Raw genomic sequence first — 72,089 nt, 5'->3', positions numbered from 1 at the left:
TGAATGAAAAAAATAATAATATGACCAATCAATTATAAAAGTAATGTTATTTTGATTTTTAAAATAATTATTATGGAAGTCAATGAGCTTTTTTTTATACATATATACTGTATATATTATTTTTAATCTATATTCTAAAATTTGCCAATTAAATTCAATATTAACCCTTAAATTTGGTTAAAATTTTAACTTCGGTAAAAAAAATGTCATTTTACTACAGGGATACGTTTCTAAAGATCTGCCTTTTAAATCCCTTAAAATTTTACTTATAAACATTGCTGAGTATTATTAGCAGAATCGTAAAAGGATGTGATTAAGTCAAAGACAAAAACAGTCTCTTTCTCATCATGAAAGAGAACTAGTCTATTATATGGTACTACTATAGCGTGAATAAAAGATAAACCATATATACCAAAATTTTTAATAAATGATATATATATATATATATATATATATATATATATATATATATATATATATATATATATATATATGAATTTGCACATGGATATGTCTATACACATAATTTTGAGATAATTAACATTGTCTAAAATGTAATCTCAATGCAATTCACGTGGCATATTTAATTATTAAAATAATTCTCATGCATGGTGTGTTAAGAATTCAAACACAACTAAATAACCATTTTTAATACCATTTTTTAAAACCCGCAAATATAACCTAAACTTAAGCTACACACTTAGAGAATCAACCTTAAACAACATTATTATGAGAACGAACTTAAAATAACTCCACAAAATTTAGAATACTAACATATGAAAACACAATATTGTTATCCAAGTAAACTGAACAACATGACAAGAGATAATGAAAGCACAATATTGTTACTCAGTGAAATTAAAACCAGTATAATTTTGAATTAGACTTAAACTGATACGAAGATGAAAAGACAAAAACTACAATGATTGGATTAAATAATCCCACCACACCCTACCTTGATCCATCCATTAGTGCAGTCAAGGGAAACGATAGCGATTATTTTTTGTCCATAGACAGCGGTTCCGCAACCGAGGTATATACTACCAAGGTACAACGTCTATCCTTTTTTGCCTCGGTTCTGAACCGAGTCAAAAAGGTGTATGCTTTTGCCTCAGTTGAAATACAATCGAGGTAGTAGAGGATTCTATGCCTCAGTTTTAGTTGAACTGAGGTAGTAGAAAATTTTATTTTTTTTTCTCAACCTTTCTACAATAGAGGCGACAAAAGAGGGGGTTTAAGTTTTTTTTTCCTCAATCAGCAATCATTTGGGCAAAGCTCCAAAGCATTGAAACCAAAAATTGTAAACAAGAGATGATGAGCTACTTTTGAAGTATAACAATTTCATTCACAAAATATACAAGTGTGAAATCATCAAACAAAATGATGAGGCTGAGAGCACAACAACTACATCCTCAATTCTACCAGCACAACAACTACACCATCAATTCTACCAGCACAACAACTACACCAGCCTTAACAACACTAACTTTGTAACACATAATCAAAGTACCTTCTTAGTTTGGTGTCACAAGTAGCTTCAGGCTTCGATTTAGAAGGAATAGGGATGTTTGGTGTAATCCAATTAACGCCAACTTGAAACCTCGGTAGGATTGAACCTCTCGGTGGATTGGCAAAGTCAAACACTACCCCATACACTCCTTCCCTTCATGAGCATTTCATCGAACAGGTTCTGCGCGGGGGTGCCTATCCCACTAGGGGAGATCAGGATGAGGAGAAAGGGCAGTAGAGGGCGGTAGAGGAGGCTGTCGCGGAAGTGGGTGGCGTCGTTGGTGCCACTGAGGGCCTTGACGCAGACGTCCCAAAAGATCTTGTGATCGAAGACGACCTGGAGGAAAAGAGAGGGGAAGCCTAGCGACAACGGTAGGGGTTGAGGTTAGGGTTGCTGTTGGGGTTGGAGCGGAGGTTGACGAGGGTGGTGTCGATGGCGCCGCATATGTTGGGGAGGGATGTGAGTTCCTCAAAGGCCTGGGTGGTCTCGAGGAGGCGGTGGTGACCAACGAGTAACAGATCGAGGGAGTAGCGAGGAGGCAGGTGACCATGTTGGTGATTTTGGAGACGAGGTACGGATCGAGGGAGTAGCGGGTAGTGAGGGTTTTGGCGAAGAGGTTGTGGGCGAGGTAGGAGAGGACCATGGCAGTGGCGTAGTCGGAGGATAGGGAGAGATTGGAGAGGGTGATGTGTGGCTTGAGCTTGTCGACGACGTTTTTGAAGACGAGGTAGAAGAGGTCGTAGAGGGAGCACCATTGGGCATCGCCTGGTGGTGTTGGGGTTGTTGGTGGTGGTGGCGATGTTGGGGTTGGGAAGGGAGGAGGAGGAGTAGAGGAGGGACGAGGGGTTGGCAGTGGTTGATGAGAGTGAGTCAGAGAGGAGGGAGGTGGTTGGGTCGAGAGAAAATGTGGAGGTGAAAATCTAATATCATATTTACCCTCTCTCACCTCCTCTATTGCCTCGATTGGTCAGATAACCGAGGTAGAACCTTTATATCAGAAAAGTTGTCAAGTGAAAAGTCCTTTTTGCAAGTGGAATCAGAGTTTTTTGACTCGGTTGTTTTCAGAACCGAGGCAGTATCCCCCTTTAGGCATCGGTTCTCGGACAACCGAAGCATATACTTTCGTTAAAACTACGATAATGCCAGCGCGCTTTTATACGCTTTGGTTTCAGTAAAACCGAGACGTATATAGCGCGTTAAAAAATCTTTTTTTACTAGAGATCCGTATTAGCAATTCGAGTAATAATAGAATGAGTAATCAAAACTCACTTTCAAAAAATTGTAAATAATTTCTTATAGAATAATATACTTTAAACAGATTACGTTCATAGAATAACATATGATAGGACTCAAATAGTAGGAAAGTATATTTGTAAAGGAAGAAAAACAGAGTGTAAGACAAATTTACATTTTAAAGTATCATATATTATTAATAAAATAAATAAGAAATGTTAAGAGGAGATTAGAAGTAATTGTAAAGTATTTGCAGATAAGTAAAATAGAATTTAACAGGCATATATGGAGTGGGAATAGAATCAAAAGATAAGAATGCCGACAAGGAATAAATAACCACCAAACCATTATTTTTACCGAAAGTTCATAAGTGCTCTCGAGGTGTAGGACAGTGGGAAGTGCATTTAAGAGTGTACATACTAAATCTGTAAAACAAGATCGGAATAGTCCAGAAAAGTCAGAGTTACACTCGTGCAAATTTCCTATAGACGATTAATAGAGATCGTTCTTTGAATGCACAGCCCTTTTATTTCCATACATAATTGACCAAAGTTTTAAAAGAAAGGGGTCCATGATTGCTACCACATACAATGACCTGAAAGCAAAGACTCCAACTATGGGAAAAAAGAAGTTTGGAGACATTATTTGCGGTTTGAATTATCAAAAGACAGTCACAATAATTGAAACTCAACCCCGTGACGTTGGACGATAGTTTGATATTGGTGGGGAGTGAGTTCGAAAAGGAATTGTCCATTTTCAGGGAGAGATTCATTTGTTTGGACATTGAAATGTAAACCAAAGAGTTGATGAGAAGTTACAGAGAGGAGCAGTGATATTTCCCATCACGGCCTTTGCCATTGCGATGCCTATATATTATGATGATGATGATGATGATGAAATTAAAGTAAAAGGAAAAATTTGATACGTCGCAACTTGTTTGTTGCACATGCAGACGAGCACCTCATAGGGTAGCTAATTAAAGGCAACAATGGTGCTATGTTGGATCAGGGTTCGTACAATAAACACGGCTTCTGATATGTCACTGTGGGTCACACACACTCTTCCCTTGCTGATATAAGAGAGCTTCACCAATAGGGCACAAGTAGAATGGACCCCGACTCTCCCACGTACGGTCACATCCACAATACGTATCATGCACCTTTCGTTTTGGGTTTTTTTTTTTTTTTTTTATCTTTTACCCTAACGCAAAAGCAAGAAGCAACACAGCGATGGAAAATACAAACATTCACAGAATCAGAAGTTTCTTATAGGGTGTGGTGGTGGTGGGTGGCTCGTCACTGGTGCACCCATTGCAGAGAATGCTTGAGAGGTAAGAGATGACATAAGCAGGAAAATGAAGAAGGCTTTGTAGGCCTCTGTACCCTTCAAGAGTAGGTAAAAGGGAGAGTGACTTTGGTATTGGTCACTTCGTCATACACGTACCTTTTGCATTCAAAATTCATACCTATCAACTTGGTGGTGGTTATGTTTTATCAACCCAACTAACTCCTTTTTCTATTTCTTTTGTCGTAATATAATATAATACGTTAATGTTCTATTATTATTATTTTTTTTTATTATTCATTTTATTCAATTGATCATGTGTAATGGCACTGCTTTAGGTATATGCATGTCCATTTTGAGTTATTGGATTCTAAAAGTTTGTGTTAAGTAGCATATAAGTGAAAGATTTTTCAACATATGGTTCAGGACACTTTTCTTTTCTCTTTTGTCTGTTATTAATTATCGGACAACGATTGAAATTTGATCTTACATGTTTGTCAACATTTTCATTCACTGTTTATGGTAAATGAGTAAGCAAAATGATTAGATTTTGTTTTTATAGAAAAATATGGAAATATTATACACAAAAGCATTGGCTGTTAGTTCTCAATAATGTCTTTCTTATAGTCGTATATAATAATACAAAAACTTCTCTCACTAATTTAACAGTATCAATAATTATTGTCTATTTGTACTTTAAGAAAGTATTATCTATGGTGTGAAAATGATATATTGTTTATTGAAATATGTGAATAATGTGATACCTTCGTTTTAACAAACTATTATTTATTTGGTAAGTTTTCACATACGTGATCTCAGTATCTTTTTATTTGATAGATCTCGTGAATTCTACCTAATAATTAAAGGAGACGATGATTTAAATGATTTTTGTATAATAAGAGATCATATTCTTTGAAATATTTTATATTTAATAAAAATATTTAATAATAATGTCTTGTTGGTATTCACAAATTTACTAAAACAATTTAAATATAAAAAAAATTAAACAATAAGAGAAAATCAGCATTTAACGTGGGTAAAAAGTATTTAGTAATAAGAAAAAGTAAATTTTAACGTCGATGTACATAAAATGGTCAAGCATCAGTTCTTAAGGTCGACCATAACTAGTGTTGTAAAAAAAAATTAAATTAAATTTTTAATTAAAACAATTTAGCGTCGATTTGACCGATATTAGGGGTGTGTTTGGTTTATTGTGCGGAAGGAGTTGGAGGTGTCAAAAGTGTTATCTTTCAGGGATTTTTGAGATAACCTCCTCATCTCATGTCGCCAAAGAGGGAAGATTTGTGGGGATAATTGGTTTTTTACCATATTATGTCATTGGTGCAGGTGGTGGAACTATTTCGATATGGTGTGGCTGATTAATGATGGAGCTAGTTTAAGGAAAAGCCGATTCTGTAATCGACTCCATATAATTCATTTAATCGATTATTTTTAAAATTCATTTATTAGATAAAAACATAAATATTTTTATTATTTTTAATATTAATATAATTTGCGAAGACTTGGGCGATGTTAATGATAATAATTAAAAAAAATTACAACATCTCCAAGTTGAAATAATATAAATAAAAAATAAATATTTAAGTATAATGGACTTAGAAGTAAGTATAAATGAAAAAGATGAATATTGAAAAATAGATGAGTATGAATAAGAAAGATAAGAAAACAAATGTATATGAAAAAGATGAAATAAAAATGTAGATGAATGAGATATGAATGTTAATGAATGTGGGAGATGGACAAAAGTGTGTGAAGGAGATTAGTGTGGATGAAATTATAAGGATGAAGAGATTTATGAATGTAAATGAAAAAGATAAATATAATGATATTTATATAAAAAATGAAAAATATAAAATTATAAGTGAAAAGATTTATTGTCTTTAAATCTTGTTCTTTAAACTAAAATAATTTACGTCTATATTCAACCTGAGAAACACAAATATCCATAATAATCTATGTTAATTATAGTAAAATATTAAACCTAATAAGGTTAGTGTATGTGTTGTAACTAACTTTATTTATTTTTAATATTTATTTTAAGTATTTTGTAGGTTGAATCAATGATAATTTAAATAAATATAAATATTTAAAATAAATAAAATTAATGTTAATTTTTTTTTAATTTTTATATTTGTTTAATTTATTGTCGTTTTAATACATTTATTTAATAAAAAAATAAAAATAATTTTGCAATTTTTAAACTTCTTTTTTTCTAAAAAATTAGCTTAATGTAAGATACATTAATGCTAGTGTAACATAAATATTTATTTAATAAAAAAATTTAAAATAATTTTAGAAAAATTGTTTATATCATATTAGAGTCCATTAAACTTACATTAATAATGCCAACATTAATATTTTAAAAATATTATTTTTTATAATAGGAATAGATAACTTTTGTGAAAAATATTTTTTATTTACTATGGAAAGGATTAACTTTTCTAAAAGTAAATATACTGGAATATATTTTCCAAAACCTCTTAACAAATGTAAAATTATCATTCTCATTTTTATAAAAAATGTATATTGTTTGAAGTTTTACATCAACTAGAGATAAACTAAATTAGAATATACAAGCTGAGTGTAAATTTTATCTTACAAGTAAGTTTTGTAAAGTTAGATTAAGCTTAAAGCCCACTTCTTCACATGGTATCAAAGATATGCTTCAGTGTAAGAAATGTGTTAAAAATCTCACATCGACGAAAGATAAAACCAAAACCAAATTAAAATATATAAATAAGTATCAAATAATATTATCTATTAAAATTTTTTTTAATATAATTAATAAAAGCTTTACTTTTTAAGAATTTGTTAACTCATTGAGACAACTTCAAGTATAACCTAAATTTGTCATATAAAATACATTATGTCTACTTTTAAAACTAATTCATCTCATAAAATGCACTAAATGCATTTTTTTTATAAGTCAAACGCGATCGAATCAATCTCAATACAACCATATTGGTAATTATTCTCTTAATAAAAATGTCTATCATACCAAAATCATTACCTACTTTATGTTTTAAGAATTGTTTCGGTTGTAGGGGGACTGAGTCGTCTAATACCTCCACGTCTCTCTCTTTCAGTCTCTCTGTCGTCCGGTCCCGCTCCCTACTCTTCCTTTCCCTCCTCTGCGTGCGGGTGGAGGAGACCTGCAAAAGATTCTCCGATGCCAAAGTCTTGAGAGCAATGACGTTTTCAATATAACAGTAATAAATGTCCAGTAAATGTCCTCTCCTACCACTCACCTTTGACCTGTATTTATAGTTTTTGTTATGGACTTGGGATTAATGAAAGGTTAATCATGGCCCAACTTCGGCCCAATAGCTTTTAGCAACTACTTACCTTAATCTTAATCTTAATCTGGTCAACTGACAGTAGGGTCGGCCGGCCTCCTGATATCTGGTCTTATAGCCGGCCGGCTCATATGAGTTGCTGTTCATCCAGGTTACGAGCGACAAAGTCGCGTAACTGGGTAATTACTGGTCCTACGAACGTCCGGTCTATACGCTGTCGGTCCCTACTGGTACATAATACGGACGCCCGATCTATACGTTGTCGATCCCTATTGGTACACAATACGAACGCCCTGTCTATACGCTACCCGGTCCCTACTGGTACACAATACGAACGCCCGGTCTATACGTTGCTCCGTCTCTACTATACAAGAATAATTATTTGACCATTTATAACATAACTATCAACAATTATAAAGACCTCTATTTACTTTGTCTTTGAAACAATTTTACAACCATTGACAATAAAAATAACTACATTATGAAAATGATTGGCTTTTTATAACGTTTGACAAGAAAAAAAAACGTTTAAAAAAATAATATAGAGCGGTAAATTCTATGACAACGAAAAATAAAATACCGATTTATAAAAATGTGAGTAGAAATTTCATTTGGCTGCGATCAATTAATATGCAAATAGATAAGAAATGCTCGCGACGGTGTTGATTTGGGGCAAAGACTGCGCATATTATGGAGAACATTGATTTTAAATGGATGAGATTAACTTTAAAAGTGAGATGATTTATATTGAAATGTTTTTATTCTAAAGTGAATTTATTAAAAAAAAAGTGTTAGTTTTTTGAGCCTAACCCAAAGGTTGCTTAATTAAAATTTAACTAAAGATTTATATTCGTACTATGATGAAGTTTGAGAGAAGATAATTATTGGGACAGTGAGTTTTATTGGAACGTGAAAAACTACTACAATAAGCGTGTTCAAACACGGTATTAAAACGAATTACGATACCTTTTATTCCCATAAAACGAAAAAGAGAGTGAGATTTGAGGCATTTGTTGTAAGTAAAAATTGAGATGCTTTAATTACGAAGGAAACAAAAAGGGATAGAGATAGTTTTATTAATGAGGTTATAGGAGTTAGGGGAAAATAAGTGTAAAAAAAAAACTAAAGCATGACACGATTTTCAACTAGAATCTGTTGTCACCTCAGCACTAATATGATGTGCATTTGGTTTTGTAAAAGAGCCAAATGACACAAAGGAGCATAAATAAGCTGTTGTCCTAAAAAAGAGATATGAGGCAAGATTCCTAAATTCCACTGAGAAAATGACAATCCCTTTTGAAGAAAAAAACATAGGCTTTGTAACAGACAAGAGAGCTTTATCCATCCACAGTAGAAGTAAAAGTGGGTTCCAGATCACATAGGTAAAATTAGTGAACAGCAACATAAACAAACACTCTTGGTCCCCCACCTCTTAGAATCTCTTCTGCATTCGCCCACTTCTAGCCTACAAAGGAAAATCAAATAATGCTCTTTTTCACCACCAAGGTTTCCCAATCACTCAACTTTTTCACTCCCAAATTCATCCTCTGACCATCTTTCCTCTCAGTTTCAGACTCACCACATTCACACACAATTTTACAGTTACCTACTTACCTTACCTCACTCCTTTTTTCTCTATTTTTCTTTCTCTTTCCCTACCAAAATGAACAAAGTATCAGTCTAAGATTTCCTGCATTCAATTTCCGCTCTCCCTTTCACCACTGACGTCGGCATTGGGAACCCACCTCACTATAATAATACTTTTCATAACCAACCTTTATTATATATATTATTATTCATATTATATCATTATGCAATAAATAAATAAATAAAAAGTCATTTCATTTACCAGTATTTACCATTAAAAAAACCTAAGGGTGGGGCTCTCAAGGCAAAGGAAGAACCAGGTGACACACACTGCCACACACATGAGACCCCCCCTCATCAGCTACCCCTTTTTCCAATCTAACCCCTTATAAATACTCACCCTACCCTTCATCCCTTCCTCAGTGATTCAGTCTCTCAGTAAATTAATTCACTTCCCACACCCCACAGCCCAAAGTTTCTCCTTTTCCCTCTCCCTCTCATCCCTTTGATTTCATCTCCATGGCTTCTTCTGTATCCACCACACCCACTCTGTACTTCGATGAGAAGTGGAAGCTCTCCAAGAAAGAAGGATCCACCAGAAGCAGGTCCTCCACTACCCCATTCATCAAGAATTCCTCCCAGAGAAGGTGTGCCTTTGCCAGCAAGTGTGCCAGGCTCGTGAAGGAGCAAAGGGCGCGCTTCTACATCATGAGGCGGTGTGTCACAATGCTCATATGCTGGCGTGACTACAGCGATTCGTGAAGAGAAGAAAAGGGTTTGTGAGGGAGACACGATGGGTTGTTGAGAGTGCATAAAGCTCTCTCTTTTTGAGTCCCCTCAGTCTTTTTCTTTCGCTTTAGATCAGATCCCTTTTCGGTGTTATGGAGGCCGCTTGAGATATACCTGTACATAAAAAAATTGTTTCTCTTGGCTAGAAATTTTCAATTTTGTTTGCTTTTTTCTTTTTTTTAAGGTTGTTCTGGGAACCCCCGTCAATGGAGGGTAGTCATGTTTGGTGTTACCTTTGATAATTTTCTTGGCTGTCTGAGAACTGATAGAGGAGACATGTTTAGAATGGAGAGATTAATTGAAATATATGATATAGCTTAGAGAGATAAAAATTCTGCCGGTTGCCTCTGCTTTTATATTTTCTTTTCCTTTTTTGTTTTTTTTTTCATGCTCCTCTTAAATACAACTTCTCATCTTTTTAGGCTTTCGATTCAGTTTCCGTTTGTGGGAGTTGTTTCTCTTTGGGATTGAGGAAGAAGTGATGGGTGCGTGTTTGATTGAGATCTTAAAAATCTCTGAGATTCCCTGAAGCCATTGCAGCCGAGATGAGGTAAGCTATAGGGTCTGCACTGTGTAGATCTAAACGTGGTTAGGCTGACGCAACATCGGGCTTTGTTTAATCTTTTTCCGCAATTAATTTTATGACAAGGAAAGCATGGAAGTTAAGAACTGTTATTACTCGTAATCACAATCATAAACGGACATCATTAAACTTGTACAGTGGTGAGGGAAAACCAACCGTGGTTGGTATCGTTGATTTAAGCAATAAGCGCGTAGGTGAGAAGTGGTCGAGATGAGAAAACATTGGAAGTGAAAAGAATGAAGGTTATTCTAGAAGGTGATAAGGTTGTTTTGGCAGGATTCTTAATGGAAAATAGTTTATTTGTGAGATGTGAATGACGAAAGTGTCCTGAATGTGCTAGGTGGAGTTGAGTTGTTTGACCAGTGGATGGACCACTTTGACCCTATAATGTTGCTCAGGAGGTATTTTTGGTGTGTTATTCTTTTTCCTCGTCCTGATCCTTGGCACAACGTGCGTTGCTTTATTATTTAGAGGGTACATTGGACCAAGAATTTATTGAGGGTGAGGTGAATTTGAATTGCTTGGCCTTGGGAATGAACCATTGCTTCATTAGCTAATTTGGGTCATTTCTTTGATCTAAATAATGCTCTTTTCTTTGGCGTCTAACTGCAGAAAAACATCCACATGCGGTGAAGCTTTGTGCAGTAAAAAGTTATACAGTTTGTTTGTCTTAGTAAAAGTGTAAAACTATTTTTATTTTATTTTTATTTTATTTTATTTTTATTTTATGTTATTTTATTATTTTCCTTCATCATGGCTTTGGGAATGGCAGGCTGGCAGGAAGTCGCATGGATGATGAGTTGTTGACAATTGCAACACAAAGACACCCAAACATGAACTCTCACGCAAACACCTTATTCTATCACACACGCATAAATTATCATATTAATACCCACTATCGCAGTTTTTTTTATTAAAAAATAAAATAATATATTATTTCGTTAATAGCATTAGTTTCCCTAAACTTAAACTAAAAAATAATGTCATTTTATATTTAAATAGTGTCAATTATTATTGCTATATGCCATAATTTTTCGTTACCTAATAATGTAAAATTATTTTACATAGTATGTTCTGTTCTTCTCTTTACATTAACTACTTTGAAAGTCATATACATTTAAATTTGTCATCTGACTTCGTCCTGTTCTACCCAACTGCTTATTAACGAGAACCATCATTTTTCTATTCCGTGTTCGGTACTAAGATGACGTAACCTCATATTATGTTGTGTGTGAAAATGAATGAAATGAAATAATGTGAACTATTGTCAAATAAGATGAGACAGGAGCATTTAGTTAATATAACGTATATTTATAAAATAAACTTTGAATACAAAATAAAATATTCATTATGTTCTTATCCAAATTTGTCAATTGATAGAATAATCATTGTATATTTATGATTTTATTTTTAAAAAACGTTTTAAAGAATAGATTGAAGAAAAATTATTCAAACGATCTTTTACTTCAATTTAAACGCGATAGAAACATATAATTATATATTTTTTCATTTAAGATTATCCAAAAGTTTTTTTTTATTTATTTAGAATCTGCTTTAGAATTGACTTTTTTTTTAATTTAAAAACTTTTCACTTAGAAAAATGATTAATTATTTGTTTATGGATTTGACTTGGTTTTAATTTTAATTTATTTTTCGGAGATTTTAAATTTGTGATAAATAAAATAAAAGTGTTAGAAACAAACGACATGCCACGAGCCTTGAGAAGGGTATATTGTAGATACAGAGACAATGAACCGAACACTGTTTTGTTTATTTGGTTATTTAAAGCTAAACAAATTTAGATGAACATTCCACAAGCAGGGTCGTGTTTCACATTTTACAGTTTCCATTACTGCAAAATATAAATGCACATAGAACCAACAAAATTTCACCCCAACCATTTCTATTTTACAACCAATAAGTTAAATAAGCCATTTATCAATAGAAACGAGTTTTTAATTTAAAATGATGCAAACTTAATCCGAGTATAGTTGAACAGAATGAAAGAAAAAAAAATAGAGGATTCGTTTGTTGCATAATTAAATAAAAAAGTATAGGAAGCAAGTTGTATATATTTATGTGTGTACATATAAACTTTGTAACAACTATTTTAAGAGTGATGAATACAAATTAAGTAATCTAAATTATTTAAAAGGGTATCGAAAAAGTTTTATCGTTTTAACATGCTTCATATTTATATTTCTCTAATTGGTACTGTGAAAGCATTTATTAATGGCCATATAGTCTAGTAGGTTATTGTTTTTTCTGGTCAAAAGGAAGATTTTGCTTTCCCTTCAAAACCTTCTTTTGGTGCACTTTGTTTGTATGTAATCAAAGAAGAATCATTCTCAAAATTTAAGATAAGTTGAGATGTTAATGATTGAAGTTTGTTTGCACTTGCCGAAAGGACATCTATTCAATCAATTTTAAAAAAGAAAAGTCCATTTAAACAATTTTTCGGTAAATTTAATAAGAAAAAAGGTTCTAGACATATATTTTTTTTACTTACATAAGTTTTTGTGTTGATAACACAAGCCTTAAATATAAATTAGAACAAATCTTTAAAAAGTGAAAACATAATCATCTCACATCAAAACCCACTTATAGTTTAACGATCTATGAAATCTTCACCGATATTTGAATTTGGTTAAAGCATATTAAATATGATTTGACTGGTTTGTGTTGGTATTAATAAGTATTAGTGAATAGTGAGTGTGAGTTGGAAAGAACTGAGAGAGTCAGCGTGGTATCTTTTATTGATTTACCCCTTCCCCACATTTTTTGACTATGCATTCACGAAACAATGATTTCTTGTACAGAAGTGAAGAGAGGAATAGAAAAGTGAAAAAGTAAGACACAGATGATTGGATAAATAAGGAAAAGATATTAAGATTATTGTAAAAGTAATTATAGGGTTTGAATGAACGTGATAGGGAACAGAGATATGGTGCATGATCTTAAGATGATAGATAAATTTGATGAGTTATTTATGTTAATTATGGTCAAAAAGTAATCGAAATTCATTGATTAACCATTGTCCCCACTTTGATCCATCTTTGTCTAGTTTGTTGAAAGATCTCCAACAGTGTGCGCATCTGAATTATTATGAAACTACATCACTCCTAATTATTAGTTGATAGCTCCTATAGTCCTATTCCATAATTATTGCAAGCCCTACTTTTTCTTCCATCTTTTGGACCCTTCTCCTAACGTCTATTTCCATCAAAATTTATGCACTTCCTTCATCGTGTCAAAATGCACTATATTCTATACTTTTTTTTCTCTCAATTTATATTAAGTTTATCATAAAAAAAAAACATTTATAACTTAAAGATGTATCAACCTTTAAAGCTTTTCCTTTTATGGCATACACTAACTTCATGCACTCTCTTCAAAAGCTCGATCCTTTTTGGTCTTACTTATTAGTCAAAACTCCTCATTTGTTGATGCGTTTTGTTTTTTATATTGAAAATGTAAGTAATAATTACACATGACCCATCAAATCTTTTATTTGTATACTAACTGATAAATAGTTGAGTTGAGTGATACTGATATTGACTCTTACCAACATTTCTATTAATAACCCAATTGTTCAATTAATATTGAAAATTGGATAAGATCGAGTTCATAACATAAGTTATAAAAAGAATGTACTTATGTATTTATGTCTTCACCAGCATTTTAGATATACATAAAAGATTGTATTATCACTATATTATTATTATAATATTAGTTATAAAATAAAATCGGTGCAAGTACAACCCCACACAGAAAGTTAAGATAGCTACATACCCTATATAGAAAATAGACCATGAGATGGGGAATTACTTTATCCCTTTAGAGTATTAGACTACTAGGCCCATTTTTCATCTGATTTTTCAATAAAACCCACCATGAATAGAAGTTACATCTTTTGATGAAATATTTAGAAATTATATATAATACAAGTTTTGATACCAAAAAATCATAACTGAGCATAGTCTTTAACTTTCGTATGAGGGTGTTATAAGATTATTGAGACTTTAATATCACTTTTAGATCTATAAAAGAAAATTTTAATATCAAGAAAATTTATATGAAAAATTATAACACGACTTCTAGTTTAAAATTTTAAAATTTAAGGATAATAAATTTATAAATTTTATTATTATAAATGGATCCCATTTTAGTTTTATATAAAATTAAAATTGTTAGTAGGTGAGTAAAATTTTATTAGGTAACAGAAAAAGCCCGTGGGTTAAGAGTAGGGGCCTAATAAAAGACAAAAAGTAAATAGGGTTAGAAGATGTTATGTTGGGCTTGACCTAACTCCTAAGGCACATAGGTCCACGTATGGTCAAACGTCACATCACCGCACGCATGCCTTAAAATCACAACGTATCATTTTCATGTAAATGCATGCATTAATAGTAATTCGTTTTATAAAAAAATAAATAAAACTATTCGAATAAGTGATCTTTTAAAATAATATGAATTAAAATACAATACCCTTAAATGAAATTATTTACCGTTTTGGTTTACGGGCATACTTTTCGATTTAATAATGTTTAGGAAATGGAGTTATATTTTTAATCTTAATCATTAGTACTTTGTTTCATTTAATACTACGGGATTATTTGTTTAACTAAAAAGTTGTCAGAGTCAAAGTCGACTCAGAGACACGCATGCACTAGCTGGCAATAGAGAAATTTTCTGAAAAAGAAAGAATGGAGGAGGGTGTGTTTGTCCATAAATAGCTTTGTGACTTTTTTTCCTTTTCTTTTATTTTCTTAAAGTATTAGAAGACAAAGTTAATATTATCCACAACCAAAGGCCTAATTATAAATCATAAACTTGTAAGCATTAAATTAATTAATGTAATTAGTTCGTTGGGTGTCTCTACGTGAATGTATCATTTCGTAATTCTAAGATAACGACTTCGAATTAAAATAAAAAATTTCAAATAATTAGCCATGCATAACGAATTATTCCTTCAGTTTTTGTGTTGGAGCAATGTCACGTCACGTCACTTTGAATTTATGGCCTCGAAAACTGATCCCATGCTTGTTCATATTTTTAGTTCCCATTCTTAATGCGAAATTTTTGCTTCTAAAAAGAGTTTATTACGTGCCATTTAGGAATCTAAGATGTAAAATTTTTTGTTATTCATAATATTCATGCCATTTTTTAATTTTACGACAAAAAAAAATAGGTGGGCCTTGGACGGAAGATGCTATTGGACTAAAAAATAAGTCCAAATAATGATTTTGATTTGTGCTTTGTTGTGTTGGTGATTAAACGTGATAAACGCGTTTGAATTCTGGAATAGTTGTATAAACGTACTTATTGAGACATGCTACTATTGTTACTTGTAATTTTGTAGCTGAGTATGGTGAAAAGTCGTTTTGATAATTAATGTTCTATAATATATTTGTCTCTTTTTTTGCATGTTGTTAACAGTGTAAACTACAGGGATGCAGTTTATTAACTAAGGACGAGGACTCAATACCAAAAAGATTTTTACTCTTGGGGTTCTAGTATCTTGTTCACCTGTTTGAAGATCAAAGATTGTTTATGTGATTCTCGTAGTGATGATATTTTTATTTTGTCAAAATACTCTTTTCTAACTAGTATATTCTAGAAAAGAAAATTACAATGTAACCTACTCTAGTTAGCCACCGGTGAACTTTTTAGTCATTCGTTATTTGTAATACTATTAAATTTTGTCAAACAAATCAAGGAGAGAGCAAGCCCTTTTGTAATTATCCTCACAAACTTTTCTTAAAAGAGAGTAGACAAACTTTTCTTAAAACATAAATCATAATTTATAAATTGACCATTCTATAAGGTGATTTTCAAATTATTTGTTATGCGAATTTTTTGAAATATAATATTCAAAATTTCTAAAGGGAAAGGGGTGCAGGAAGAAAAAACCATAATCTTCCAAAATCCATTCATAGAAAACCCAATAACTTGAACCCAACTCATGTGTAATATGTAAGAGTCTTTCTTTCTGCACCTATCGTTTTTCTTCTGCCCATCCAAATTCCATGGTGATGCCCATTATAACATTATAAATTATATATATTTTACGGATTTCAAAATATGATTTCGAAAATTATCCAATTTTGAAATTTGATTATGAGTTTTCTTATATTTTAAAATCCAGTAATGAATTTTATCAGATTTTAAAATTATGTTTTGGATTTTCAGAAATCATTTTGAAAACTCTGAATTTTCCAAATTTCAAAATCTAGAATTTCCAAATTTGATTCTAGATTTTTTGAAACTATATTTCAAAATAAAATTTTGAATTTTTTCGAATTTCAAAATCTAGTTTTAGATTTTAAAATTTATTTTTGGATTTTATTTTCTAATTTCAAAATTTGGTTCTGAAAATTCAAAGCTGGATTTCAAAATCTAGTTATGAAATTTTCTGAATTTTGAAATCTAAGTCTCATATTTAGAAATTTGATTATTTTTTAATTTTAAAATTTGATTATGAATTTTTGAAAATTTGATTTTGAATTCTTTTCTTTACAAAATTTCAAAATTTGATCAAGTGTGAATTTTTTTATTTATCAAATTTTAAAATCTGGTTATATGTTAAGTTTTTTTGTTTATCAAATTTTAAAATCCAAATTTTAAAAGTGCAAATGAGAAGAAAGAGGTGTAGGTGAAGGATGAGACGCAAATGAGAGGTTGTTATGGGTTGAAGGGTTTTAAATAGGGTTTTAACCCCTAGTCAAAGTCAAAACATAAAAACTATTAAGAGTAGGTTAGAGATATGGGAAAATTTGGGGGTGCAGAAAGGAATTTCAAAAGTGTTGGAAGAAGCCCCCAAAATATATAAACCACTATAAAAAAGTTAAAGGAAAAAAATGACACAATGATTTCTTATTAGACTGTTTCTTCTTGAACCTTCCTCTTTCCTTTCCGCACCCCATAAAATTTGTAATACCCAACACTTCTGGTAAAAATTATAATAAAAAAAAAAATTGACCGTTTCACCTCTTAATTTTTAAGCTTTGTTTATTAGTATTTACAGATTAGAAAATGTTTTCAGAAAAATTTAATCTAGAAGTAGCTTAATTCTGCCATCATCAACACGTATCTCCTCTTTCCCCAATATTTTTCCTTCACCATCTCTCTTTTTATAGGTTCCAAATCTTCACTCTCTTATCTTTCCACATTTCTCAAAGAAAAAAAGGGAGCTGTAACGGGTTTTCATGGAGAGGAAGTAGCTTGAAGAGAGAATGAGAGATGGAGGGTTTTTCATTTTAGGATGTTTTAGTATAAAGGTAAAAACCATAGAATGTTCTAACCAAACCAAAATAGTCTTTATAGTGAAATGTGAAATAAACACATATATAACGAGAAAACAAAAAAGAGAAGTAAAATCAGTTCGAACGCTTATTCTGACCATGTTGACAAAATTTAGTGTTGATATAACTTGGAAGGCAAACAATATTAAATGTTCGCAGAACTTATGTATCCTACATTAATATGATGTTTTATTTTCCTCTAATCTCATGCCATCACTTTATCATAACATTTCCACAAAGAAAATACGACAATTGATTTCAATGAACGCTGCTGTCTTCCTTTCTGTGCATTGACACGGCTCCATAGGATAGCTTTGAATATGGTTAAATCCTTTTTTTTTTCTTTATTTTATTTTTATTTAAACTTTTAGTTGGTTGTGATAATTTTGAAGTGCATTAAAATCAATAATTTAGTGAGTTCAATTTTTTTCATTTTTTTTTTAAATAATACTTAATGGTTGTACCAAGTTGCATTGGTATACAGCTATGTTTACCTGAAACCTATCTCTATAACCGCAGACACACAACAGATTAATGCCCCCACCTAATCAAATTAATCTCCAAATTTTGGTGGACCACGGGATTGAAAAATGGAAAAAACAAAAAGAAATACTATTTCTAATATATTAGACAGGGTCAAGTAAATTGTCTAAATGGGTGTTTTGGATCCTAGTAAATGCCCCAGGTTTCACTAAATTTTCAAGACAAATTATGTTAAGAATATATTAATGTTAAAATTCTAGATTTTAGCTTGACTGAATAATTCATTTGTCTTAATGGTTTCTCTTCACCAAATTATCTGAGACTTATATTCATTTAGTATGTAACAAACACCTTTCTAAAATATTAAATATAAGGAAACATAATTTTGAAACACACTCACTTAAAATAGTCTAAAATCAAACATTTCAAACTCAGATTATAAGGAAAATTCTATTAGATAACGGATCATTTCAAGGCTTTCATACAATATTTATTTTTAAATGCAAAAAATCAAACAGTTTCTCTTTAAAGCAAAATCAATTTCTTTCAGCATCCAAAATATCATTATATCCACATTTGATAACAAATCCAGTAAGTAAAGAGTGAAAACGAAAGCAGTGGTAGTTGAAGTAGAACGAAACTGTAAGCAAACTTTACCTGTAAAGTTGAAGAGTCCAAATTCTATAAGATGATTTTAATTTTTCCCTAAGCAGTATCTATAATCCGAGGGTTGAGAATTGATTAATGATTATATTTAGTCAATAAAAAAAGACTATCAGACGGCTATAATCGAGTGTCCAAAGATCTAAGGAGAGAGGCCCAACAGCTGACTGGCGAGGTCACACGTTGTCTCGGTAAACCCCACTCTAGAGTTGACCAAATCAAACTCCATCCACACGTTCTGCTGATGATGATGCCCAATCACGTAAGCTTCGATTCCCAACAAATCAGAGTTTCCAAAAGTGAAGCAATAAACCCAATCACTCCCCTTCCTCGCCCTATACAACAGCCTCTCCCCGGAAACCTTCATCTCCGCTCCCTCAAACACCAGCGTCACTGCCGGAACCGCCGCCAAACTCGCTGGTGCGTGGTAGCACAAGTCCATCGCCCCCTCAAACACAAACTCCGGGTCCTCGATTCGGGTCAGCACCCCCTTTGTTTGCTCCAAGAACTCATCTTTCAATGCTGAATAAACCGACCCAAGAAGAAACGTGAACTGGGTACCCGAATCCACCATCGTCTGCCCCGCCCCGGTGTGGTCGGGCAAGAAAACCGACTTCGGAAGTTGCAGAAGTTTCTCCGCAACCTTGATCCCCTGGAGCTGGACCGTATACGCCACGCGGTCAAAGTACGGCAACGAGGTAGTTGCCGTCACTAAAGGTGTATATTTCAGCGGCCCCAGCCACGGCGCGGCGGCGGCTCCCCCACCTAGAAGGAGGACTCCGGAGGCGTCCTTCCCGGAGATACAGTACGAGAATTGGGGGAGCGCCATTTGGGTCACCAGCGAGAGAGAGCCTCGGTTCATGCCCATGAGACCTGTGGTTTTGGAATCCTCGTCGGCGTCGGAGGTGTACCCGGCGGAGTCCATGCAGCCGAACAAGGTTCCCGGTTGTGCTGCGCCGCCGATGGAGAAGGTTTCTGCGGCGAGGGTGCCCTCGACGGAGGAGGAGTCGGCGTAGGAGACGATGACGTGGCAGAGTTCGTTGGGGTCGCAGGAAGCGGGTAGGATAAGATCACGAGTACGAGAGTTGCATATGGATGAATTGCATGAAGCTGTGGTGTAGGAGGATGAGAGCAAAGGGTTGAAGGTTGAGTTTAGGTTGGGGAGTTGTTTGCAGTGGAGCCAGGAGAGTTCACTGCCAGTGTCGAGGACCATGGTAACGTTCTGTGGGGGTGAGCCTACGGTTAGTGAGACAGTCAGTGTTACATTATGCTGGAAAGAGAGCTTACGTGAGGGTGTTTGTGTCTGTGTTTGTGTTTTTAGAGGCAGTAGGAGTGTCTTTTGTGTTTTTGAAGAAGAGACAGATGTTTGGATTTGCAGGAGAAGGAAGAGGAGAGGGAGAGGAAGAAAAAGAGAAGACTTGGAAGAGGCCATGAATGGAGAATATTGATATTCAGGTTTGTGTTGGTTGGTGGATTGAGAATATTGATTCAGGTTTGGTTTGCATCTGATGAGTTGTTGAGTTGGAACTTTCAGCTGAAATTAAATGGGAAGACAGAGAGAGAGAGAAAGATTGGATTGTCCTGTTAGACAGTCTCCCTGTGAAGGTGTGGTGGAGCTCTCCAAAGATTCTCCTGTATAGCTGTATCAGACCATAATTCCTGTCGTTACGTTCACTGGAAAATGAATGTCGTGTTTGCTGTTATTAAAATACCTAAAACTACTCACAATTTCTACCTTTTTTAACAACAAAAGAGTCGTTAGTATGCAACCATTAAAGTGTTCATATGAAGTAGTTCACTGCTTCAGACTGTTAATTATTTAATTACTCTCTGCCTTCATTAATCTATGATACTGATAGTCTACCCATCTCACTTTAGGTTTAAATAAATTTTAGATTATTCATATATACTCAATTTCTTTTAAGTATCTTGAAAATATTCTTTTATTTACATATATTTAATAAAATTAAACTTTTTTTAAGTTACCTATATATGTCTGTTTTATTAGCCACCTATCTTCTAAATGGATCATGTGATTTTATTTATAATAAATCTCTAAGAGAATCATAACTTACTTCACCACTCATTTGATTGTTGTGAGATTAGGTTTCACAAAGTAGAGATATTATAGCACAATATTAGTTATCTTACAATTTACACTCAAATGAACTTAACATTCATAAAGATTTACTCATGTTGTACTGCGTAAGCCTTTAAGATATCATAGGAACTATTCTTTTAATAATATGTTGACAATCACATATTAAGATGCAAAAACATAAAAAAGTTCATATAGGAAAAGATAGGTGAGTGACTTTGAAAACGAAGAGAATGAATCTTAACTTATGTAATGACACCTTCGTCTGAAAGTTGCAAGAAACAGGAGTCAAAGATCTGCAAACCAATGGTCCAACATTCAAAATCGAGGAAAGTAAAATAAAGTTCCTATATATATATATATATATATATATATATATATATATATATATATATATATATATATATATAATAAATACAAAAATAAATAAATAAAACAGACGGTATCAAGAACTCGAACCTCCTTATTATAGAAGCTGAGGAGGCAGTAAACTAAATTGACAGAAAAATTAGTTGAATAGTACATAGTCGAAATGAGGTCCACAATCTTTATTATCCACTTTAAAAGTAAACAAAGAGCATAATATATTCTGAAAATGAGATAACTAAGTAACTTATATTGTCTTTTGGAATTTAAAATGTGTAAAAAGACGTGACATTTAACTTGATTGTAAACTGTACATGTGAATATATTGATGAGATTGAAGTGCGAAGTTGTATTTTGTCTTTGAACTTTGCTTCAAATTTTTGAGAAAAAAGAAAAACCATTAAAATAATATGTTAGAGTCAATACACTGTTCAAAATGAAAAATGTTTTTTGACAACTTTTTTTTACAATACTATAATTAATCCATTTTAAATATATATACTAATAAAATAATGATATAAAATTTATTATCAAAATATTGTTAGAAAAATTGTTAATTCATTCGAAATATTATTTGTTTGAAATTTGATGTTCTATTACAATTTATTCTTAAAAATAATTAAAAAAGTTAAAGAAGTAAATTGTATTTAAATTACTATAAACTTTGATTTCTAATTAATATGAAACTATTATTATACCAAAGAAGAGTTACTTATCTTATGGTCAAGGTTAACCGTATGTTTTTTTCGTTAGATTATAGCATGCATGTTATAAAACGTTTCTTAGTTTTTTAGACATCTTATCTTGTTTGTCCGATGCATAATCATAGAGATAGATACATATAATGTGCTTGAACACAAGGTTAATTTCAAGGTTGTCCAAAGGAAAAAAAGAAAAAAAAGGGATAGGCATTAGGCAATGTATATGCTACCGACACTTTCTTTAGAAAAAGGAGCTCAGGAAGCCAAAAAGCACAGACAAAAAGTGCAGTGTTGTAGGAAAACCCGGAAGTGCCAAGAAAGAAAAACAAAAACTACTCTTACTCTTGAACAGTATTTATGAAATACTCTTGAAGAGTATATATGAGATGAAGTGTATCGGGGTGGATAAAATTAATTGAAACGTACTGAATTGTTAAAAATTATATTGAGATAAACAATAGTTAATTAGATCTAAACTGAAAATTAGTTTAATTGAACTAAACTATTTTTTTCTATCAAACTGAATTGAATTATTATTTAAATTTTTTTTTAAAAGTAAAAGTTAACTAAGTAGATAAGAAATATTTGTTCTTATTTAAGAATATAAATTATCTTACAAATAACAAAATTAAAAAGTTGAAAAAAGTTTAATTAAATAAAAAACTAAGACGAAACAAGTTGAACCATATGTCAAAACAGGTTGAGATTAAAATTCAGTCGAATTCAGTTGGGATAGCAAGTTGAAACTTAGTCGAGTAGTTAACAATATAGAAGTTTCATATAACACAGTTAATTCATAATTTAAGTTTTTATTATTGATAACTTAAGTTTTTATTACAGATAATGAATAAAGAGTATAATTAAGTTTTTACTATAGATAATTCATTTTTTTATTCAATATAATGTAATTAATTCATAATTCACTATAATTTAATTAGTTTTGTTCATCTCTGATGTGAACTATTCCTTATCGATTGATTCACTAACATTGCTATTAGAGAATACTTGAAATTTTGCCACACGCTAATATTAATTGATGATTTGATTAGTCAGAGCAGCCAAGTTGATTCCATGCTGTGCATTATGAATCACTTAATCAAATCGAATACGAAACTTTCCAACTTGATGTAGATTTTGATTTTGATTGGCAAAGTAAACAGTGTCTTGCTTGTTTAGCACTACTATAATTATGATTATAATTTACTGTTAATTTGATGTTGTTAAAAACTTTAATTTTTACCAGCTTATCGTTGCTGCTATTTACTGAGTAATTGAGATAGGATGTTGTAAATAGCGATAGGCAAAAAGCCATAACCATGTCATTTAACTTTGACACGCAATATGTTACTTAATGAGAGTTTGAAATCTTATTTAATAATTGATTAGTAAAGTCAAGTTTATAATAAATGAGATTACACCACCAAACTAACAATAATATAGGGACATTCACACAGGTAATTTATCATATAGTCATTACAACAATTTAGTGGGAATAGCGATCCTTAAAGTCATAAGAATCGGCTCGAAGGTTGGGGTTTTGAAGTTTGTAATATAATTATATATATCTTATTTTTATTGTAAGTCTGTTACTTATAATTCACAAAAACAAAAGTGTTATCTCTTTTATAGGTGTAGTAAATTAAAAAAAAATAAGTATTGTTTTTTAAGAGATTTGTGTGTATTTAACTTATGTGTAATCTTACTAATTAATTTGGAAAGAACGTAAATATTGATTCATACAAATTTTGCAAATTATAATGCTAATTTCAAAGCATTCAAAACTAATAAATGAAGTTTATATTATTCAATTAGCTAAAGATTAACTAGGGTTGAATTTCATGAATTCAATGCAATGACTAATATATGTGTAACATAATTCAAACCTTCACACCACAAGTTCAATATAAAGGTAAATTCTAGATTTATATATGAAAATATTAATCTCTTAATTTTTTTATTCAAGAATTGTATTAAAAATAAGTGTTTAAAATGATTAAGAGATAATTCTAAAAAACTTCTTTCAATTTTCTTCAAGCTTCTGTTTCTCTACAAAAATTTTCAACAAAATGTTATTCCAAAAAAGTTTAAAACCTAAATTTTTCATGAAATAAACAAAATTACTGTTTTGTCACGACTGATTTGCAGGTGAGATTGCCACGACTGATTTGCAAGAGTGAGGGTGAGACTCATCTTCACTCGAGTGACAAGATTTGAGAGAAAAGTTAACTCGATCTAAACACAATTACTGTTTTGTCCTCAATGCTTTTTCACCTTTTCACTATACTGTATATACATAACTATTGTTTTATTTATCAATATTAATTTTTTAATTTAAAATAATTATTCACGTTTCACTATAATATATTATACACTAACTGTAATTTAAATTAAAATTATTTTTATATACAAAAATAAAATAATAATCTTTTTTTTCTATCATTTAAAACACCTTTTTTAATTTATTAATCCATCACGTCACTCACTAATTTTTTATAAACTTTTCCATCATTTTCCTTTATTTCTTATTACCATTCCTTTAATCCAAACAATCACAATTTCACCTCTATTTCTCTTCAAATCCCAAAACAATTCTAAAATAAGCACCTATGCTTTATTTTCATCTGCAGGCATACATGAGGTGTATAATCCATTGTGCCCTATGCATATGCTCAATCATTCTTGTTATTTAATGCAATTAACTTCTACGTCCATAAAAAGTTTATTAAAATTGAAATTACAAAATTAAGCTATTCCTTACACCGATTCAAAGATTGAAGTGTATTATTTTATTAGAAATTAATTGTATTTCATAAATATTTGCAAATTAACTATATTTCATAAGGACATACATTAGTCAATATGCCGCAAGTATTGTATTTTAAAATGATCTTAAATTTTTTAATCTATTTGCTTATTCTGATATCAATGATTTTTATTTTTCCCTTTTGAAATAATATTGATAAATTAAATTAAAGTTATATAGAAATATAAAATTATGAAAAATTTAGTTATTTTTTAAATTTGTGTCTTTCGATGGAACATTATTATCAATAAAATAAATTTAAAATAGTTTTTAATTTTATAAATTAATATATTTAAATTTTAATTAATACTCATTTCTATTAAATTAAACAAAGATGTTTTTGTAATTTATAAATTTAATTTTTTTCCTATTACATCAATCAAACTTACTAATATTTTTTTAAAAAAAGAATTCAGGAAATGAGAGACCTAATATAAAAAAAAGAAAAGAAAAATGACAACAATAACTTTAGAAAGAAAAAAAAAATTAAAGGAAACAAAGTTATAAATAGGCTAAGTTACAAGGATCAAAAGTGAAAGGTTAGAAAACACGTTTACGTGTGTTTTTAATGCTTTTGAATGCTGCTGTTTGTATTAATCAAGCCTACTGTATCATATTAATAGTATTAATCTACGATTAGTGATGAATAATGAGATAAATTTGAGTGGTTCTGGGTATCCAATAATGAACAAACAATGAAGAATGTGACTTGTGAGTGGAGACTGTATATGATATAACATAGCCCTTGCCAATCGGCTTTAACATCAGACATGACAATGCTGTCCAGTGTATAACATTAACAAAAGTGATTGTCATTGTTGTCAATACAGACCATTTCACATTTATTAGAAATAATTAGATATAATATAAGATGAATTTATATATGTAAACTTAACTTTATAATCAATTTTGTAAAATTAAATTAAATTTAAAGTCTATTTCTTCACACAAATTTAATTCTTTCTTTCTTTCTTAACGATGGACCTGGCACCTAGTTAGGGTTCTATTGCATCAAAAACAATATATGCCTTTTTATAGAAATGGATGCAATGTGAACGAGAAAACATTTAATCCTACCCAAATCTTCAATTCACTTTGAGGGGGACCTCTGTTACATTATTTCCATAGTTGGCTTAAAGTAATAGCTGGAAACAATTGCTGGGGCACTTTCTTACAATGTATCTGATCCTTTTGAGGTAAAATTAAATAATGTGTTAGGATTTTAATGTTTAAAAATTATCTTAATTATTTTGGACAATAAAACTCTATCCTCATTACTTTAAACACTTTGTAGCTTTGATAATAAGAGAGATATTGATATTATCCAGATTTTGAACGTAAATATAGGTGATAAGATCTTAATAATAGTTTGATTGCTATTTTGTTTGGAAAGAGATTCTTTATATTGTAAGAGGAAAATTCACTTTAGAAAAACTAATTTTATTTATAGATCAATATGTACTTGAACATTTGTTTTATTAAAATAATATTTACATGATGAGTATAATTAATAATTCTCGATATAATATGTGAAAATAATCTAAATAAATGTAGGTTTTAAGGGTTTCATAATAATAAAAAATTTAAAGAAAAAAACTTTATTAAACCGTGTTATTTAATATATTTATTAGACCATATTTTTTTTCTCATTAAAAATATATTTTAATTCAATTTAGCCTTTAATTATCCAAATATTTCGTTGAGTTTAATACCGTTTTACCATTAAAATTCTTCTACACAGTTCTCCGTCCAAAACCGAAAATTTTACCATTTTAATGTAATTTCTTATAAAAATTATCATAATGAATAAAATGTAAAAAGTTTATAAAATTGAGTAAAGTGTGCTTAAGAAATACGACTATACTGTATTGTACAAATATAATTTCAACTTTTTACTTGGCATAATATAAAGTCATATATTTAATATACACTAGATCATTTTATATAATTTTATTGAATATTGGTCTTCAAAACAATATAATAATAATGCTAATTAAAAAACAAAATTTTAAAAAAAATATATATTTAAATTTCAAAATTTAAAATATTTTTAATATTAATAGATTATGTATACATATACATAAAAACTTGAACTGGAAAAAATTGAGGGACAGCCATCTCTTTTCTGTCAATGTCTCGTAATATGAAAAGGGGAAGAAGTTCTGGGACGTGGAAACAGATGTTCAATGCAAAACCAATTTCTATAAATAACTACAAAACAAGCTCAATTCGGTATGTTTCTTTCACATTTTGAGTTGTCCTCCATCACATTATTGCTACAATATTTATAACCCTTTTGTCTTTCCCTACAATTATTCAAAACTTCCTTTGCAGAAGGATCAACGCTTTGAAAACACACATATATAGCGAACACTTTTGGAAGATAAACCCATCACCTCATTTACTCAATCTGCTTCTCATAAATAATAAGCACACTTTCTTCCTTGTTCATCTCTAGCTGTCAACAACAAAAGTAAACAAAACAAAAAATAAAACTTTAGGTTTTTTCAGCCATTGATTAGTTTCCTTACAGCTACATAAGATTAAGATGGGACCATCCAAGCAATCAAGCTTCAAATGGAACTGATCCTTCTGGTCTTTTGCTTTCAAATTGTGCATATGGGTGTAGCTACTGAATCAAATTCAAAGTTCAGAAGCTACCTACTTTGAGATTTTATGAGCCACGCGTTTGGTATTGAATAGTTAGTAGACTTTTGTTTCTCTTATCTGTTGAAAAGGAAGAACAGATTCTTCTCTTTTATTAGTGATAGAAATTTGTTGATACATTCTTTTTTCTCGTCTAATCTTCTGTGGTGTGCCATCATAGGCAGAGTTTGAGTCCCCGTTGTTGATTGAACCAGAAATTTGAATTTGAATCACCAAATTCATTCATATTATTATGGTGGCTGCAAATTCCCGGTGGAAAGCAGATACCAGTTTTATTCACTACATTGATGGTGTTATTCTATTTCCAAACTAGGAAAAGGAAATAGTATTAAATTTTGGACTGATAGGTATACGTGAAACATGCTCGAGGCTAAATGCCAATTCAACTAAAAGCAAGCAATAATTAGAGAGATAGTAGTTTACCTAATGACTACTAAAAGGAATAAGGGGAAACTTTCTTTTAAGATGAATTTTGTGAAGTGAATTAGGAAAAAGAGAGATGAAAATGAGGATATTTGAATAAGAGAAAGATGGTAAGAGATGAAATAATTTGAAATCAAAGTTTATGAAAATTAAAGTGATTTAATGAGTTTGATAAATTAAAATAAAATTAAACGATAAAAATAAAATTTTATTATTGATTATAAAAATTTTAAACTAAAATGAAATATAAATTATATTATAATAAAATGAGAATTATTATTTAAAGTTAAAAAATTAAAATTGATGAGATTATATTAAATTAAAGTGGCATTTACAAAAATATGTTGAGATAAATTTTTATATATATATATATATATATATATATAATATATATATATATATATATATATATATATATATATGGATAATGATACTTTGACAATATTTTTATGACAACATTTTAACAATATCTACGTGTCATTCTGTGATTGGTTCATATTATTGTTTATGATTATTATTATTGATTCTGGAGTAATTTTGGACAAATTACAGAATGACACGTAGATGATGTTAAAATGTTGTCAAAAAAATATTGTCAAAATATTATTATCATATATATATATATATATATATATATATATATATATATATATATATATATATATATATATATTTCCATAGGTATGAATACTATGATGCACGTACTCGTCTCGTTAACATGGGGGTATAAGGTCATGTTCTTTTGAGTGGATTTGAGAGAGTGGATTTGTGGGGATTTGAGAGGATTTAAAGATAAATTTTTTTGTCGTTTATTTGAGTGAATTTGGAGATAAATGAGAGTAAATTTGGAAATAAAATTTGTGAGAATTAGTATAGAATTGTATTGACGTGACAAATTAAAAAAAATTATTTTCAAATTCACTCTCATTTATCTCCAAATTCACTCAAATAAACGACAAAAAAATTTATCTTCAAATCCTCTCAAATCCCCTCAAAAGAACAATGCCTAAAAGAATATTTGTATCCATTACTCAAGGATATCCATTTATAATATTTATTTCCTATAGATTGCAAATTTTATTTGTGGATACTCATAGTTATGAGTTTTTTTAAGATCCTTACTTGAAAGAGATAGTTGGGAATTGAAGTATGATTTTAGATGAGAATATTGACGTCATTTGTGTGAATAGAAACTCTCATAACTCTCGATTGAAGATTTGTTTTAGTATATTCAATAATCTTACAAGTTATTATTTAAAGAGAAAATCATAAGAGAGGTTTTAGATTCTAAAATGCAAATGCGATAGACTTAAACAATGTTATCTTAACGGCCACTTATACTAGTAAAAGAAATAAAAGATAATTCAAATAGATTTCAGATTAGGTTGAAAAGGAAATAAAAAATAATTGAAACAGATTTCTGATTAGGTTGGAGATCGAGTATCTCAGTATCACAAATAATTCATGGTTGTAGTAGGTTACATGACATGTAGAGGTATATCACGAGTCCATGCCTTATAGCTTTGGAGTAGTGGGGTAGGGTACAAACATCCTTAAATCCGGGAGATAGTCAGGATTGCTACGTAGTTAGGGCGAGATAATTGTGAATAAATTATTATGTATTAAGCTTTAACACAAGGAGAAAGGTGGTGAAGTAAGGAAGGTTAGATAGACGATAGAGGGAAGTGATTTGACAGTTTGGTAACCCATATGCCATCACAAATTCAATTTTTTCTCTCTAATTATTTATGTAATGTTTTTCAATTTTGGCTAATGTGTAATATTATGTTATCTGTAGCAGTATTGCCGTCGATTTTGAAAGATTATTTCAAGTGGCTGAAGAAACACTTCACTTTGCACATTCTGTACATGTTTCTTACAACTTCTATTCCAAAGACTAAATTCTGCAAAAGTGACTGAAGAATCTCTCAGATAGTATGTCACCTTTGAGTTTGGATCCTCTCTCACTAGAATTCATCTCACCAAATCCAACTGAGCTCTGAACAACGAAAATATTATTCATCTCACTACTTTTTGTATTGGTCAACCTCTAGATGATTCCAGTCTCTGCGGCTGACTACATCCAATGAGTTAAATATCAAATATGAATTATGATGTTGTATGATTTGTTGGTAGAAGAAGTAACATAGAAAGAAAATAAAAAAATCAGAGAAAAGTTTAACTGAGATAAAAAAAATGTACATAATTGAAAGATAAAGTTAAATATATTTTTATTCTCTCACATATTTGAGTTTAGTTTTTTTTTCAAAGTTTACTTTATTTTCATTTTTCTTCTTAATAAAATTGTAATTTTTAGTTACTAATGACATTAATTTTTTTCTAACGTGACTAACAGTATACCACAGTTAATTCTAATTTTGTTTCTGACTGTAATTAAAACTAAAAGAAAAAACATTAAATTGGAGAGTGAAAACTAGAATCTTTTTATTCTCGTTCAAGGGTTCATTTTCTGGGAACATTCTTTTCTTCTCCATCCTCAACTAGTTATGGCTAACTCCAGGTCCAACAATGGAGTATGTGTATGTTGGTATGTCTATATGTGCAATAAATTTGAGAAAAAAAAAATGGAAAAGAAAATTATTTAAAGAAACTCCGCGCCGAGAACATTCCAGAACTCTTGTTGAAAAGAATTGAAGCAACATATTTAATAGCTGCTTGTTCCAATGATATCTGTAGATGATATTTTGGAAATATTGGAATGTCTTTCTTTCTTCTCCTGTTGATGGTTTTGGACCTTATATCATCATTTGTGAATGGTTTACACTTTAATAATAATTGAGTTAACATTCACAGCAATTGTACTTAAAATTGTTGGCAGCAAGGCAAAAATAATTATTGAGATATGACAACAATTGCTCGCAGGAAGGATGTGCATTTTAGAGTCACTCATTAGACAGGCATTATAGTTTCAGATGTACTACTTTTGGTCATTGATTAGTATTTTGCTAGTTTAGAGTTTTCAAAGGTAAAAGGTAAATGTTGAATGGTATAAATAAAAGCTTATAAAAGAGAAGTGATTGATGAAAGAGGTAGAGTAGAGAAAAGTAGTAATGGAAAGTAAGCAGATGCAGGATAAAATAGGTTAGTTTGTGTTGTCCTCTGAAATTAAATGATTTTTTTTCCTTGACTGGTTGATGCGAATTCTGCTCAGTGTGACTTACCAACCTTCTGACAAACTGCTCCTAAAATCTATATACTGAATTAAAACAATTCAATGTATTATGATTTGATCTTTATGCGGACAGCTTCATTCAGGTCCTTATTTTCTTAGCTGAGCAACTCATCTTCATTTCAGACGAAACATTGAAAAGTATAATCTATTGTGCCCTGTATGAAAGATCATTTGCAGAAAATGCCTTCCTCTTAAATGCCATTAGTCTTCGGACTCCATCTATGTATTTAGAAGGCATGGCGTTTAGGAATGAAAGACCTTTTTGCGGTGGCAGTCTTGGGCAAAGAATCAGTAATGAAGACCTTTTTCCGCCACAAGTTGATCTTTATGAGCGGTGTATAAAACATAGGGTATGACCAGTGGAAAAAGAAAGAATCACAAAAATGTATTATATTACTAATTACTAATATAACTCTAAATTTTTTGTGGCAACATATATCGCCCAAAAAAATGGTGATGGGCAAAATTTGTAGTTGTATTTTTGTGGTTTGATTGAGGAAAAGCCCGTCAAATTTGTAGAGTGTGTAAAAGTTAAAAATGAATGAATTTTCCTTTACTATAATATTTAAATTTATCATATGCATTTGGGATTGATTCCACTGAAGACAAGATGGATGTTCGGAGTCGTGTAGTTCGCTGATGAGGTTTTGCTGGTTGATGCTATCGTGGATTTAGAAGCGAGGAGGACATAGTGTGAAATAGGGTGAAGGCGGTGCAGTTTTGTCGACCGTGGCGTGGCGTTGGCGTCGGCGTTGGGTAGAGGTGACACAGTTGTTTGACTTCGTGCTGGTCATGGCTGGTTGAAGATGGAAAATAAAAGAGTGTTCTTAGAAGATAAACCCATCAAGAAAGAAGAAAAGGGATTTTGATCATACACTTTAATTTTTTTTTTTTAATTTTAATCACAGACAGAAACAAAATTAGAATAGTGGCCACACAATTAGCCAGTTAGGAAAAAATTAATGTCATTAGTTATCAACTAAAAATTGAAGGTTCATGAAAGAGAATAATGAAAATGAAATAAAGTTTAAAAAATGGATTAAACTCAAAAATGTTTTATAGTTAAAGACTAAAAAATATTTAACATTGTTATTATTATTATTATTTTAATATCAAAATATTTTTTTTTATATGTTATAAAATTATTTGTATAGTTTTTTTTAAATAGAATAGTTTATTCAATTAGTGTTAAATTAATTCCACTTACATAGATTAACTTAATATAGGTTGAACTAAAAAAGTATTTCATTTATATTTTGGTGAGTTATAAATTTTGTAATCGACTCAACTCAAAATAAATTGGTGGATTAGTTCATTTAGGAAAGTTTTGTCTTGGTAATTTATTTTATATATTTACTGTAGTAACAAAAGTATATTGACTTAATTCCTTTTTTTATAATATTGAAACTAAAGTAATTACCTAATTATCTAAATTTTATTATAAAGATAATGGCTGAAAATTCGAAAACAGATAAATTGAATATTCAAATATTCAAATGTTATTGAGTAACATTATAATATTTAAAATATCAATTGTGATCAAACATAATTAGGAGTGATAAATAATTATAAAAAACTTGCAAAAAAAATGATAAAAATACTAATATGGAATTGTTGTTGGTGGGTTACGAGTTAAATTCACCTTCAATTCGACTCGAACTCGTTTAGCTTGTGAGTTAAGTGAGTCTCGCTCAATTCAATCCACATTTAAAAAAATTGAAATTTTCCTAATACAACTCAACTTGAATTCATGGTGAGTCGGATTGACTTATTGGTTATAAATATAATTATGTGATATACAAGATGAAGTTTGATTGATGATATTCAACAAGTGGAACTTTGTATTTAGGACAAACTAGATTATTATATTTAAATACATTTCATTAAGTTGTTTAAAGTCTTTTAAATATATTTTTTATTTTGTTAATAAAAGGAAAATTTTGTCAGTAATTTGAGTTTACCGACAGATTATTGAAGGTTAAAATTTCGTTGGTAAAATGATCGTTTATAAACTTTACAAACTGATCACATGTTATCAACGAATTCTCACCTTGATAAAATTCTTATGTAAATATCATGATTTTCACTAGTAGAAAAATCCATTTTTAACTCGTGATATATGCCCCGGTTTTGTAAAAACCGAAGCATTAAAGACACGGTGGCAGTTTAGAAATTAAAATGAAGTTATATGCTTCAGTTATACAAACAACCGAGGCATAAAAAATTTACGACACCGGTTAATGAAGGACCGAGGCATAAAGATCTGATACTGCTTCGGGTTAATGTAGGACCGAGGCACAAGGATGCACGTTTTCCAGTTACGGCCTCGGTTAATAAAAGAACCGAGGCGTAACGTGTTCACCTTTTCAGTTTTCAGGCAGAGACCCTTCATTTCCCACTTTTCATTTCACCTTTTCAGTTTTCAATTTCCCACTTTTCATTTCACCTTTTCACTTTCCCTCATCCCCTCCCTCCTCTCCTGCAACCCCTCCCTCCTCTCCCTCCTCTCTTGCAACACCTCCCATTCTCCAGTGCGGCGACAGTGCGGCGACGGTGCGGCGACAGTGCGGCGAGGCGAGACGATACCAGATCTGACGAGACGAGGCGGTGACGGTGACGACACGAGACGGTGCGACGAGGACAGATCTCGCGACGGTGCGGCCAGGCGAGAGCTCCGACTGCGCGACGAGGCGAGAGAGATCTCGACGGCGCGGCAAGGCGAGAGAGATCTCGAAGGCGCGGCACGGCGAGGGAGCTCGCGACGGTGCGGCGAGAGCCCGCGACGGCGCGGCGAGAGCCCGCGAAGGTGCGGCTGGAGCCCGCGACGGCGGCTGCAATGGAGGAACTGCGTTTTTTGCTTTTTGATTTTTGGTTTTTGTTTCTGTTTCTTTGCAGGTGGATAACGGATCTCTGATTTTTTGTTTGGTTTGGATCTCTGATTTTGGTTTGGATATCTGATTTTGGTGTTTGGATCTCCGTCTGCTCTCTGTGCTTCCTGTTCTTCATGTTTGAATGAAAAAAATTGCTCTCTCTGCTTCCTGTTCTTCATGTTTGTTTGGATGAAAAAAATTGCAGAAAATAGGAGAAAAGAGGAAGAAGTTTAACCATACAAAGAACAAACAAACGTAACAACACTGATCTCGGTTCAGAATAAAAAAATTAAACAACTTTACTGCCTCGGTTGTCTGTGAACCGAGTCAGAATCTGAAACCTTTTGATTCGGTTCAGAACCGAGTCAAAAAATCCATTCTTTTTACGTCGTTGGAATATGCACCGGTCCTAGAACCGGTGTCTATAAGCGAAAATGACCGAGGCGATATGTGCTTATTGCACTAGTGTTTGTCTATTTTTTTCCTTTTTCTCTTCTTACTCTTCTTCCCTTGTCCTCTTCCCTCTCCACCACCATCGTCATATGTGACTCCTCCTCCTCGTCTTCCTCTTCATCTTTATTTTCCTTTTCTTTCTCTTTTTTTTCTTTTTCTTTTTTTCATTGATCTGTTGGAAGTATGAGTCTAAATCTCACATTAGATAGAAATGAGAAAGTAAAGCACTATATAAAGAGATGAAAGACTCATTAACTCATTGTCTTAAAGTTTTGGATAGAGAGTGATGTCAATCCCTTATATGGTTTGACTCATATCTTATTGGTGTATGTATCTCCTCGGTGAACTCCCCCTTGATAGATCCAACATGATCTTTCTTTTAATATGTTAAAATTTCTCATTAGACTTGACAAAAAATTTTATTATTTATTTACCAACAAATTTACTTATGAAAAGAATTTGTTAATAATATAAATTACAAATTATCGATAAAATTTTTCAACAAATATTTTTATCATAATACAAATTATAGACAAAAATATTTGTTGATAATTTAAATTTTAATAACAAATTCATAATTAAAAAAATATTAATTAATAATTTAAATTATAAAATTAATATTTTGAGTTTATCGATAAATTTATTTCTGGCCATAAGTGTTGACAAAAATTCTTATCATGAAATAAAAATAAATTTGACAGTTAAATTTTAAATAAACAAAATAAAAATAGTACAGAACTCCCCTAAAAATTGTTTGGTCTGATATATCTACTTTACTTCTGCTAGTGTAATTAATGGTGATTAACCTTTCAGGCCTCTGAACAGCTTCATAATACTTTTGAACTCAATCTCAGTTACATTCAATATTAACCAAAGCAATTTGAGTTCATCCTCAAACAAGTGGTCTAGTACTCAACTTATGACATTTTTTAGCTTGACGTAGAGAACTACATTTGTATCCATAGTTCCTTATAAGTTTATTAGAAGATTTTGAAACTATTAATTTAAGGTTTTGTGACCTTTCTCTTATTCTGAACTTTAACAATTATGTCAAAATGACAATATCTTATCTCTTCAGATAATTCACTTGTATCTACAAATTGATTTGCTTCAGAACAGGAGTCCATGAGAAAGATAATTAAGGGAAGGAAGCGAAAACTAGAAAGCAATCAAAGATGGAACAGGTAAATGTTGCTTCTGAGCTCGAGAAGAAGTTTGGATTCCAATCAAAGATCTCAGGAAATTCTTGCTGATGTAAGGAAATTGCTCTTTTCAATTGCGGTAAGAAACCTTACATGGGTTAACAACAACCAAAGAGAATCAAGAACATTCACAAGACACTCATGAACAACATCAATTATTAGTCTGTTTAAGATTTTTTTCTAAATGATAATTGGATCTTTAACTTAGATATAAATTTAGATATTGTTATTGTTCTTAGATTTTCTAACTATGATGAAATTATTTTTATGTTTCTACTTTTATTTAATTATTTTCTACACATTATTTAATTTATTTTCTATAATATCCCTATTAATATAAAAACATGTGCACAGACTTACAATGACCAAGTTATTTACATATTATTTTAGTACGATATTATCAATGAATTTAATTAGTAGATAATTATTGACGGATAAGATCTATGGGTAAATCTATAGACAATGCTAGTTACAAGAAATTTACTTATGATTTTTTTTGTCGTAAATAATATGTAAATAAAGCATAATTATTTACAAATTTTGATTATAACCTACAATTTTGGTTATATGTAATTGTTTTTTTTTTTCTTGTAATGGAACCAAATCAATAATTCAACATCACATCCTTTGAGCTAGAATAGTTTCAATTCAGCTTTGATCAAAACATTTTAACACTATAAAATTTTTTTAAATAAAAGCTAATTTAAAAAATAAAATAATCAATCATTATATTTGATGTGGACGTCCTCGTCAATATTAATTAAGTTAACTAAAAATTATTGATATTTAAAACAATTTTTTAACATTAATAAAAAATTATAATTCATTTATAAATTAGATTCTAAATTAATTTCTAACGTTAATTACCAATATTTTAGAATCAATAATGATACCTGAAAGTTAGTTAGGAGAGGTTAGAGACCAAAAGATTCAAAATAAAAAGAAATTATATAAAGTCAAAAAGAAAACATTACAAATTTTAAAGGGTCACAAAAATATTGAAAAAAAAAAACAAGATTATATAAAAATTTAACACAAACATAAAAAATTTAAAAAATTCTTTAGTCAAAGTATTTAAAAATGTAAAATATATTTATATATGAAGATTTCAAAAAACATTAGAATAAATTATTTTAAAAAGAAATAAGTTGTGAAGTACGAATTGGAAAAAACAAAAAAGAAGTCTTACCTTAAAGACCACGATTTCTAAAACAATAAGATAAATAAATATAAAAATGTTAAAAATAAATAAATAAATAATTGAAAGAAAAATTTGTTAATAATAAGCATAACTTCTATAAAAAAAATAATAATAACAATAAATTGAAATCATATTTCTTAAAAGAAAACAAACAAGTTTTAATTTTAAAATGTATTTTAACTTTTAAGCTTAAAATACTAATTTAGTTCATATTTTTTTTTACTTTTGTCTATTCAGTGTTAATATTTAATTTAAATAAGGGTTAATTTTGTTTAACTTAATTTTTTTTCTAATATGTTTAAATAATTAAAGAACAAACAATGTATATAACGTCCATGATTTCAATTTTTTAATTTTTTTTTAATTTAGGAAAAGAAATTATGTGTCAAGTTAATATTGTATCACATGTCTCACATAATATAACAATGTCATGTGTTAGAATCCTTGACACGTGTTATTTTTAGTGTCAAATGTCACTATCTTAAATTCAGTTTGATCTCTTGTTATTTTTGTTTAATTTAGTTATTTTTTTAAATGGAACATAGGTAACTACATATTTCTCTATTCATTAATTATGAAAACGGTGTTAAAAAAAATTAATATCATGTTTAGAAAAAACGAAATAAGAACTGATTCCCACATTAATAAATTTGATAAAAATTGCAACTATTTAGTAAATGTTTTTTAGTCCTGAAACCATTCTACCTAGGGTCAAGCAACGAGTATGGTAATGAATGAGAAAATATTCTTTTAAACACATTTACATTTATTTGATATAATATTTTTCATTCTTTTATTATAAAAATTATGTTAAATAAGTATAAGTGTGTCAAACTCTCATTACCTTTAACATATTTCAATCACTCTAATTTAGGTCTATCTTTTATAAATTTATTAACAATAAGCGTTTATTCGACAAATAAGCAAAACAACAAAAAGTCATCTTAAATTATAATTTTATGATTATTTTCTAAGATGTCAATTTACTGCTATTACAAAAATAAAATAAAAGTATATACTTTAGACGATTAAAATACGACGTTTATAAATTTTTTTGTCTTCAAATATAGTGGACTCAAAAAGCAGCACAATAATATATCCTGGAAAAGCAGCATAATAATCTAATAGCACCATAATAATAATAGATTGAAAAATATTCATGAATACCTTGATTTTGTCTATATTTATTATATTTTTTTTATTTCTCTTTTCTAATTATATCACGTAATTTATAAATCTGTTATTTTTATTACTAGGTGTTAATATACATTTTTACTCTTCATGAATCTTTACTCTATGTGATGTCCTTATTGCTTTTATGAGTGATCATGCTATGTTTACCATGCAATGTGAAAAAGGTATGGGTTTCCCTGAGGGACACGAATATGAAAAAAAATCTGAGTATGCATGCATATGCTTACCATGCAGATTACCGGTTTCCAAAATTAAAAACAACTATAAGAACACGAATTTGAAAGACAAAAACACCGAAGCTAATCAAACTATACAAAGAACAAGTAAGAAAAGGTATGAACAACATGAAGGTGCTTGAAATCATTACAAACTACCACGAAGGTACCATTGAAATGCCCCCAAAAATATACAGCAAAATAAACGCAGAGGCTTTCTCCTTCCTTTCTCCAACCCCTCTGTAGATAGCTTCTCATATGATTCCCCATTCATTGCACTGCACCCTCCATTTTTACTCACACACAAATTCAACTTCCTTACCTCCCATGCCACAACATTGATGTTACATTACCTTACCATGGTCTGGTTCCACCGTTGACATCCATTGACCAAGATCTACGCGTAGAGGAAGAAGGACCCATGTTAGGACGCGAAGCCCTAACACTGGTACTCGTCGCGCTTCTCGAAGAACCAGAGCTAGAAGAACGTTGAGGCCCAACCCCACCACCTCTCAAGCAACTAAACAAACCGTTAAACATTCTTCTAAACGTGCCACCTCTTCTCCTCCCTCGAGACTCCGAAACCGACCATGAAATCCTTCTGGGTTCCCCCATAACAAGGTTGTTAAAGTTGAACCCACCATCCACTTCCGTGTACACAAGAGGAACGTTAACCTCTCTCTCACCCTCTCTTCTCCCCAACCTTCCCACTGCAAACCCTCCGCCCGGTAACCGCCAAATCGTCAACCCCACGTTGTTCTCTTCCTCCTCCTCCACACGCTCCAACCCCTCACGTTCGTTCTCAACAGGCAACTGTTTGCGGCACACAGGGCAGGAGTTCCGAATTGCGAGCCACGGTAAGATGCATTCTGGATGGTATAAGTGTTTGCATGGCATTTCTCTCGCTCTGGTGCAAAGCTCAAAAGGCTCCTTGCAGACCGCGCAATGTGACTCAGTCACCATATGGGACGCGTTTATCTCAATCTCCGGCATGGCATCCACGACAGCTTTAGACGCCGGCGCGTGGTGCTGGTCGTGCCTCCCAGACCCGGAGTTAGACTCCACGTTGGAAAGTTGGTCCATCACGCGGTCGAAGCCTGTTCCGAGGAGAAACTCTGACATCCTCGGAGGGAGTGGTCGGAGGCCCGTACCGGCGCCATCGTCGTAGAAAAGGTCGAAGCTGGAGCCACGCTCGTGCCTTGATCCCTCTCCGCGGAGCATGATAACCGGGTTGATCGGAGACGGGTCGCCGTTGGCGGTTCTGCAATGTTGATGGTGAGAGGAACGGGGAATTTGGTTGGAGTTACCGGAACGGTGGCCGATCATGTACATTGCAGCCGCGGCGGGGAACCTACGGCGGCGCGGTTCTGCATGGACGGGGCGACCGGAAGAATCGATCTCTTCGACGAATCCACTGTCACATTCTGGACACATGGGCATTTCCTGTCTCCATACTCTGACAAATTTGTTGCAGCGGAAACACCAATGGGAAGCCATTACGATCTACGCCTAGATACGAATTCACGGATACGGTGCGGTGTATATGATCCAAGAATTTAGGTCCCGAGAGGGGTATTAAAATGAGGGGAAAATATTGGAAGAGCAGAAGTTGTGCATGATCCTGGATTCTGTGAGACAGTGGTTTAGATTGAGGAAGAGAAGAGAAAATGAAAGGGTTATAGATTAGTGTCTGAGGGTGTGGCTTTGAAGGAGATTGCAGTTGCAGAAAAAACGACGTTGTTTTTTTGGCGTGTCGGCAACGTTGTTGGTTGCGCGACACGTCGTATTGAGCGTAGAATGAATGAATGAACAGTTTTAAGGTTTTTGAGTTACGCTGGTGCGAGATTACAGGGTCTTTCCTGTTTCTTGTTTCCTTTGCCGTTTTGTCTGAAAATAGGGAACGGAAGATTCTGTTACGGGTCTCAGCGCTTGAAGTTTGTCTTGAAAGGCTGTTTCTAAACTTCTTATTCCTTATAACTCATCAACTGCCTCGACCTGCACTTTTCCTTATTCAATTCTAACAAAACAGCCATGTTATTTTTTAGATGCAAAACCCGTTTTCATTAACCACATTTTTTATGGGTCTGTTTTTTGAATAAATCAAATTTATAATTCTTTTTATATTTAAAACTAGTTAATGAGTTTCACTAACCAAATCCTACAAGTACTGAATAAAATAATAATGAAGTTTTTTAAATTGGGATTACATTTAAAATCACAATAAGTATACATTTACACTTTTTAGTAGACGTTTTTATTTTTTTATTCTTTAATCGATATGCTAAACATACTCGTTAGTGTTTTCTTTACTTAATACTTTATTAATAAATTTAATTGATCTTATAGTAACTTTTTAAATGACATTAGGATTTGATTAAAATCCGCTTTTTCTCAGTGTTAAAATTTATATTTTTAAGTGAATACCAAAGTAAATTGTGTATTTACTTTTTTACTGAAAGCTTCAAGAGAACTTCTCCCTACACCACCAACCCCTTCTCCCTCACCTCCCTAGATTTTTTTATTTCCAAAAGTAGTCTTAAGTTAAAATTTTTTTTACTTTTACCATTTAGATTTTATTTTTTATTTTAAACCCTAATTCTACCCTCTTTTATTTGCACACCCACTACACCCCCACCCCCACTTCTCTCTCTCACGATCTCTTCTCCATTTCCGTTTTCTCCCTTCTTCTTCCTCCTCTTTCACTTTTGATTTTCGTTTTTATTTGTCATCCTCATTTCTTCTTCCTTTGCATTTTTGTTTCACTGCTTCCATTGCCCGTTGAGTGGTGGTGTGGACAAGCGTCCAGACATAAAAGGGGCTTTTTCGTTTCACTGCATTTTCGTTGTTTTCGTTAATTATAAAAGGGGCACACATACAAATGAAGAGGCACGGTGTAGGAGAGAAGAAATAAAGTGTGTCAGTGTTGTGTGCACCGTGTAGAAAAAGATTAAAAAGAGTGAGTAGAAGTGAGGAGTACCGTGTGAAGAAGAAAGAAAGTCTATGTGTGTGCTGTGAGAACCGTGAAGAACAAAACAAAGAGGAGGGTTATATTTTAAATTGTTGAGTATATATTTGCTGTAAGTTTGTCAGATTTCAGAGTGTTGTGCTTATGTATTCTGAATTTCAAAAAAAATGTTAGTTTATTAATGAGAATATATTTCCAAAATTCTAATTTTTTGTGTAGGGGTGTAGAGATGATTTTATAGTGAGCACTGCTTTTAATGGGTGGATTTGACGTTGGTGAAAAGAAAATATTTTTACCAACCATCTTTAAGATTGTGTTCACTTACGCTGAATTTACTGTTGACGCAAATTGACGAGTGATTATTTTAAAATTTAACGTGTTCATTTGAAGTGAACTGCGCGGATCGAATTGAAGGGAATTGTGGGATTGCTCTACTTTTCAGTCACCCACAAATGTGAAGCGATTTGGAGGGATGAATATACGCTTAAAATAACTATCAAATTGCACTGCATATTTTTAAAATACACAACTTTCATTGTGCATTCACGAGTTGAAGAAAGCTCGTGTTGGAAGAGGAGAAAGAAGAGAAAGCTCAAGTGAGGTTGCACGGTTAGTGGTAGATGAAGAAGATGAGGTTGTTGGAAGATGAATGATAAAGTGTAATGCAAATTCTAGAAGAATGTAGAAGCTCCTAAGAAAAAAGAGTTAGAATGTAAATTGGGCCTGTAAGATAAAAGCCCAAGACTAGAGAAGGCCCAAAATAGAATTCTAGAAAAATCCTATCTAGAAGGATTCTAGAATGATGTATAAAAATATCTATGGATGCTTATCCATAAGAAGTATCTAGATAAGTTTAGAATTATAGGAATGTTTTAGAAATTTCTAAAGAATGAATAATGACCCTTAGATTAATATTGTGGTGGCAAGATCCTAACCATTGGTTAAGGAGGTGCCACTGGTATAAATAGGGATGATTGGATCATTTGTAAGCATGCCAATATCTACCATTTGTATGAACCAACATCTACTACAACTAAAGACAACATCTACCATTTGATGTAAGAAGCCAACATCTACTACAACTAAAGACAACTACAACACTTCTTCCAATTACTACTTCCACATTCCATTATATCTCCACATTTTCTCTACATTCAACTATCTCTACATTTTCTCTATCCCATCAACTATTCATTTCACAACCTCAAAATACTAACAGTGGTACCAGAGCTACGTTCGGTCATCTACTGGGCGTAGATAAAAATTTTCAACTACCGCAAACAAAACTATAACTCCATTCTATACTACTTCCAAAATATTTTCTCAACTCATGGCTTCTACCAATCAAACATCATCAACTCCAATACCTATTTTCATAGGAGAAAATTATGATTTCTAGAGTGTCAAAATGAAGACATTCTTCCGTTCTCAAGATTTATGGGACATCATAGAAGAAGGATTCCCTATTCCAGAAGACATTTCTACTCTTACTACATCTCAAAAGAAGGAGTTGAAGGAAAACAAGCAGAAGGATTCAAGGGCTTTATTTGTTCTTCAACAAGCAGTTGATGACACAATTTTTCCAAGGATAATTGGTGTCACAAGTGCAAAAAAAGCTTGGAACACAATACAAGAGGAGTTTCAAGGAAGTGATGAGGTACGCAATGTTAAACTTCATTCTGTAAGACGAGAGTTTGAGTTAATAAGAATGAAAGAATCTGAGACCATTAAAGACTACTATTCTAAAATAAAAGAAATAGTTAGTCAGATGAGAGCCTATGGGGAAAGCATTCTTGACAAAAAGATCGTTGAGAAAATTTTAATTTCTATTCCCCAAAAATCTGATGCAATTGCAATAGCGATTGAACAAACAAAAGATTTGGCTACATTGTCAGTCACACAACTAATGGGTTCTCTTGAAGCTTATGAACAAAGATTGAAAAGGCATGAAGAAGACTCGGTTGAAAATGTCTTTCAATCAAAACTAAAATTACGGTCTCAGAATAAAGAATATGAAGGAAATAAAATTAGGAAAGAAATTTCTAGAAATAAAGAAAATTCTAGAAGCTTATCTATGACTCGTCAAGGAAAATATCCTTCATGTGGCATCTGTAAAAAGACAAGTCACTTGGAAAAAGATTGTTGGCATCATGGAAAACTTCAATGCAAGTATTGCAAGAAGTTTGGTCACATAGAGAAGTATTCTCGTAATAAAAATAGACATCAAGCAAACTTTGCGGAAGAAAATAATCAGGAGAAACTCTTATTCTATGCCAATCAAGAATCTCCTAGTAGAGAAGGAAGTTGGTACTTGGATAGTGGATGCAAATATCACATGGCGAAAGATCAAAGCATCTTCAAAGACATTGATAAATCTGTCAATGTCAAAGTTCGTCTAGGAAATGACACCACAATGGAGTCTCGAGGCAAATGAACTGTCATGGTGGAGACAAAGAAAGGTACGAAATTCATCAAGGATGTTTTACTAGTTCCAAATCTTAAAGAGAATCATTTAAGTATTGGCAAAATGATGGAGAATGGATATTCTCTTCATTTTGCGAAAGATACATGCAAAATTTATGATAGTAAAATGATAGAAATTGGCCAAGTAAAAATGGAGAAGAGAAATAGAAGCTTTCCTATAAGTTTCAAACCTGGAACTAATATTGCCATGAAGGTAGAAGTTGGTGACTCATGGCTAGGAGATTTGGCCACTTCAACACACATTGCCATGAAGGTAGAAGTTGATAGGGTACCAGAGGCTCTATTCTCATCGTCTCGTAAACCACCGATTTCACCAGACTCATCTTCTCCAATGCCCCCACAATGACCCCACCCTCCTCCTTCACCACCCGCCTTATCTCGCTCCTGAGATCCGTGTGAAGCTTCTCGCCGCATAATCTCACGAACTTCACCAGCATCGGGAACTGGTTCTTCAAGCCGCCGTAGGAGTTGAAGCACGCCATGAAAACCACGTTGTGGCATGCTTTATCTCGCCCGAGCCCAACTTTTTATGCCTCGTCTAACAGTGTCGTCGCGGAGGTTCTGAAGGACGCAGGATAGGAAACGTGCGAATGATAAAGTCTTCTACGTAGTTGAAGATTTTTGGAAGGCCAAGAGTCCCAAGTTAATAGCCATCTGGAAATGTAATTAAAATATATTCATGCGCCTCAACCTAATCATTAAAATAATTCACATATAACATTGCATGAGATAAATGGATTCTATAAACATATTAATTAATAAAGTATAATTCAAATTCAAATTATCTCATAATTATCAAAATTTATAAATAAATAAAATTACATCCATCATATATATATATATATATATATATATATATATATATATATATATCAATAACTTTATAATGTGATTATTACAAACAAATACTACATTTAAAAATAAATTCATTTTATTAAATTATAATTTTTTTACTTTTTAATTTAATCATTATTTTTAATTTTTTACTCTTTATAAACATTTTTACAATTAAATATAACATTAACAATTATCATTTTATATTAATTTAATAACTAGGGGCATTTTGGTAATCTTTAATTTCTACCTATTAAACAAAATTTTAAAACTGTCACATAAATCAAATTCTACACTAATTCTCACAAACTTTACCTCTAAATCCACTCTCAATTACCTCGAAATCCACTCAAGTAAACACAAAAAAATTTACCCTCAAATCCATTCAATCACTTTCCCCCAAATCATCTCCCCCGATCACCCCCAAGTGAACACACCCTAACTCTCTTACAGGATAAAAGTATGGTTTAAACCAGGAATGTGGTGGTGTAGGAAGAAGAGTGTGGGGGTGTAGGGAGAAGCCCTCAAGCTTCAAAAGGGTGAGGATGTTGCTCCCTCCACCACCCCATGTGCTCCCAACACCTCTTCACTTTTTTTTTATTCCAAAAATATCCTACACCTCTCCACAATCTTATTGCAACGAGTTTTCTTCACTTCCATTTTTCCTAAACAATCTCTCTCTTTCTCTCTCCGCATTGGAGCATTCACATGACAAATATACCTGTTGAAATCAACAATGTTTCTATCACCCTAAATTATAGTCTTTTATCTCTTAGAAAATTTCCAAATTATAATGCAATGATATTTGTCTAAAAATTTGTTTAATGTGAAAAATATCCAATAATATCTGTTAAGAACATAATTATAGAATTTGTCCTCTTAATTATATTTTTCATATCCATATTAGTTAGCACTTATTAAGGTTTTACTGTTAAAGAATCCACCATGAAAAGATTTTGTACAAAAGTTCCATAGCAGCATGTTGCATAGCATTGGGTTTGGAGATATTTCCAAAGTCCTTAACTACTCTAAAAGCACTTATTAAGGTTTGGAGATGGCTCCTGATGCAGTATCGAGTGGCCATGCTACCTTCGCATCACATGCCACTGAGAAAGTTTTGCAAAACTTGATATTCGTGCACAAACGTTGATATGCATGCACGGATGTTGATATCAGTTAATTGAAGGACAAAAATGAAATAGGAAGGTGCAACTAGCTGTGTGGTGGTGGAGGGTGATTATACGGGTAGCACAAGCCCAATTTAATATAGTCCACAACTGAGGGGGTTTCTTAGTGCACCCATTCTTTTCTTCCAGCACTTCAACCTTTGCTGCAGTTCCCATTTTACCCCTACAAAATATATATTAAATAAAAAAATTATTATTATATGTGTGATATGGGGTGTATGAAATATGGGAAACACACTAGATTCTGAAATTCAATTCATAATTCATCAAATTATGAAATCCAGTTAGCAAAACATAAATATTTACATAATTGAATTTTGAAATTCTGAAAAAAATATTAACACTTAATCAAATTTAAAATTTAATAAACAAAAACTTTCACACATAATCAAATTTTATTAGATAATGTAAAATTAAAAAGCGCCGTGGTGAACCACTTCTAAAACCACGAAAATTAGAGGTCTTTTCACTTGTATTGTCACTATAGATATAGTTAAAAATATATTTATTGAAGTTCTTCGTTATGAATGTCAAAATTACAAAAGCCACATATGTTTCTGTGCCTTGATTGATAGACAAGGGCGAAGATGTGTTTCATATAGCCACTTACTAAAGGTAAGTGCATTGTAACATACCTCCACCCTACATGCATTGCTAGTGATAAATTTATACATACATACATACATATATATATATATATATATATATATATGATTTGCTAATTCATATAATTCTTAAAAGATACCAAAATTTTAGTTCATAAAAATATCTCTATTCGTAAATGGGTAAGTATTTTAATAATTTTTATTTTTAATTTAAAATAAAAAAATAAAAAAAATTAAAAATTATTTAAGTATTCTTAATTTTAAAATTTAGAATCTATAATTATGAAAATATTTTTATCAACTAAAATTTAATACACTTTAAAAAGTTACATAAATTAATATATATATATATATATATATATATATATGTATGTATGTATAACCTAATTTAGTATCTCAAGATTTCAGTCGGTGATAAATATATTTAGTGTTAGAGAAGTCTTTTGATTGGTTATATTACTAAATGGAAGTAAGTTAGTGTGTTATTGCTAACAAATGCCTTTTTGGTTTTATAACGTATTTATAGCAGTAAGAAAAAAATATTACTATATATTATTACTATTACTATTATTATCAATTATTATTTTATATAATCCTTCAATGAATTTCTATATCTCAAAGTTTTCATTCTAAGTCACAAGGTATAAAGCATTTTGTATTAGTATATAAAATAATTTTTTTTTTCAGATATTTAAGATTATTTATATTTGTTAAAAGTTTGACATATAGTAGATTTACGTTGAGATATTAAGATTAATTTACGTTGGACCTGATAAAGTTTGACATATACGTTTTACATTTTGTTTTATATGGTTTTGAATTAAAACCAAAATTAAAAAAAAAATATATATATATATATATATATATATATATATATATATATATATATATGTGTGTGTACGTGTACGTGTATCAATTTTATTAACTTTGCTCTGCATATATCAAATACAAATGAAAATACAATGCGAAAATAACAAATAACAAGAAAATTTTATAGAAATATAAAATACCTAAAATAGAAATGTTTTATAAATTCCATTTTAGTAAAGAGAAACACCAAAGAAATTTTAGAATTTTCTAACAAATATAATTAAGTAAAATAAATGTCTAAAATATAGAAAAATAACATACACTAGTACAATTAAGGGAAATGGCAGCGGTTATTTTTACTGATAGGCACCGGTTCCTGAACCGAGGCATATTCAGGCGAGGTAAAAAGCGGTGGACTTTATGCCTCGGTTTTGAAACGGGACATATAATGATACGATTAGGCCTCGGTTCTAATATCCGAAATCGTTTCACTCCCTTTACTGCCTCGGTTGGAGCCTGAACCGAGGCAGTAGGGTCCTTTTTTTTATTTTTTTTTCTTCTTCACCAGCCACTCGTTTCATTGTGGTGCCTCAAGCTTCTTTTATGTCTTTGCTCAAGCTTTTTGACAAAAAAATTTCATAAACAAACCAGACCAAACACGCTTAAATCAAGCTTCAATGGCAGACGAAAACAAATTTTTTGGTACAAAGCATCCTTCTCAGATTCAATTCAACAAATCAATTTAACAAGTAAAGTCAAATTCAATTTAACAAAGGAACCAAACAAATCAAATCTTCGGTGTGAACTCAGATTCAATTCAAAACAAAAAGAAATGAAATCAGGAGAAAAATGCTTCTGGATTCGCCTCCGCCACCTCAATCGCTGCATCCGCCTCCGCCTCCGCCATCACCGCTGCCTCTGTCGCTTCTCCTCCTCCTCCGCCACATCCTCTACATTCGGCTCCGCGCCCTCCGCGCCCTCCGCATCCGCCTCCGCCACAAGGCCCCCATCCCCGCGTCGTTCTTCTCCGTTACAGAGCCTCAATCCCAGCATTCTCATCATTGTCGCTTCCTCCTCCGCCACCTCAATCGTCGCTGCCTCCGTCGCTTCTCCTCCTCCTCCGCCGCGCCCTCCGCATCCGCCACCGCCATGCCGATATTCTCCTCCAGCCGCCGCATCTCATCGGAGATTGTCCACTCCTCTGTCGCGCGCTGCTCTTCCTTCGCCGCCGCCGACTGCGCGATGCCTCTCCTTCCTCTTCATCACGTGCTCTTTACGGAAACAGTGGCAGATCTGGGGCTGGCAGTGCCGTGGTGTGGTTTAGTTGTGGGAGGTTCGTGGGGATAAGGAAGAAGCGGCAATGGAACGGAGGGAGAGAAGAATCTAAGAGCGAGAGGAGGCGAGAGCCTGGGAGGGAGGCGAGAGCCTGGGAGGGAGGCGAGAGCGAGGGGAGGGGAGGGGAGGGGAGGCGAGAGCCAGGGGAGGGAGGGAGAGCCAAGGGAGGCGAGAGTGCGGAGGGAGCTAGGTTAATTAACTTGGGGAAAATTTTGGGGAAAAAAAGAGAGGCTTATATGCCTCGGGTCTGAGCAGTAGAGGCTTATGCCTCTGTCCTTCCTACCAATCGATGCCGTATAGTTCTTTCACCTTGGGTTTCTCTTAACCGCGTCAGAAACTGCGTCAGACACTGATAATTAGGCACCGGTTGCCTTCACAACCGAAGTGATATCTCTTTTTGACACCGGTCTCGTCTGAACCGAGGCCTATAAGGTCTCGTTAATTATGAAACTGCCACCGTATCTGAATAGACAGCGGTTTTTGTGTAAAAACACTACAAAAATAATATATTTTAGGAGGGGTTAGTTTCCGGCGGTTTTAGAAACCCCGAATAAATTCCGGCGGTTTTGACTAAACCGCAGTTACCCCCTTTTTTAATTTTTTTCAATTTTTTAATTTCCTTCAATTTTAATGAAGGTGCCTTCATTTTTTCAATTTGGGGACTGATTATGAGTATGAGTAGGACTGATTATGTATCCCCGCGCCTTTCATTTCTTCTACCTTTCCCTGATTCTCTAATTTCTCCCAATCCCTAATTCTTCTACCTTCACTCATTTCTTCTACCTTCCCCGCTCCTTCTCTGCACCATCTTCGTGTTGGTCTCCCCTTGCTAGGGCTGAGCAAAGTGTCGAGGTGTGGAGGCATTTGTGGGTTGAGCGAGGCTTCGAGGCAGCGTGGAGGCGCCTTATTGTTCGTCGAGGTGCTCTCGGAACTGAACTGTAGATTTGCTCTTGGAATTTCTCGCATCTTTGGTTCACGCGGCTTAGAAAGCGGCGAGGTCACTTCATTTTCTCTTCGTTCATTTTCACTTTACACGTTTGTCTCCTGTACCTTAGTCTATTGAACGCGTTCATTGATTCGATTGTGTCTAACTCTTGTATTTTGCTGTTGTTGTTAACTCTTGTATTCGATTATGCCAACTACTGTTCCGACTGCCCCACATCCACCGACAGTGTGACCTAGAGTTCGCGCTAGAAGAGGACAGGCTACTGATCCACACAGTATAGCTGAAAGAATCAGTGTGGAGCTAAAGTTGCAGTAGCCCTTGCCGAGAAAAGAAAAAATTGTGAAAGGTGAGCTTATACTTCCATAAGATATGTTGGCCAATTCATGTATATATGCCTGGAACTGTTAATAATTTGTCAATGCAAATTTTACTCAATGTAATCGTCAAAAATTTCTTCCATGTCAAATGTTAGCTTCTCTGTCTTCTTCATGCTATTAGATTTTCTTTAAGTAGAAAATATTATATTGAAGAAATTTATTAAATTACATTCCACTTAAGATATGTAGTCATGAGATATGAAACGCACACACACTTTGCGGAACTGCCTTTACTGCTTGTTGGAAGCATATCAGATGGGAGTGGAGTGGACATGTTGATGATGCTGTGTCCACCAGACCATCATAGTTGGTACACACTACATTCTAACTTAGAGCAAAGGTAGTTAGGATACTGAGTGGTTAGTTAGGTGGTGTTGGTATGAACAACCATTCAAGAGTTTATTACTATTTGGATTATAATTAATGAGGCACTCAACCTTCTAACAGAATTAAAAAAGTCTAAGTGTGAGCAACAAAATAAAACTCAATCTTTGTGGTTTTTCATTTCTGAGATGGCTAAGACAGGTAGACTAGGGTGTACTTGCTTTGAAACCAACTTAATGTTAAACAAAGGGAAAAATATGTTTTTCAGGGATAATTCACACCCTTCCTCTATGCATGTATATGTAGAATTTTAGGGAGCTATGATCCATAAATGACAACTGCCTATGAACGGGAAAGCCACTAAAGCATACAACTCACACAACTAGCAAAAATTAACATACAGTTAACATTTTCTTATTTTAACAGGAGTGTTTTTATGTACTGAACTTCTCCACTCTGTGATGTATATTCTCTGTTCTTCTAAATTTTAAGAATCTAATATTCATTTATCCTAAAATGAAAATGATTGATTTCATTAAAACACCAACAGAGACAATTGAATACAAAAGTAGTGATATACAACTACCAACACCATTACAGACAACGAAAATCATAGTGATGAAGTTATAGGAGAAGGATGAAGAAATAAAAATCGTGTGAGAATGAGATCAAACCAGAGGAGTTTGTTCTAAAAGGGAGTTGCTCAACGGGAATGACATCGGAGTGGGAAAAATCGTGTGAGAATGAGATTCTAGGACTCACAGAAGAGGAAGAAACTCCACAGTTTTTCTGAGCAAAGATCAACTGCCATTTGGTTGAAAAGTTTGGAAGTTGGAAGAAAGGTCGAAGGATAAAAGAAAAAGAAAAGGGTTTGATTAGAGAAACACGAGAGTACAACATAGGATTTAAATGGTTGGAAAAGTTAGCAGAGCATGGTAGGTATATAGTGAGAGGATTTTGAATTGTTACCTTGATAAACTAGTGCTTTTAATTATTGATTGTTGTAGTTTTATCGGATGGGGGGTGGGATTCCCGTGTTTAACAGTATGTCCTTGTTACGACATTTAATATTATATGGTGGAATTAATGAAATATATTATAAATATGGACATTCTTCCAAGTGGCTTGCATATGAGGATCACTGAAAATTGAAGCTGGCTTGGAACTTGGTTTTGTCCAACCACGGACTTTTGTCTTAGATTCATGTCAAAGTTTTGGCTTTATCATGCACAAAAATCACTACAATATGAAGCCCTGGTCGGTTCAACCCTTGGTAGATAATCTCAACAGCAGAGATATTTCATCCCATAGATCCATTATTATTTACCCCTCTTGTTTTATACATTATTGGTCAAAGATCTAAGTAGTAGAAGGTTTTTATTTTGCAGAATAATATATTGTTGAATATTTATGACAGTGATAATTCAGTCTATTTAAGATGTTATCATGGAAATTTGTGTGCTGGCATCGCTGTCCAATCTTGGTTCACATATATTTGCTCCACTTGTTCAAATTATGCCACCCACTCTCTTCACTATCTTGCCCTATTTCTTCGTACTGCATACAGATCTTGGTGTCCTCTCTCCCCTTGCTGGAGGATACAAGGCCATTATTTTGTTTGGATTTTGACTGACGTACAAGGAGTTTAACAATCATAGTGTCTCCTTTTGCCATAAAAGTGGATAAATTATTTCTGTACATCTCAAGTCCAAGAAATGAAAGAGAAGATTAGATCTAATCTTCTCTTTCTCCATTCTCACACACACATCCATTTAATTACTCTTATTTCCCATTTTCTATACTTACATATAAATCTCACACTTTCATTTCATTAATCAATCCTAATTATAATACATGTATTTCTATTTATTATTCATTATTCATTAGTCTTCTTACAACACCTATTTCCAATCCGTTTACAGGTAAAAATCTAAATACTTGTTTTTAGTTTTTAAGATATCAGAATAAAATTATGATGAAATTTTAGATTCTAAAATGAATAATACTTTATAAATATAGTAATTAATTTAAACAATGTTTTGACGAATTTTAAAATTTTGAACTATATAAAACTATTAAGTATACCGAAGGAAATATTTTTTATAGAAGATTTTGCTAATATTCTAACTTTATTCATTAAAATAATACTATTAATATCAACTACTACATCTAAAAGATTGTCCACTTTAAAATATAGAAATCCATTATCTAAATATGCATCTGACTATGCAAAATATAAAAAATTGATTGTAATTTGTAAATATTTCCTAAATGTTACTTTGATTAAATATTTTACCAATTTTTCAAGAAACAGTGCCATAGTTGATCCATTTCTTCAGTAAGTATTTTCACTTGATCAGTTGTATTAATTAGTCTTTTATTAGAAAGTAACTATGTATAATTTGGACACTTCGTGTAGGGAATTTAGAGACACTATACGGAGACAATTGAGAAATCGGAGTCGACAATCATCTTTGATAGACAAGAGAGTTCATAGGGAATTTGTAGATTGGTTTTCACGTCGTGTACGTATATTGGGTCCATTACTGATTGGTTTCATTCTATGTTATAATTAATAATTGACTTGGACATGTTATTTCTTTTTTCCTTTAGATAAGGAATGACTCAACTAGCCTTCACTCAACTGATTTCAAATTCTTAGCCATGGGTCCAATTGATATTGCAAAACGATATAGTGCCTACAATGTTAACGGATTCAAGTTTAGGATCTTGGACCGTGATTTATGGCTTAAAACACAAAATAGTGGAGTGTTTGGTACATTTGGGACAAGGAGTTATGCAAGTACTAATGATAATCAAATGCAATTTGGAGGTGTGCCTTATTATGGTCGATTAGTGGACATAATTGAAATAAACTACCATGGTCGTTTCTCAGTTGTTTTGTTCAAATGTATGTGGGCTAATACAACTACTTCTAGGGGGATTGTGACTGATGAGTTGGGATTTACAAGTGTATGTTTTGGACGCTTGATTCATACTGGTGATAATGATGATGATGAACCATACATTCAGGCATCAGAAGCACAAATGGTATATTATGTAGATGATGAGTTTGATAAAAATTGGTGCATCCCTGTACATATAAAGCCTAGAGACTTGTACAACATGGGTGAAGATGATGTTGACAAATTTCATGAATGTGAACCGTTTCAACAACAAAACTTAGAAACATTATTTCCCGATGATGGAAGAAATATACCATTAACAAGGTTTTAATTTTAATTTTAATTTAGTTATTCTGTTTGTTTTCTTCTTTATTATATCTTATGTAGGTGGTTTAATTTTTATTTATGTAATTGTTTGTAGACCATTTGAAGATGAAGAAAATGACATATAAGAAGAAGGAGACAAAACATCATACACAGCAAAGTGTCTCTCATACATGGGGTCACACAACTAACCATCCACCAGCTCCTCAAGTCCAATCCTCACCCTCTCTTTCTGCCCCTCAAAGAAGTAAGTTCCCTTTTTTTTAAATGTCTAATACTTGTTTTATTCATGTTATCATTTTTTGACATTCATTTATTTATAGGAACATACAAACTAAAGCTACCTTCGACAAGCCAAAGCACATGCACTCCTACTCATATTGAGTCCCCAAATGCATTTGCTTTTCAATCAGCATGGACTCCTGCACCTATTCAGTCCCCAGATGCATTTTTTCAGTCATCAGTTCAAGTTAATGTAAGTGTTTCAATTACATTAGTAAAAACAGTAAACGTAAAATTTTATTTAAAGACAAAAATTGTGGAATCTCTAATCAGTAGCAACAACAAGGGAATTTAGTGTCATACCAATAAGAGAAGGCAAAACTTTTAGAAATGTGGGCAATTGCTGTATCAGAATTTTAGTAGTGATTGTTTGCTGTTTTATGTAATGTTGTTGGATGTTTCAGCATTATTTCCTTGCTGTTTTATACCAGTAAATTTTTCTGTATTGGACTGTAAATATGCCACATTAAAATCTTTGCTGGCTGTTTTGACTGCTGTTATGTAGTAAAATCCTGACTGTTTTGATTGGTGTTACTGCATTAAAATCCTTGTTGTATTAGACTGTTCTGACTGTTGTGTCTGCACTAAAACATTGTTGTTTTGTAACTTTATTGGGCTGTTTTACTCATATTAAAGCGCTTCTGTTTTTATCTCATATGCTAGTTGGTTACATATGCTTGATATAACTTATATGGAATGGTCAAACTAATTGTTGATTGTGCTGTTATGAAGTATGTTAAGAGGATTGGTTGCTGTGATCTTTTTTTTTATCTCTCAAAAGTACATTAGATGTGTTATATGTATTATTTGTTGCTAGTCACGTTGAGAAATCTTTTGTATTATACAAAGTGATATTTGGACCTTAAAGGTTAGGACAATTATGTTAAAAGTCTTCTGTCATTTGTGAGATGGCTAGAGAATTACTCTTGAATTATCCAAGAAGGTTTTGTATGATAAAAAACTAGAAGTAGTTCTGTATTAGAATCTTTTAGAAGAAGTACATATGATAAAAATGCCTGAAATTCAAAGAAACGTGACTCACTAAGTTAACTCACTTTTTTGTTGAAATTTAATAACAATAATGATAATTTCTTTTGCTTTCTCATCATCCCTTGTGTAGCCCTCAAATGAAGATGCTCTTCATTCACCACCTCAAGTAGGAGAAAATTCTCATGTACAAGATGAACATGAACAAGATGAAAATCAGGATACTCAGTTGGAAGTTGAACAAGAAAGGCCACCAACACACAAGGGAGCATGGTTGGTTGATGTTATTGGTAAGACACAAGTTCAACATATTAATGCTTTCATTATGTTACTTATATGAATAGTTACTGCTGAAGTTGTTTGACACAAGAGTATTTGACACAAATTTTCTTTCTTCACAGATGACCAACGTAAGATGACTACCAAACACTTAAAAACAAATGATGTTTGGAATTTGCCTCAAAATGAAAGGATTATTGTACATTGGAATGAGGAATATCAACCAATTGGAGATGGTGGCGCATTATTGAATCGATTCTTGGGAAGTATCGCTAGAAACTTCAAGGTATTCCCTATTTGTTATTCTTCTTGGAAGAAGATTCCCAAAAGTTACAAAGAAGACATGATTCAAAATACCATTCAAGTAAGTAATGTAAATACAAAATACCATTACAAAAAAGACATCCAAAATTTATTTATTGGGTAATTGTTGTTAATTTTTTATTAAAATTTGTTTTGAAGACAAAGTTTGAAGTGAATTCCGATATTCAAATCAATTACATCTTGAAAGCGCTTAATCATAAATGGAGAGATTGTCGGCAAGAATTATGGCAACAAAGAGATGATGGGACGCGAACTAGAGATGAATTGATTGCCATGGCTCCAGAAGGCATAGATAGAGATCATTGGGCTTCTTTTGTTGACTATCGACTTGATGAAAGAACAAAGGTAAAACCTACATTTCTTTTCATAAAATTCTGTTATGATTTAATAACTTTTTTTATCACAATGTTAGGAGATTGCCCTAAAAAATAAGCATAATAGGACAAAACAAACTCTTGCTCACACAGGGGGATCCAAGAGCATTGCAAGGAAGAGGAAAGAAATGGTGAAGTGTTATTTATCTTCAATTTTCTGTTTCTCATAATATTTATGATATACCTAATAAGAATTTGTTAATTTTCATAGGAAAACGAGTGTGGGCACAAAGTTAGCAGAGGAGAAGTTTGGATAGCTACTCATAAGAAGACCAATGGAGCTTTTATCAATGATGAGGCAAGGGAAATTGGTGTAAGTTCCAATCTTTTTTTTGTGATTGGTTTAGTTATATATCTCTTTATAGTCTCGTTCAAATGATATTACTTAAATGAAGAACTCAATGTCATGTGTACTATATACATGTCTATAGATGTCATGTAATAGATACATTATAGGAAAAAAGAACCTTTTTACTATAAGTAGTTGGTTGTTCATGTGTTTTGTGTTTTCTGAATTATTGATGGTTAAAAGCATTGATTCTAGTAGAAATTGACACTTACACATGATTGCTATTGGTATTAAGATTTAAGTTCCTTAATATGATTGTCATTACAGACTTCAATTTGAAGAATGAGTATTAATTGGTCCCATCCATGATGTCACGTGGATACCCTTCTTTCAATCAATCTTATATGGATTTCCAGTTTTATTGAAATGATGGATTTCTTTTATGAGATCTATTGACCTTTTACTGGTTATACAACTTTCTTCAAATGACTAGTACCTTGTATCCTGACTTAGTTAAAGGTTTATATGCGAATGCTAGATTAGAAGATGGAATTATTGTATCAGAGTGAGAGGGATAGATTTGGTCCTGAATAATGATGTATGGACTATTGTTGGTTTTGGGTTAGGCGGGATGAAATCTCATAACCCAAGTATAGACTTTGCACTTTTGACCCTGGAAAATATAATAACCCAAAGATCAGATTTTGAAGATAGTGAAAGTATACTACTGTTTTTGCTACTGTTTTTGCACACATCTTAAGTTTAAATATAAGTATACTACTGCCAACTTAATAGTTTGTCTCTTTATACAAATGCAATGTTTTTAATGTTGGCATCATTGATTATGTTGTATGTAGGAAAAAATTCAAACATATGAATCTACAATATCGTCTCAATCAAAAGAAATATCAAGTTTAGATTCATTAGCTCATGTTTTAGGAAGCCAAGAGCATTGTGGTCGTGTTCGCGGTCTAGGTTTGGGTCCTTGCCCATCTAAAGTCTTTGGAGTCCATGCTCGTTCTCATTTTGGATCATCTTCATCTACTCCTTCTAATGTTGAATTACAAGCTCAGGTTAATGAATATTTAAATATTTATTTGGTTTGTTCCCTGTAAGATTAACATGTTAGGTATCATATTTCTCACTTTTTAAATAAATTTTTTTGTTATAGGTATCTTCATTGACTTCTTCTAATGTTAAATTAGAATCTCAGGTTAATGAATATTTACTTGGTTTATTCCTTTTAAGATTAACATGTTAGGTATCATATTTCTCACTTTTTAAATAAATATTTCTGTTATAGGTATCTTCATTGACATCACAAGTCAATGAAATGAAGGCAATGATGACACTTTTGTTGCAAAATCATCAAGGTTCATTGCCTTCACAGTTTGTAGTATTTCAACGATCATCGGTAATAATTATTAAATTTATTTGTATGATTTTTTTAATTAAATATATTATCGACTAACTATTATGTTATATTGTAGGTATCTGATCAAGGGAGTGGGCCAAACAATAGATGTAATGAAGAAGAAAATTAGATATTGTTATTGAATATTTTTATGAGTCATACTTTTAGTATTGAACATTTGTATTGAACATCTATATTGAACATATGTAATGAACATCTTTATTTTTAATTTTTATGCATGAACAATTAGTTGTATGAATGATATTAGGTTGAACAATATAGTTTATTTTATACAATATTATTCAATTTTAGTTCATATTAATTTATTGTTTGTTTTGTCAATAAAATCATTTTTATCATAATCTAATTTTATCACAATAAAAAAAGAATGAACTGTATAAATTCTCGGCGGTTTTAACCCCAGTAAACTACACATGCAAAATAGGGACGGTTTTGAGATAACCCTAGCTAGTTCCGGCGGTTTTTGAGTAACCCCGTAATTCCCGGCGGTTTTCACAGAACCCCGCTAATTCCGGCCGCTAATTCCGGCGGTTTCCGGAAACCCCCGCTAGTACGGCGGTTTTTTCCAGAACCGCCGGTACTTACTTGGCGACGGCCGTGTTCCCAACGGTTGGTCCAACCGCGGGAAATGTGATTTGCGGGGGTTAAAACCGCCGGTAATATTGAAAAAAACCCCCGGTAAAATTACATATTTTTGTAGTGAAAGAGGTCTATTGTGCGAGTTTAAAAGTATATTTTGTACTAGTGATAAAAGTACTATGCGAATAAAAACTTTGACTAAATGGAACTTTTTTTTTAGATTTTGTCTTGTAGATTCCTCAGCCTTTTTTTTTAGCAACTTTCATGTCCAGTATGTTTCAATTCAAACTCTAACAAAAGTTGAGTTTCTAACGTTTGTCTCTACCAAAATTTTTGTTTCTTAAAATATATGATTATGTTATCAAATATATGGATTCTACTGTCAAATATAAGTTGTCCCAAAAGTTATTTTAATAAATTTTAGAAAATCGATTAAAATGGATGCTGGAAGTTCAAGATACGGGAATGAATATGGAAAACGTTTAATACTCTCATACTTATTAATATAACTTATACTATTATCATTTATGTAACTATTGTAAAAATGGACAAATTTATCACACCTATTAATTTATGGTTGAGTAATAATGTAAAGTTGATAAATAATTTTATTTCTTTTAAACAGTATGGGTGTTGTTGGGATGAGTAGATGGAAAAGAAACTGAAAGATAATTTTCACATTGTATATGTGTTGGGTTTGATGAGTGTTAAACAAAGTAACATGTCAATGCAATTATCCTTAGTACATCCATGTTTTATACAGATGTGGTCCGAAACGTGCTCAGTAAAAACAACAACGTCGATATCTGTTAGAGTTAGACGTGAAACCAAACACGGTGTTTGTATTTGTGATAGTTCTGCGAAATGTTGCTTCCAAAACAATGCAAAGCAACGGTTTGAGGATGATTGGTGTGCTTGTTTGAGCCACGGTGAATATAAGACTTTGTATGGTTCGTGTAAATTTGCGTTTTTCCATGCAACTGGTTGTTAGATGATGTAGATCGCTGGAGCTGCAGCTGTCTGATATGAACTTTCATTGACATTTTTTACCATGGTAATGACATTTCAGTACCTTTTATTCTCCCATTTTTGGAAGCATGTGAGAAATCTTTAAAGAAAACTTACACAAAGGATACCTTATCAATTAAGGGTTCTATCCTTTCCACTCCTTTTCTTCTGTAATAAATTGTATGAATTTCTATACTTGTCCTTGTCGGGAAAAGTTTCTGCTATAATTAAATCCCACAAGCGTGCCTCTTTTATAATTAAGAGTACATCTTCGTTTTTGTGGTTAAATATGATACGATCTAATTTTTTAATTAAGATTGTTAGTCATATATGTGTGTGTGGGAAACACAAAACTCGTTAATAAAGTATGAAATAATTATGTAGGCTCCCTTTGACGTAAAATGATGAAGCTGAGTAAATATCTATTTAATTATTATAAATAAATCATGATATATTGAAGAGTGATTACAATATTGGATTGGGCGAAAAAAATAACAACAAAAGAAGGGAAAAGGTAGTGTTGTCAGAATGGGTCGAAACTCGTGATCTAATCCCGTCCATCACGAGATTGAGTCAGATTGGATTAAAAAAAAATTTGAAATTTCGATATAAGCCAATTTTAAACAGGGTTGAACCCGTGGTGAACTGGGTTGGCCTACCAGCCCACCTAATTTGTTTTAAAAATACTTCTTGTTGGGTTAGTCATTTTCAAAATATTAAAATGAAAATCCACTAAAATTATTTTTGTATAAAATAATTATATAGCATGGAAAATCCACAAATCTATACTTAGTAACTCAATTTTTATGCAAAAACAAATTTAATTCGCTATGAAGTCATTAAAAATATTGTTAAGGAGATTTTGTGATATCTATGTATGAATGAAATCTTATATTTGATTGATCATAAATCTAATTTAAGACACTTCCCTTTAATTAGATTTGAATTAGAAAATATTTGTTAATTTTTTTAATAGAAAAAAAAACTTGTAATTAATTGAGTTAGTCAGTTCATCCGTTTAACCCACCAATTCATAGTGAGTCGAATTGGATTCAAATTTTTTCAACTCGCTAATAAGTGAGCCGAGTTGAATTAGCTCACTAAGTGACCAATTCATGGTGGATTGGGTCAAGTTAACCCGTTTTGACAACTCTAGAAAAAAATAGTCATCAAAAGAGAGATATAATCTATGAAAAACGGAAAAAAAGTTTTTTTTACTGATTATATGTTTTATATTGAAGTAATTCTTAATTTCTTCTCAATCAGACTTTAGAGTTGTATAAACTCCTATTTGTACCTCTTTAACAAAATGAATAACACATTTTCTCATTTTTGTCTTTTTTATATGGGTTTTTGTTCTCTCTTTTATTTCATACTTTTTCTTCTTGAAGATGAAGCATATTAGCCGGAAATGATGTGGAAATGATGTAACTGAGAGTGAAGATTTAACTTATCTCCCTAATGAAACTATTAAAATTAAAAACCTTGGAGAATTGACATATTTTCTTAACTTAGAGGTTGCTATAGAAATAAGAGTAAAATTCATTTGTGTCAAAAAGAAATATGTTATAGATTTTCTTGAAGACACAAGGATGATGAATTAAGCTCTAGCCATTAATCTATGAACCACAACCTTCCTGGTTATGTGGGAGAAATCCTTCTTGATCATTCCTCCCGTAAGAGACTGATAGGAAGGTTAATATACTTTACTAATACACGACCTAATATCACTCATGTTCAACATCTAAGCCAATATTTCTTTGCACCAACTAGTATACACCAACAAGTTGCCATGCAAATCCTAAGACATTTGAAGAAAACACCAGTAAATGATATCTTTCTTGCTGTCAACGGTAAAGCTCAATTGAAGGAGTATGGTGACTCTGACTAAACTGGATGTGCAAAGACCAGAAAATTTTTCACAGTTTACATTGTATACTTTGGAAATTCACCTATTTCACGGTGTTTGAAGAATCAACATACTACTTCTAAGAGTTCTTCCAAGGCTATAAAGCACTTGTTGCCATAACCTGTGAGATTCAGTGGTTATAGAACCTTTTTATGATATTGGAATCAATCATAAGAATCATGTTGTCCTTTACTATAATAATCAATCGACCATTCAAATTGTCTCTAATCAAGTGATGCATGAGAGAACTGAGCACATAAAGATAGATTTTCATATTGTGAGGGAAAGGATTAATTGTTGAAGCTGTTGTATCCAGCAAATCACTGCTAGCTGACATTCTCACAAAATCTTTACCTCCTATGAATTTCAAGAGTATATGTTCCAAGCTAGGAATACTAAACTTGTACTTCAAGTTTGAAGGAGGCTCTTAGCTTTAATTGATTGGTTATTGTTTCAGTAGGGGTGTGGAGACCAAGATACGAACCTAACAACCTTGCTCCGCTTCTCTCTTGCGCTGGTTTCACTGTGTTGTATTTCCCTCTCTCTTCTCTGATCCTCGTAAGCAAAGTGGGCTGGGTACCTGCAAAGGCACTCCGACGCTCAAGTCAACAGGGGTGTTGTTCGAAATATGAAAATCTCAATCAATTTTCTCTTAGGGGAAAAACGTACCTTTTTTCTGGTGCGCTTCGTATATTTAAATTAACATAATAAACCGTTTACCTGAAAATCCGGTCAGTTACTGAAGTAGAAGTTGTAACCGTCGAATTGTGCGCTGATACTGAGTCAATTATTTCCACGATATATGGTCGTGATTCGCGGCGTTATTCAGTCAAGGTGTGTAACCGCTTAACTGCTAGATCACGGTGTTGCATTCTGTATGTCGATCATCATTCGTGTCGACCTAAGTGGATGACGTGTCGGACGTATGTCTCATGTCGCGACATCGCTTATGCGGCTGTCGAGCCTCTGTATGTCGATCATCATTCGTGTCGACCTAAGTGGATGACGTGTCGGACGTATGTCTCATGTCGCGACATCGCTTATGCGGCTGTCGAGCCTCAAATGGTCGAGAGCGTCACGTGGTCGTAAGCTATTACGGTCGGTTATCAAGTGATCGACCAAGCTGTGTGGTCGAACGTCATTATAGTAACCTTCAGTGATTGTTATTGGTTGACCGTTGGAGGGTTAGGTATCCTATAGTACAATTATGCTTTTACAATTATCGATTATGACAATTCGTTATATATAAACCCACCTTTGTACCTCTTCACCAGAATAAATAATACATTTTCTCATTTTTCTCTTCTCTTTATCGTTCATCTTTCTCTCCTTTGTTTCATACACTTCTTTCTTGAATATGCATAATGTGTGTTGGATATATGCAACAATGATGAAACTCTCAAGGAAAATTTAATGTGACATCCAATAACGAATGTTTATACACTTTAGATATTATATATTAAACATAAAATCAAGTTGTGCAATAAACTGCAAAATTATATGAAAGTTTGTCTGCATTATTTAATCAATAGAAAAATTGTGAAATTCAACTATTAAATAGATTAAATGCATATTTTATAGAAGACTATTTATTAAAAGTGGAAATTGAATAATTTTTACAGTGTGTAAATGTTTCCTAACCCTAAAATTTTAGAAAACTCAGAGAAAGCAGTCTGCCAGAATCTGAGTTGGTGTGTGGTCTGAGAAATGACCCCAATAATGACAAAAATGTGCTGAGACACGCAATTTAAACAATTTTGAAATGTGTTTTTGATTGATAAGAGGACCAAAAAGGACTTCTAAACAATGAATGAATGTCCCATCTACTTTAAGTTGTCCCACCAAACTCTATTAAACACATCAAAATTAAGTGGGATGAAATATCATTCTAACTACATTTTTTACACATTGTACACGCTAATAGAACTCAAAAATTAATCATTAAGTAAAACTAATTATGTTATATCCTTTTTTTACTATATTATGATAATGATCTTAACTTAAGGTTTTGTTACGTATAATAGTAATGAATATACCTTTTTTACAAAATAATTAATATACTGAGAAAAGGCACTAAACAAACATATTTAAAAGGTTAGCTTCCTGTCATATCCGGCAACTTTAACGGTTGGACTTTCTTCACACATCATCTTATTCCCTCATGAGTTAAACATACTCATGCATAATATTTTATTATATAAAAAATAATTAAATATATTATTTATTATACGTTATAGTGTTTTTTTGCAATATCTATAGTCTAATTGTACATAGAATGTGAATTTTTCTGTGGTTTTATTGGATTTTAAAATATTGTTAAAGATAAAATTAAAAAAAATCTATACATTCCAAACAACAAATACCGTTTTATATATACATATATGTGGTTAGAAAATTATTTCGAAGAGAAATTTAATACTTGATGAAAAATTGAAAAGAGACTAAACTCAAATCATTACTTCGATTTAGAAAGCAGTGTGTCAATCATAAAACAATTAGAACCAGTGAATCCTTTATCTCAATTTCGAGATGACAAGAAGGTATCCAAATTAAAAACTTATTAATCTACATTTAATATCCAAAAGGAAGATTATACAATACAGAAATTTATGATGTTGGGTACACAAGCTAGCATCCATCCATTCATACATACATACAGATTAACAAAATAAAACAATTAATCAATCATAAAGTCTCATAATGATAATAATGATTAGCATAACTAATCTTTTACTGTATGAACGTTCTCACCACCTTCACCATGTGATCCACCAATGAAAAAGTGGGAGACACAGTGCCGTCATTCCCCGCCAACACCCTGTACTTGTCCTTTCGAGTGAAGTTCGTGCACTCAAACCCTAGCGTCGCCGCTAGTATCCTCTGCACGTAGTTAGCCACGTCATGTGGACTCTTCCCCGAAGAACACGTCGCTTCTACCGGCAACTGGTTCAAGAAAGTAACCTCGTACACCGGTCTAGGGTTCATGAAGAAGAAAAGGGTCCAAACCCTTCCAACCTCTCGCAGTTGTGGCGTGGAAGAACCCTACCCTGTAGTTCATGGCCACGGGCACTATCCGGTCAGTGAGTTCAGCGAAGAGGGCACTGAACCTCAAAAGGAAAGGCTCGCGACATGTTGTTCCTTCGGGGCACACTACTAAGTCACCTTTCGATAACTCTCGTTTGATTTTCTCAGCGTCCACATGGCGTGTTCTCGTGAGCCTTACGGTGGGAATGGGAGAGAGGATCTCCGATAACCGCGAGATGGAGTACGTGACCGCCGGGATTTTGCGGAGGAGGACGGAGGAGAGGACGACTGGGTCCATTAGGGTGCGGTGGGTGCAGACGAAGAGGACGCCGGCGTTGCCGCCGGAGGGAGGGGGGTGGTTTTCCCTTTACGATGACCTTGCCACCGAATAGCCATGACATGTAGGGAATGGCCCAAAAGGGTAGAACGGAGCCAATGGCGATGCGGATAATGGCGAGTACAATACCCACCGGAATCCATAGTAGGATCAGTAGGGAAGTGGACGGCGTTGGCCGCTTCACAAGGCGGCCGTCGTGGAAAATCACCGGAAGCGGCCGGAGCAGCTGGTGCTCGTAGTTTTGGCCTGTCAAATCTGGTGGATGTGATTGGTCCTGCATGTAATGAAGGAAAGTACTTAGTATATATACGTAGATTAATTTTAGTTTACATTATCTACCGTATAAAGGAATAAAATTTATTATACCCTAAATTAATAAAAGTTAGTACTAATATTTTAATATAAAATTAACAAATTTTGTTTTAACACCAATTAGTTTTGTTTTAATTTTGGTATAAATATAAAAAAGATATCAAGTTACAGCATCATCAAACAAAAAAATATCATAACATTGCTAAAAATAAGCCCACGAGATAAACAAAACGTCATTTTAAACCACTAGACCGACTCAAGGGTGAACTAAAGTTGCAACAATTTGTCCAAAACCTTAAGCTAAAAGCTAATTATATACATAGAAAAATTCCCAAGGTGTTGATCTAATTAAACCAGCTAAAACCTAAAATAAAACTGAAATTCAGTTATTGGTGATCAGTGGTGAAACTATGTATAGTATTATTTTATTTGAAAATTTGATTATCTGAATATAATATTTTGTTATTAAAAGAACCGTGAAATGAATGTGAAAGAGAAATAGGTGTGAAGTTATTTTCCAATTCCTATATAGATGGAGAAAAGTAAAGTGGGTATTGGTTTCCTTTTCCATGCATATGTTTGATTTGATAGTGTAACGGGACTTACCATAACCAAAGTGGGCGCGCCATTGTTGAGAAGGTTGGCGACCCTTTGAAAAATGGTGTTAGTGGAGTCAGCATGGAGAAAACCAGTGGCGAGGTCAAACCTATTGAAGGAGAGTTGGGTTCCGACGACCTCATCAGCGTGAAGATGCTCCTTGACGAACATCTCCACCATGATTTTTGGCGTCTTCGTCACCACAATCCTCTTCTCGTAAGAGCTGAACACCTTCCACTTGTCCATGTCGAGATCATCCATGTAGAACTTGGGCAAAACTGCTCTTGCCACGGACTCAATCTCAGACTTGGGAACCCCCGCCACAGCCACAAAGATCATCAAATTGAGAGACGCATCGTCCATGCCAACCATGTCAAGTAACCGAATCACAGGCCATAGCGCAAGCAACAAGGCGAAACGAACCAAACCTGATGCTTCAAACGCCACCAACATGAAATAAGAGAATGCATCGGAGTCCTTCAGAAGCGTGCCTTCTAGCTGAGACACCACAGACTCCATAGTCTGAAGGATCTTTGTTGTTGTGCAGTAATACTGTTTGGTTTGTGAGATTTTCTGTGTTTGAAAGTTTGAGCTTATTATAAAATGAATTGGTTTTTATGGTTATGACTTATGTATATATATACAAAGAATAAGGAAAGGGTGTAATTTATTTGACTGGTCTCTAACACAAAGCAGTTTAGCTGTTTCACAACCACTTCTCTCCACTTGGTTTTCTTTGTCTTAGCTTTTGGGTGGATATATCCGCGAAGAAGAATAGAGCATTAGAAGCCACGTTTATACGCAAAGATTGATGACTTAACCTCAACAAATAATGGTACACGCTACTTTTTGTCTTTGGCCATTTAATTAAAATTAACGCGTCTCTTACAGTATTTTTAGGTTACTTACCACTACTTAGAATCAAAAATACGTATCTTTTGACCAATTTTTTTTTGTTTAATAAGAAAAAATATTTATAGCCTCCTACGACTGTTGACTATTGTCTAGAGTACCATATACAAAGCTGAAATAATCAATATGGCTTTGCATTTCAAATTATCTTAAATTAGCAATAACACTACTTTTGACGTATTGACGTATATCTAAAATCTTGTACATACTTACAAGACTTTGAACCCTTTACGAAAGGTACTCTTAACCCTTTAAAGTCTTAAAATATATATATATATATATACACACACACACACAATTTTACTTGCTTAATTAATGTTTTTAAATTTAAATAATTGTTCAAAAAAAAGATTATTTTTCAATTTTATTATTTTAGTAACTATTTTTTGAATTCAAAATAATTATTTTTTTTATAAAAAATTACTTACACCTTTATCATTTTAGCTACTTTTTCAAATTAAAATAATTACTCCTAATAAAAACATATTTGCACAATATAACTTATAATGTTTTTTATTTCAATAACTAAAATTTATTTATTTCCATTATCAGAACACAACAAAATTTATTATCAATTCACCCATGAAAACACATGCTAATTTAATTATAGATAGTTTTTATTTATTTTTGTAAATAATTTTTATTTATTTAGTAGATGATTTTCATTTATTTAATTTTAAAAGTTAGTTAAATTAATAAAAAACGGGGGTTAAATTTAATAATTAGTTAAAAATTAAACAAAACCGTAACTTAAAGGGTAAAAGTGAAAAAAAAAGTGAATGCCAAAAAGGGAATCTCTTTTATATACAAATTTAGATACTCGATACATTTGTGTACATCAAAATATATGCATAAATGAAGTTTTATTACTTTTCTTTCAATATTATATACCATTAACGTTTTTAGTGTCTCATATGTAAATTATAATATTCAATTTGATTTTAGTTTTTTAAAACTAAAAAAATATGGATCATATCTTCTACAAAGAATTAAGAAGACACTTGGAAAGCAAATAATGATTTTTATTTATTACTACTACATAAAAATTGTTACATACTAGTGCAAATTTTCTTTTTAATTCATATTTAGTTAAAAAAAAGAAAATATAAAAATGTGATGGCAATTTTGAATATTTTACAAACTTACTGTTCCGATTGTATTTGAAGTTATATTCATTTTGACTTCGATTATAAAATAATCGAAATCAAAAGGTGTTCAAAATTTTTAAAAATTTTAAAGTGAGATTTAGCTTCGATTCTCAAATAACCGAAGTCATATTCATAGATAATTTTGGTTATTACAAAATCAAAGTTGAAAAGTGCATCAAAACTTTCAAAATTTTTCAAAACTTATTTTAAGAAATATGACCTCGGTTGTTTGAGAACCAAGGTCATATACTCTATGACTTTAATTTTTCCAAACCCAAAACCATAAATTTTCAAAATTGTCAATTTTTTTTAAATATTTTATTTAAGAAAGAAGATATGGCATCACTGTGAGAAAATTAATGCTATATAATTTTATGGCTTCAATGTTTCCCGACCTAAGGCCATAAGTGAAATTAATTTTTTTTTTGTATTTTACTCGCAAGCATTAGGTTTCAATTTTTAATAGAAGTGAAATCATAGAGGTATTATTTCTTTGGTTTTATAAAGGGTTAAATATGTTTTTAGTCCCTTAACTATCAAAATACGTATCTTTTGACCAATTTTTTTTTTTTGTTTAATAAGAAAAAATATTTATAGCCTCCTACGACTGTTGACTATTGTCTAGAGTACCATATACAAAGCTGAAATAATCAATATGGCTTTGCATTTCAAATTATCTTAAATTAGCAATAACACTACTTTTGACGTATTGACGTATATCTAAAATCTTGTACATACTTACAAGACTTTGAACCCTTTACGAAAGGTACTCTTAACCCTTTAAAGTCTTAAAATATATATATATATATATATATATATATATATATATATATATATATATACACACACACACACAATTTTACTTGCTTAATTAATGTTTTTAAAATTTAAATAATTGTTCAAAAAAAAGATTATTTTTCAATTTTATTATTTTAGTAACTATTTTTTGAATTCAAATAATTATTTTTTTATAAAAAATTACTTACACCTTTATCATTTTAGCTACTTTTTCAAAATTAAAATAATTACTCCTAATAAAAACATATTTGCACAATATAACTTATAATGTTTTTTATTTCAATAACTAAAATTTATTTATTTCCATTATCAGAACACAACAAAATTTATTATCAATTCACCCATGAAAACACATGCTAAATTTAATTATAGATATTTTTTATTTATTTTGTAAATTATTTTTATTTATTTAGTAGATGATTTAAAATTAAACAAAACCGTAACTTAAAGGGTAAAAGTGAAAAAAAAAGTGAATGCCAAAAAGGGAATCTCTTTTATATACAAATTTAGATACTCGCTACATTTGTGTACATCAAAATATATGCATAAATGAGTTTATTACTTTTCTTTCAATATTTTATACCATTATACGTTTTTAGTGTCTTATATGTAAATTATAATATTCAATTTGATTTTAGTTTTTTAAAACTAAAAAAATATGGATCATATCTTCTACAAAGAATTAAGAAGACACTTGGAAAGCAATGATTTTTATTTATTACTAGTACTACATAAAATTGTTACATATACTAGTGCAAATTTTCCTTTTTAATTCATCTTTGGTTAAAAAAAAGAAAAATATAAAAATGTGATGGCAATTTTAAATATTTTATAAACTTACTGTTCCGATTGTATTGTATTTGAAGTCATATATTCATTTTGACTTCGATTATAAAATAACCGAAATCAAAAAGGTGTTCAAAACTTTTAAAAAATTTTAAAGTGAGATTTGGTTCTGATTCTCAAATAACCAAAGTCATATTTATAGATACTTTTGGTTATTGCAAAATCAAAGTTGAAAGTTCCATCAAAACTTTCAAAATTTTTCAAAACTTATGTTACTTATTTAAATAATTTATTTAAGAAAAGAAATATGACCTCGGTTGTATGAGAACCAAGGTCATATACCCTATGACTTTAATTTTTCCAAACCCAAAACCATAAATTTGAATAAATTTTCAAAATTGTCAATTTTTTTATTTAAATATTTTATTTAAGAAAGGAGATATGGCATCACTGTGAGAAAATTAAGGCTATATAATTTTATGGCTTCAATGTTTCCATACCTGAGGCCATAATTGAAATTAATTTTTTTTTTGTATTTTACTCGCAAGCATTAGGTTTCAATTTTTAATAGAAGTGAAATAATAGAGGTATTATTTCTTTGATTTTATAAAGGGTTAAATATGTTTTTAGTCCCTTAACTATCAAACGATTTTATTTTTCGTCCCTCTTTCAAAATTTAATACACTTTGATCATTCTTTTTAAGGAAACTATAATTTTTCGTCCTCCAAAACCAATGGCGTTAAAATTAGACTGAGCTGGCTAACGGTGGTGTGCCACATCATTTTTTTCTACACTGAATCAATTTCCCAACTTTTCTCCCTCCCTCTCACTCTATCTCCTTCCTTGCATCTCCGTCCCCTTACATCACCGCAACCTCGTCGACCAAACTTCCTTGCATCATGCATGCTCACCATGTTATCCTTCTCCCCCATGATCCCAGACCAAACCCTCCTAAGATCTTGCATATGGCCACCCACACCAAGCAGCAACCCCAAATGGACACACATAGTCCTAACATAGGTCCCAGCCTCACACGAAATCCAGAAAACAACTAAGTGCCTATCAGGGTCATCCTCAAGGAGCTTACTTTCGTAGATGGTCCGGATGCGCAGTTGACGTTTAACAATGGAGGAGGTGCTTGATCTAGGCGACGACCTCATGAGAGGAAGGGTTGGCGGGCTTGTCGAGGTTGATGACGCCGTATTTGAGGTATTCAGGGAGCGGGCGTTTGAGGGGGAGTAGCCGGAGGGAATCAAATTGGAAAGAAGAGCTTGAAAAGATACTCTAGAAATTGTCGTCGGTGGTCATTTTCCTCTGAAGCACAATTGAAAAGAGATTTTGAACTATTCTTGGAAAATGTTCTATTCAAACAACTAAATTCAAGGAACTATGTCTTTGTTTTATTTTGTATCTCCTCAAGCTGTTTACATTTCAAATTAAAGACAAGTAAGAAGATTAGTTGCTTCCAGATTTCAAAGGTTAATTTGAGATAGTTTATAGTTTTGACTCTTAAGTCAGGTTTGGTTCTCACCTGTTTGAGTAAAACTTCATTTTCCAGCATAGCTTTTTGCTCATGTAGATACTTTTGGAGAACTTATTAAAAATACAACTTATGAAAAGAAAGTTGTATTATAAATTCTCTTCAATTAGAGTACAATCCATTATTATTCTACAAACATAAAAAAATAATGACTTTGAACAAATGAACCTGTGAAATTTTTCATTTAAAGTTAGGCTTTGGTAGGAATATAGTACCATAAATATTGACTCTTTACTGGCTATGTTGTGGACGGTGGATGTGGACGAAGATGTAAGGAAGGAGGCGGAGGGAGTGGGAGGGAGAAAAGCTGGAAAAGATTGACTCAGTGTCAGAAAAAAATGACATGACACACTACCGTTAGCCAACTCAGCCTAGTTTTATCGTAGTTGATTTTGGAGGACGAAAAATTATAGTTTCTTTAAGGAGAAGGATCAAAGTGTACCAAAGTTTGAAAGGACGAAAAATAAAATCGCTTGATAGTTGAGGGACTAAAAACATATTTAACCCTTTTATAAATAATTAAAACCAAAATTTTGTCGAGGATAAATTTAAGTGAAATTTTTACAAAGTTGTCATTGTTCTTTTTGTCTCAACAAACACTATTTTTGAAGAACCTATTTTGCTCACTCCTACAACTGCTTTCTCCCTGTTGCATTGCGCTGTTGTAGAAAAGTTTCATTCTCTTCCTATTCCACTTGTGTTTCTCTCTTCTTTCGCCACTCTCTATCATTGTTGTTCCATTCCTGTAACTACCGTTGTAAAAACAGGCCACTCGACCCAACCTAGCTTGGCCCACCATGGGTTGTCTACTTAGTGAGTCAACCCAACCCGACTCATTTATTAGCGAGCTGAACAAATTCGAACCTGGTCCGGTCCACGACGGGTTGATGGATTAAATGGGTTGGTTCATTGACTTACTTAATTACAAGTTTTTTTTTAAATTAAAAAAATTACAATTTTTTTGTAATTCAAATTTAAATAATTTCACTGTGAAATAATGTTATACTCCAAAAACAATTCGAAATAAAAAAATTAAGATACAACTCACATGTAATCCAAAAGCAAACCCCAAAAATGAATAAATAACTTTATAATATTAATAATTTTTGTTAGACAGGTTTGTGAGTCAATTTGGTTCACCACAGGTTCTACTTAGGTGAATCGGGTTCCAAGTAAGTCAAATTGAAAATCAACTCATTAAAAAAGTTTATTTTTTTCTAAATTCAAACCCAATCCGAACTGATGGTTGACCGAGTTGGCCGTGAATTTTAATCCATTTTGATATCAGTGTCTATAACTCCACTCATACACTTTCATGCCATTGTAGGTCACCAGTTTGGAAGTTCACACTCCTCCCTGTCAACGCTCTCATTCTTCCATTTCCCTCCTTACAAAGACATCACCATTTTTATCGTTTTTCCTCCTCTATTTCTACCACCGTGAGGTTCGTTCTCTTCTCCGATTGCTTTTTTTATTTATTTCATTATGTTACGGTTTCTTTCTAAATCACGTGTTTTGTGCTGTCATTCGTATTCATAATACTGTATTATGGTTGTATTGTGTAGGTAGTGTTTTCTTGTATCCAAAACGTCCTTCTAAAATGTGAACACATGCGACACGTAATAATAAATATTTTTGGATTAGAATATAAAATAATCAAATAAAACCGTTTAAGAAACAAATATTTTACTAAACAATGATATAATTATTTATTCTGTTATACTATAAGTAAATTGGAACGATATCTTATTGGTGGTCTTTCTAGTAATCCTCTGTCAAAACACTAATCAAATTATAATATTTTGATGTTGTTACATCTTTATCTAAATCTTGTTAATGATTATTTTAAAATTTAAAAATATTAACAAATCGGAAGAAGTCTCTGTAAAACTAAAAGATATTCAAAATGGGTAAATTTAATTTTATATTTGA

At 32.2% G+C, this 72,089-nt stretch overlaps 4 protein-coding genes and 3 pseudogenes across 4 annotated transcripts; 3 read left to right on the top strand and 4 right to left on the bottom strand.

The window, feature by feature from the left end:
- Positions 1 to 1,636: 1,636 nt before the first annotated feature.
- Positions 1,637 to 7,491, bottom strand: LOC148200999 (uncharacterized; annotated as a pseudogene).
- Positions 7,492 to 9,269: 1,778 nt separating this feature from the next.
- LOC124836794 (small polypeptide DEVIL 11-like) lies at positions 9,270 to 10,055 on the top strand. Its single transcript, XM_047311997.2, has one exon. The coding sequence runs from the start codon at positions 9,451 to 9,453 to the stop codon at positions 9,691 to 9,693; it is 243 nt and encodes an 80-aa protein (XP_047167953.1). The 5' UTR covers positions 9,270 to 9,450; the 3' UTR covers positions 9,694 to 10,055.
- An 8,577-nt stretch (positions 10,056 to 18,632) lies between these two features.
- On the bottom strand, positions 18,633 to 20,598 carry LOC148200998 (aspartic proteinase PCS1 pseudogene; annotated as a pseudogene).
- Positions 20,599 to 38,435: 17,837 nt separating this feature from the next.
- On the bottom strand, positions 38,436 to 39,665 carry LOC124820597 (putative E3 ubiquitin-protein ligase RHC2A pseudogene; annotated as a pseudogene).
- A 13,005-nt stretch (positions 39,666 to 52,670) lies between these two features.
- LOC148200997 (uncharacterized) lies at positions 52,671 to 53,243 on the top strand. Its single transcript, XM_088113109.1, has one exon. It carries the CDS (start codon positions 52,671 to 52,673, stop codon positions 53,241 to 53,243), a length of 573 nt encoding a protein of 190 aa, XP_087969235.1.
- A 101-nt stretch (positions 53,244 to 53,344) lies between these two features.
- LOC124846362 (uncharacterized) lies at positions 53,345 to 57,440 on the top strand. The gene is made up of 11 exons (XM_088114138.1): positions 53,345 to 53,483; positions 53,560 to 53,711; positions 54,639 to 54,795; positions 54,907 to 55,148; positions 55,247 to 55,453; positions 55,521 to 55,613; positions 55,694 to 55,795; positions 56,629 to 56,844; positions 56,943 to 56,984; positions 57,075 to 57,185; positions 57,262 to 57,440. The coding sequence occupies exons 1-11, from the start codon at positions 53,345 to 53,347 to the stop codon at positions 57,313 to 57,315; spliced, it is 1,515 nt and encodes a 504-aa protein (XP_087970264.1). The 3' UTR covers positions 57,316 to 57,440.
- Positions 57,441 to 63,245: 5,805 nt separating this feature from the next.
- Positions 63,246 to 65,737, bottom strand: LOC148200996 (glycerol-3-phosphate acyltransferase 5-like). The gene is given in 4 exon segments (XM_088111952.1): positions 63,246 to 63,697; positions 63,699 to 64,079; positions 64,081 to 64,337; positions 64,982 to 65,737. Coding segments are annotated over 4 exon segments (1,413 nt in total). The 5' UTR covers positions 65,492 to 65,737; the 3' UTR covers positions 63,246 to 63,432.
- Between the last annotated feature and the right edge of the window lie 6,352 nt (positions 65,738 to 72,089).

Source organism: Vigna umbellata, chromosome 4 (assembly GCF_029865625.1).
Source record: "Vigna umbellata cultivar VRB3 chromosome 4, Vumbellata_1.0, whole genome shotgun sequence".
Lineage (NCBI taxonomy): Eukaryota > Viridiplantae > Streptophyta > Magnoliopsida > Fabales > Fabaceae > Vigna > Vigna umbellata.
Note: the sequence above shows the minus strand (reverse complement) of the source record. Positions and strands in the feature narration are given on the sequence as shown.

Excerpts from the sequence above, each read along its gene's own strand:
- LOC124846362 (XM_088114138.1), top strand. The coding sequence starts at position 53,345 with ATGAAGAAAATGACATATAAGAAGAAGGAGACAAAACATCATACACAG. Across the intron at positions 55,149-55,246 it reads TGATTCAAAATACCATTCAA|ACAAAGTTTGAAGTGAATTC; the intron begins GTAAGTAATGTA and ends TTTGTTTTGAAG. Across the intron at positions 55,614-55,693 it reads CAAGGAAGAGGAAAGAAATG|GAAAACGAGTGTGGGCACAA; the intron begins GTGAAGTGTTAT and ends TAATTTTCATAG.
- LOC124836794 (XM_047311997.2), top strand. The coding sequence starts at position 9,451 with ATGGCTTCTTCTGTATCCACCACACCCACTCTGTACTTCGATGAGAAG.
- LOC148200997 (XM_088113109.1), top strand. The coding sequence starts at position 52,671 with ATGGGTCCAATTGATATTGCAAAACGATATAGTGCCTACAATGTTAAC.